General features: G+C 41.4%; 1 protein-coding gene across 2 annotated transcripts; it reads left to right on the forward strand.

Moving 5' to 3' along the window:
• The first annotated feature begins 2969 nt into the window (after nt 1–2969).
• Nucleotides 2970–49189, forward strand: acvr2ab (activin A receptor type 2Ab). Of its 2 annotated transcripts, none has more exons than XM_084129336.1 (11): nt 2970–3767; nt 34031–34238; nt 34387–34490; nt 36585–36739; nt 39911–40054; nt 44100–44243; nt 44864–45009; nt 45426–45540; nt 45782–45920; nt 45997–46127; nt 46586–49189. In XM_084129336.1, exons 1-11 carry the CDS (start codon nt 3713–3715, stop codon nt 46778–46780), a joined length of 1536 nt encoding a protein of 511 aa, XP_083985462.1. In that variant the 5' UTR covers nt 2970–3712; the 3' UTR covers nt 46781–49189. The 2 variants fall into 2 exon arrangements, with proteins under 2 accessions (XP_083985462.1, XP_083985463.1); XM_084129337.1 differs by having other exon boundaries at nt 3573–3767; nt 34390–34490.
• Nucleotides 49190–72089: the final 22900 nt, after the last annotated feature.

The following is a 72089-nucleotide window of genomic DNA, read 5'->3' on the forward strand; positions in this document are numbered from 1 at the left end:
TGCAAAACATCAGACATCTCTTCCAAAAGCAAACACTTCATTCAAAACTATTTTAACTCTTCCAAAAAATTTATTTTTGCGTAGTAACTCTACACACAAACATCAAATTGTTAACCACACACACACACACCATTTTACAATTTTACAGTTATTTTACTGAACTGAATCAACACTGAAGTGACTTGAGCTGAATAATGACACTATTGGCTTGTTAAAGCTGCTTTTCAGGAGAATTTGAATGTGTTACTATTGTGAAGCTGCTTTGAAACAATCTGTATTGTATAAAAACACTATAGAAATAAAGGTGATGACTTACTGGTATATGCATATTCAGTATATATTTACAAAATAAACAGAAAGGCAAGGGTGAAAAATATATATTTTTAAAAAAAATTATTTAGTTTTCATTTCTAAGTGATCAATTTATGTATAAGTGTTTTCACTCATGAGGTAATCGGGAAATGATTGTGCATTTAAATGGCAGTGTTTTCTGAATGAAACAAGAGCTGTTAGTTTAGAGTGATTTGTCTAATGTAGAGAACTGTGTTTAGAGTTTGTATTGCAATTATAATGTGCTTGCAGTTTTGCAGAATTGGTCTGAAGATTCGGTACGTGAGTGAAAGTTTCCGTTAAATGGGCCTCAAGTTCCACTTTTAGTGTGTAAGAAATTTTAAAAAACTGTTACAGTAGAAATCTGTTCTGATGTTTTTGGAATAATATCCAAGTTTCTGAACACCTATTGATATGTAAATGTGGATATTACAAAACATTTGTGCAATATAGTTTCAAATAATGCTTTTGAAGTTCTGAGTTCTGATGAACTGATTTTTAAAAATCAAGAAAATGTTTAATCCTCATGATATGATGATAAAAAATCCTCATGATAAAAAAAATGGATAGATCTACAGAGGCCATGACCTCTGCCACACCCTTCACCATGAACACACACACACACACACACACACACACACCAAAGTCTTTGCATTCAGCATTTCTGGAAGTTTCTGTCATGAATTCATTGAAAAATGTAATTCCAGTCATTTGTCTGTTTGGTGTGGGAGTTTTCTAGCTTTCTTTCTTTTTCTGTTCCACTCCCTCCATCTGAATCACAGTCAGGTCAATCTGTAGCCACTGGATGTGGGAGTATCAGGGTGTGTGTGTGTGTGTGTGTGTGTGTGATATCATTAGGAAGCATGGCATTAGTTTTCCCTGTTATGCTAATGTAACTGAACTCTATATTTCTTCTCGCCCCGACAAAATTTACCAATTCACAAAATTAAAGGAACACATAGCTGATATAAAAACTGGATGACTATTAATTTCCTACTACTTAATTGACTGGAATTAAACTGTCTAACAGAAACTTCCAGAAATGCTGAATACAAATATTTCGGTGTGTGTGTGTGTGTGTGTGTGTGTGTGTGTGTGTGTGTGTGTGTGTGTGCAGGCGATTTATCACCCTACACACACCGTCCATCAACATCTGCTGTAAACTATCTAGCCTCGCTGACTTTAGGAGTGCCGTTCATAACCTGTGCAGTTACACACAGACACACATCAGAAATAACCTCAGTCCTGCCCTGGGACTTAATGTTTTTTAAACTACTTAATCTCATGTTTCTATTATTGTCAATGGTATCAAAGGAGTTTATGCTCAGCACTTTATTGCAATTTTAAAACAAAATTCAATAAAAGGGTTAGGGTTAGGTTATTATTATTCTGGATAAAGCTTTAAAGACGATCTCTCTTTCACAAGTTTTCTCGTACTGATGTAATATACTTTTGATCATCACTTTTTATATTCAGCAATAAATGCAGTTTGCAAATGTGTCAGCATTTCAAAATCCTTTTGTCAGTATTACCCTAAAATATAGGCCTAATCATGATTTAATATGTCTAAAAAATAATATCTTATTTTTGAGATTTGGAACCATTACAGTTATTGTTCTAAAGGAACCAAATAATGTATTGCTAAATTAACAATAGCCTAATATTAATTATAAATCATTTTGATTGATAATCGATTTATAAATAAAATCAGCGCTAACATATTCTCCAGTTTGATGTTTATTCACAACTTGTAACACGTTTATAAAGAACTTATTGCAACATCATTAGCATAATGTTTCCATTCATTGTAGCCTATGAGGAACTGCTTTATAATTATATCAATTTTCGAAGTAAATAGTTTTTGTTTTTGTTTTTTAATACTGCTGATAAAGCTGAAATGGACAAAACTGAATGATGCCTTATTTTTTACTACCTGACAAGTCCCGGGTCACCTGATCAATCTGTGCTCTGATTGGTTGGATCTGTTTACATGCAGCCTTCTATTGGACAGCAGCCGGGTTGGGGGCGGGACTTGTAATGCGATCTGGCGCTTCCCTCTTTTCTTTCCACTTGAGCTGTCAATCAAAGGCCTGTATTCAGTGTTTCGTGTGGAAGTTTAGAAATGGAATAAACCAGCAGAATGTTACGAAATTGTTTAAAGTGGGCGGAGACACGCTGGGTCTAAATAATGTTTTTTGTTTTATTTCTTCGCTGTGTGTTTTGAATCTAGTGCCGTTTTTTCAGTATCAATATTTATGTGTAAACTTGTGCAGATCAGAGAATACGGCGAAGTCACGTGGTTCCTGTTAAGTTTCTCAGCGCTGTACGTTTGGACCAATCACATTCGTCTATGATTACTAAGTAGTCGTTTTAAAAAATAATTTTACAGTGACGGCGGAGTGTAGATTTAAATGTGCTTGCCACCTACCAATCCTGGCAAAGATCGTATGTAATAGATTACACGTTTTAGTTATCATATGTTTGCGGTAAGACAAAAACCGTCACGAGACTGTGAATTCTGGCCAAAAGGAATGCGGCATTGTGGGCCACCGAGCGCCACTTGGCGGAGAAACTGATGAACAACACCGAGTGGAAACATCGCGGTTCAAGGATGGTGTGGAAAAGAGGAGGAGAAGGAGGAGTGGATGAAAGGAGGAGGAGTGGAGGAGAGCAAAAAACCAAAACACTCAGCGGTGTTCGCCATGTTGTGTTTAGGAAACACGAGAGAATATATAGACACATCTGAGGGGTTTTCAGCGCATACAGAAGATTTAACCTGTTTCATCTGATCCCGGATCAATCCAGACGCGCATTGGGATTACACGGGGAATATAGTTTATCCGACACTATGAAATACACTCTATTTATTTGATGTAGATGTTCCTGTTTTTTTGGGGATCCTAATGTTTAAACCCTGAACTGGATTTATATTCGTGTGTTCTGGAATGAAGATCATGACTATGATTATATAAATCTTCAGATCTATTGTAATCATTTTAAAAGAACCAGAAGATCGTCTCGGGATGTTTTTGGACTTGAATGAATCATGAAAGGGAATTAAACTCAAAATGAGCTGTTTCTTTATGTGATCGATTCTGATCAATAAGGACATATGTATGTAGTGTGTAATGTGTGTAATGGACAAGCTGCTGTCTCAGATCTATAATACAGTATGGTTGTATTAATGTTTGATATTTCATCTATGGAAACCTCCAGGCTGAGGATTTGTCAAATCTCTCAAACACTAAACCTCTCTTACAGACTTACACATTGATCCGGACCTGTTTGCTCACAAATGCTTTTGGCAATATTAAAACATTAAATTTAGAGGGAGCGGATTATCAGCTTGGGATTTATTACAGTAGAAGAATCTGCACTGAAAATGAGGACAGGCACCAAACTGGCCTTGGCCATATTCCTCGTCTCCTGTTCATCAGGTAGGTGGACATTTCTGCGTTTTTATGCAATAAACTGCACAGCTACAGCCTGCTGACAAGCATTGGTCATGGTTTCTGTGTGCTACATGCTTTCTCAGGCTGTTTCGGATTAATTTAAAGCTTTTTCCAGTGGCACAAGGAGCCGTGTGTGTTTCATTTTACAGAAGTACAGCTGATGTTTATTTGCTCCACTATGATTGTGCACTTCTCAAACAAAGCTCTCGTCTAGTTCTCTTACCTGTCCATGATTTTTCTGGTTAGACAGCGAGGATTTTTAAAATAACTAAAAGTGTGTATACAATTTGGTCTAAAGAGCATTTTTATTTTGCCCTTTTAATTTAAATATTAAATCCCATTTTGTTAGTAAAATGACTTCATTCGTCATGCAGAAAGTATCTATAGAGGTCTATGTATAGATAAAGAGTTATCTAAAGATAAAGAATAAATATTTATCAGCTGTTTTCTATGTGAATATATAGTAAAGTGTAATTTATTCCTGTGATCAAAGCTGAATTTCAGCATCATTACTCCAGTCTTCAGTGTCACATGATCCTTCAGAAATCATTCTAATATGATGATTTGATGATCAAGAAACATTTATGATTATTATCAGTGTTGAAAACAGTTGAGCTGCTTCAGATTTCTGTGGAAACCGTCATACATTTTGTTTTTCAGGATTCTTTGATAAATAGAAAGTTTAATAAAAAAAGCATTTTATTTTGTAACGTTGTAAATGCATTTGTTGTCACTTTTGATAAATACAGCCTAATGCTTTCCCGCTGAATTAAAGTGTTAATTTATTAAAACTGATCGCCCCAAACTTTGCCTATATGTACAAATACTGTAATGATGTGGATTATTTAGTCCTGCAGGACATTGACGTGCAACATCTGATGAACAGCCAATCAGGATGAACTCATGCTGAGTTTGAGTTTTTAACACTTCTGCTTGGCTAGAGTTCTTTTTAATAATTCATATATTTTAATGATCTATTCAAATCCATCCTGTAAGTGATGTTTTCACTATTCTAAATAGTTCTTTCTCATAAAGTTCTTCAGGAGTGAATTTGTCTTGAAAAATTTGGAAATCTTATTTTATCCTGAAAACTTTTCCTCCCCCCTTCTTTCTTTTTTTAAATGCATCATGAGTTTGTATCTTTAAGACATGATGTGGCTGAATTGTTGGAATCTTTTCTTTATTGACTTTTTAGCAAAATGTGTGGATCTTTTCTAGTGATCAGCGTCTCCAGCTCCTCAGATGATGAGGTTTAGTGTTTGCTGTTGTGTGTGTAGAGTCAGATGAAGAGTCTAGATCAGGGATGGGCAACTTCGGTCCTGGAGGGCCACTGTCCTACAGAGTTTAGCTCCAACCCTGAAAAAAATCACCTGCCTGTAATTTTCTAGTAATCCCGAGGACCTTGATTAGCTTGTTCAGGTGTGTTTGATTAGGGTTGAAGCTAAACTCTGTAGGACAGTGGCCCTCCAGGACCGAAGTTGCCCATCCCTGGTCTAGATGAAGAGGTTCAGTGTTTGCTGGTGTGTGTGTAGAGTCAGATGAAGAGTCTAGATGATGAGATTCAGTGTTTGCTGATGTGTGTGTAGAGTCAGATGAAGAGTCTAGATGATGAGATTCAGTGTTTGCTGGTGTGTGTGTAGAGTCAGATGAAGAGTCTAGATGATGAGGTTCAGTGTTTGCTGGTGTGTGTGTAGAGTCAGATGAAGAGTATAGATGATGAGGTTCAGTGTTTGCTGTCGTGTGTAGAGTCAGATGAAGAGTATAGATGATGAGATTCAGTGTTTGCTGATGTGTGTGTAGAGTCAGATGAAGAGTCTAGATGATGAGGTTTAGTGTTTGCTGTTGTGTGTGTAGAGTCAGATGAAGAGTCTAGATCAGGGATGGGCAACTTCGGTCCTGGAGGGCCACTGTCCTACAGAGTTTAGCTCCAACCCTGAAAAAAATCACCTGCCTGTAATTTTCTAGTAATCCCGAGGACCTTGATTAGCTTGTTCAGGTGTGTTTGATTAGGGTTGAAGCTAAACTCTGTAGGACAGTGGCCCTCCAGGACCGAAGTTGCCCATCCCTGGTCTAGATGAAGAGGTTCAGTGTTTGCTGGTGTGTGTGTAGAGTCAGATGAAGAGTCTAGATGATGAGATTCAGTGTTTGCTGATGTGTGTGTGTAGAGTCAGATGAAGAGTCTAGATGATGAGGTTCAGTGTTTGCTGGTGTGTGTGTAGAGTCAGATGAAGAGTCTAGATGATGAGGTTCAGTGTTTGCTGGTGTGTGTAGAGTCAGATGAAGAGTCTAGATGATGAGGTTCAGTGTTTGCTGTCGTGTGTAGAGTCAGATGAAGAGTATAGATGATGAGATTCAGTGTTTGCTGATGTGTGTGTAGAGTCAGATGAAGAGTATAGATGATGAGGTTCAGTGTTTGCTGGTGTGTGTGTAGAGTCAGATGAAGAGTCTAGATGATGAGGTTCAGTGTTTTCTGGTGTGTGTGTAGAGTCAGATGAAGAGTCTAGATGATGAGGTTCAGTGTTTGCTGTTGTGTGTGTAGAGTCAGATGAAGAGTCTAGATGATGAGATTCAGTGTTTGCTGTTGTGTGTGTAGAGTCAGATGAAGAGTCTAGATGATGAGATTCAGTGTTTGCTGATGTGTGTGTAGAGTCAGATGAAGAGTCTAGATGATGAGGTTCAATGTTTGCTGGTGTGTGTGTAGAGTCAGATGAAGAGTCTAGATGATGAGGTTCAGTGTTTGCTGTTGTGTGTGTAGAGTCAGATGAAGAGTCTAGATGATGAGGTTCAGTGTTTGCTGTCGTGTGTGTAGAGTCAGATGAAGAGTCTAGATGATGAGGTTCAGTGTTTGCTGTTGTGTGTGTAGAGTCAGATGAAGAATTTAGATGATGAGAATAGCACAGTTTGTGTCAGATGAGTTGCAGGGTCACAGATGCGGGCAGAAATTCGGTCTCTGAGAATCGGCCTGGCTTTGGTCAGTTGTCGGTCAGATTAGCCACTATACTGAGCTTTTAAAAGATGTCCAAACGCTCAAGGTTACAGAGTCTGACACCAGAATAAGTCTAATGCCATTAAAGACCAGTATGCCTTGACTTTCTGCTGCACTGGATTATAGAGTTTCACAAATGTGTGTTTGGCTTTTTTGCTTTAAAGGTGATTTGTCATTTTTGTAATAATTAAAATTAGTGGTCAGATGATGTGTTTTGTTCTGATATTGTTCTGATACTGATATCTGGAGTTATTATTGATGTATATTTCTAAATGATCCGTCAAGAGTACAAATGACTCTTGAGTCACTGACATTAAACTGTAAGCAAGTAATTTGTAGATTGACTTTCTGGCACTTTTTTTTTCTGGAGCTTTTTTTCAGCAGCCTGGCATGAGGAATGTCTGGGAAACCTGTCTGAAAACAGTAGTTTGGTGACGCGAGTGATGAGCAGAAGTGATCGGAAGTGACAGGTGAAGCGTTTACTGTATTCTAGTTAATGCATCGTGAGCACGGTTAACTACAGTCCTCTCTCTCTGTCTTTCTCCTCGCTCCACCAGCCCTGAAATAGGTCAAAGTTCAGCCTTTATCCTCTTTAACATAAGCTGTAGGGCTCACACAGACTTATGCCAAGGTTACAGTCGGCGAGCAAATCCTCCAGCAAACCTCACGCAGCTCACGGTCGATCAAAGACATTCTCCCTCATACGCAGTAGATATATAGCATAAAAAAGACTATTTTTAGAACAAGGATTTTTTGCATTGTGACTATTTTCATTACAATTCAGCACCCCCCCCCCCCTTCCATTTTTTTTTCCTTTTTTTATATTTATATAATTCCAATTAGATTCTCATTATTACAATACTGCAAATATGCTATATTTATTTTTACAATTAACATAAATGAAAGGAAATTTAAATGAAGATTAAATGATTTTAATGTATAAAATAATTTTGACATTTCACATGCCAGTATTGAGGATTTGGGGGTATATGTGCTTTAGTGTCATGAAAATAAAACAAAAATAAAGTAAAGTAAGAATAAATGCAAAAATAAGCTTCAAATTATAATTTCTTATTTGTTCTTGAAAGTTTTCAGGGGAAATCCACCCACATTTGTTTCAGACAGATGTGTGTGTCAGACAGATGTGTGACGTGTGTTTCAGTCAGATGTGCGTGTCAGACAGATGCGCGCGTCAGACAGATGTGTGACAGATGTTTCAGACAGATGTGCGTGTCAGTCAGATGTGCGTGTCAGTCAGATGTGCGTGTCAGTCAGATGTGCGTGTCAGTCAGATGTGCGTGTCAGTCAGATGTGTGACAGATGTGTTTCAGTCAGATGTGCGTGTCAGTCAGATGTGCGTGTCAGTCAGATGTGCGTGTCAGTCAGATGTGCGTGTCAGACTGATGTGCGTGTCAGACTGATGTGCGTGTCAGTCAGATGTGCGTGTCAGATGTGCGGCAGACAGATGCGCGTGTCAGTCAGATGTGCGTGTCAGACAGATGTGCGTGTCAGTCAGATGCGCGTGTCAGTCAGATGCGCGTGTCAGTCAGATGCGCGTGCCAGTCAGATGTGCGTGTCAGTCAGATGTGTGTGTCAGACAGATGTGTGTGTCAGTCAGATGTGTGTTTCAGACAGGTGTGTGTCAGTCAGATGTGCATGCCAGATAGATGTGCGTCAGTCAGATGTGCGTGTCAGACAGATGCGCGCGTCAGACAGATGTGTGTTTCAGACAGATGTGTGTTTCAGACAGATGTGTGACAGATGTGTTTCAGACAGATGTGCGTGTCACTCAGATGTGCGTGTCAGACAGATGTGCGTGTCAGTCAGATGTGCGTTTCAGACAGATGTGTGACAGATGTGTTTCAGTCAGATGTGCGTGTCAGACAGATGTGCGTGTCAGTCAGATGTGCGTTTCAGACAGATGTGTGACAGATGTGTTTCAGTCAGATGTGCGTGTCAGACAGATGCGCGTCACTCAGATGCGCGTCACTCAGATGCGCGTCACTCAGATGCGCGTGTCAGACAGATGCGCGTGTCAGACAGATGTGCGTGTCACTCAGATGTGCGTGTCAGTCAGATGCGCGTGTCAGACAGATGCGCGTGTCAGTCAGATGCGCGTGTCAGCCAGATGCACGTGTCAGACAGATGTGCGTGTCAGATAGATGTGCGTGTCAGTCAGATGTGCGTGTCAGACAGATGCGCGCGTCAGACAGATGTGTGTTTCAGACAGATGTGTGTTTCAGACAGATGTGTGACAGATGTGTTTCAGACAGATGTGCGTGTCAGACAGATGTGCGTGTCACTCAGATGTGCGTGTCACTCAGATGTGCGTGTCAGACAGATGTGCGTGTCAGTCAGATGTGCGTGTCAGACAGATGTGCGTGTCACTCAGATGTGCGTGTCAGTCAGATGCGCGTGTCAGACAGATGCGCGTTTCAGTCAGATGTGCGCGTCAGACAGATGCGCGTGTCAGTCAGATGCGCGTGTCAGTCAGATGCGCGTGTCAGTCAGATGCGCGCGTCAGACAGATGTGTGTCAGTCAGATGCGTGTGTCAGACAGATGTGTGTCAGTCAGATGCGCGTGTCAGTCAGATGCGCGTGTCAGACAGATGCGCGTGTCAGTCAGATGCGCGTGTCAGTCAGATGCGCGTGTCAGTCAGATGTGCGTGTCAGTCAGATGTGCGTGTCAGTCAGATGCGCGCGTCAGACAGATGTGTGTCAGTCAGATGCGTGTGTCAGACAGATGTGTGTCAGTCAGATGTGCGTGTCAGTCAGATGTGCGTGTCAGTCAGATGTGCGTGTCAGTCAGATGTGCGTGTCAGTCAGATGTGCGTCAGTCAAATGTGCGTTTCAGACAGATGTGTGACAGATGTGTTTCAGTCAGATGTGCGTGTCAGACAGATGTGCGTGTCAGACAGATGTGCATGTCAGACAGATGTGCGTGTCAGTCAGATGTGCGTGTCAGTCAGATGTGCGTTTCAGACAGATGTGTTTCAGTCAGATGTGCGTGTCAGTCAGATGTGCGTGTCAGACAGATGTGCGTGTCAGTCAAATGTGCGTTTCAGACAGATGTGTGACAGATGTGTTTCAGTCAGATGTGCGTGTCAGTCAGATGCGCGCGTCAGACAGATGTGTGTCAGTCAGATGCGTGTGTCAGACAGATGTGTGTGTCAGTCAGATGTGCGTGTCAGTCAGATGTGCGTGTCAGTCAGATGTGCGTGTCAGTCAGATGTGCGTGTCAGTCAGATGTGCGTGTCAGTCAGATGTGTGTTTCAGACAGATGTGTGACAGATGTGTTTCAGTCAGATGTGCGTGTCAGTCAGATGAGCGTCAGACAGATGCGCGTGTCAGTCAGATGCACGTCAGTCAGATGCGTGTCAGTCAGATGTGCGTTTCAGACAGATGTGTGACAGATGTGTTTCAGTCAGATGTGCGTGTCAGACAGATGTGCGTGTCAGTCAGATGTGCGTGTCAGTCAGATGTGCGTGTCAGTCAGATGTGCGTGTCAGTCAGATGTGCGTGTCAGTCAGATGTGCGTGTCAGTCAGATGTGCGTGTCATTCAGATGTGTTTCAGTCAGATGTGCGTGTCAGTCCGATGTGCGTGTCAGTCAAATGTGCGTTTCAGACAGATGTGTGACAGATGTGTTTCAGTCAGATGTGCGTGTCAGTCAGATGTGCGTGTCAGTCAGATGTGCGTGTCAGTCAGATGTGCGTGTCAGCCAGATGTGCGTGTCAGCCAGATGTGCGTGTCAGTCAGATGTGCGTGTCAGCCAGATGTGCGTGTCAGCCAGATGTGCGTGTCAGACAGATGTGCGTGTCAGTCAGATGTGCGTGTCAGTCAGATGTGCGTGTCAGACAGATGCGCGTTTCAGTCAGATGTGCGTGTCAGTCAGATGTGCGCGTCAGACAGATGTGTGTCAGTCAGATGCGCGTTTCAGTCAGATGCGCGTGTCAGTCAGATGCGCGTGTCAGTCAGATGCGCGTGTCAGTCAGATGTGCGTGTCAGTCAGATGTGCGTGTCAGTCAGATGTGTTTCAGACAGATGTGTGACAGATGTGTTTCAGTCAGATGTGCGTGTCAGACAGATGTGCGTGTCAGTCAGATGTGCGTGTCAGTCAGATGTGCGTGCGTGTCAGTCAGATGTGCGTGTCAGACAGATGTGCGTGTCAGTCAGATGTGCGTTTCAGACAGATGTGTGACAGATGTGTTTCAGTCAGATGCGCGTGTCAGTCAGATGCGCGTGTCAGTCAGATGCGCGTGTCAGTCAGATGCGCGTGTCAGTCAGATGCGCGTGTCAGTCAGATGCGCGTGTCAGTCAGATGTGTGACAGATGTGTGTCAGTCAGATGAGCGTGTCAGTCAGATGCGCGTGTCAGTCAGATGTGCGTGTCAGACAGATGTGCGTGTCAGTCAGATGTGCGTGTCAGACAGATGTGCGTGTCAGTCAGATGTGCGTTTCAGACAGATGTGTGACAGATGTGTTTCAGTCAGATGTGTGTCAGTCAGATGAGCGTTTCAGTCAGATGCGCGTGTCAGTCAGATGCGCGTGTCAGACAGATGCGCGTGTCAGTCAGATGTGCGTGTCAGACAGATGTGCGTGTCAGTCAGATGCGCGTGTCAGACAGATGCGCGTGTCAGTCAGATGCGCGTGTCAGTCAGATGCGCGTGTCAGACAGATGCGCGTGTCAGATGCGCGTGTCAGACAGATGCGCGTGTCAGTCAGATGCGCGTGTCAGACAGATGCGCGTGTCAGTCAGATGCGCGTGTCAGTCAGATGTGCGTGTCAGTCAGATGTGCGTGTCAGTCAGATGTGCGTGTCAGTCAGATGTGCGTTTCAGACAGATGTGTTTCAGTCAGATGTGCGTGTCAGTCAGATGTGCGTGTCAGTCAGATGTGCGTGTCAGACAGATGCGCGTGTCAGTCAGATGCGCGTGTCAGTCAGATGTGCGTGTCAGACAGATGTGCGTGTCAGTCAGATGTGCGTGTCAGTCAGATGTGTGTGTGTGTGTCAGTCAGATGTGTGTGTCAGACAGATGTGCCTCCGTCCAGCCGCTTGGGCTCCAACGTGTTCAAGACTGAGGAGTTATAGACTCTCAAAGCATTTATTTTGATGAATCTGCAGAGAAACTGGAGAAGACAGACAGAGATTCAGCTCCTCACAAGAAACTAAAGAATTTGAATGAACTGAATCTCAAAGCAAGAGAGTAAATATGATGGTGATCAGGGAGCCGTGCTGTTCTGTGAATGTAAATATGGGATCTTAATAGTTTCACATTCTTACTTCAATTATCAGTCAAGTTTTCTTGCACTAAAAAGAGTTGTCAATTAATTTTTCATGGCCATTTTCTATCCCGACCCTTAAAGTAGAGCTGTTCATGTGGATTCATAGCCTTATGGGCTCCAACATACAGTGTAACTCCGATCCCTGTCTCATGGTCTTTTCCCGGTCCTGTGTCCCTTTCCTATCAGTTCCTGTCTCTCCTTGAGTGTCCTATCCAATACAGGCATAATGCCCAAAATATAACTTTAAAAAAATATATATATAGCTGTTCAGTCATGCTGTCTATTTGTCGGCCAACCCAGAAGGCTAATTCACCATGCCTTCCATCAGGAATTTCCTCTGGGTTTTTAGAATAGCTGATTTACAATAAAGTCTGAGTTTGGGTATTAAATGCTGTAAAGAATTCCAGCTGTGAAAATCTGCTTACTTGAAGTGTAACGCAGTGTGTGAATGACGAGACAATGATACAGAGATGGTTTTGTCTCTTGGAGTTTCATGAGCACAAATTCATATCAGTGTGTTGACGGCACGATGGTGTGATCTTATTAATGTATGATTTATGAATGAACTGGTTGTTTTAAAATCTTTGCCGACATCGACATCGGTGCCGTAGAATTATACAGAGCTGTACTGTTAAAACGGGAGTTCAGTTTACTCGTTTTTGCTGGATAACAGGTGAGCCTGAAATTATACGTTTACCAGTAAAATCTCTATTCATTAAAGAGTGTGTGAAGTGAAGGAGTGTAACTATGAATGAAATGAGCAGAGCATGATCAGGCTTTCACAAGAGTGATATCGACTATACTGCATCATACGCATATTCTACTATTTCTATATTTAAACATTATAAACCTTGTACGATATGATATGTTTCTCTCACTCAACTTCCATGTTCTCTAATCAGCTATTTTATATAGAGTCCTTTATATAGAGTGAGGTTGTGGAAGATTTTCCTGGCAATACTCCAGTACACAAAGTTCCTCTGGAAATTTGGAAAATGAATTCATGATGTACTCGCTTATTATATACATTTTAAACACAAAAAAAGTTATGGACTGCAGCTTTAACATTTTAGTATTATTGTTTTAATTAGAGTTTATTTCAATCAGTTTTATAATTATTATAACAAAGAATTATTTTATGAACTATACCAGATGTATTTTTTAAAGGGGTGGTATAATGCCCTTTTCACAAGATGTAAAATAAGTCTTTGATGTCCCCATAATCTGTATGTGAAGTTTTAGCTCAAAATACCCCACAGATATTTTTATTTAGCGTGTTAAAGATGGCAGTTTTTGAGGGTGAGCAAAAACGCACCGTTTTTGTGTCTGTCCCTTTAAATGCAAATGGGCTGCTGCTCCCGGCACAGAGGGCCGAGCTACAACAGCAGTTTTGATTACCCTGCACAGACATGCACTGAAAATTCCAAAAACTTTTAACCTTTCATGTTCAAACCGGAGTCAGACAAACACTCTCCGTGAGCACTTATCCACATAAAAAAAAAAAAAAAAAACCCTCCCCTTTCCCTCTTAACCTCACTTATCAGGCTTATGCTACTCTGAATAATGCCTGAACTTTGTATCTTGAGCACTTCTTGCGCTGCTTTTTGTTTTTGCCTCTTCATGATGACTCGCTTAATCTAGTCCTACTTTTGTAAGTCGCTTTGGATAAAAGCGTCTGCTAAATGACTAAATGTAAATGTACATGGAGAGACTCAAGAAGTGACAACATGTAGACAACATTTCTGAATGGTTAGTTGATGAATTTATGTAGCTTATGTGTAGTTATCTTCTAGTCATTGATTAGCATATTCTGTCTTGATAATCTATAAATCGTGTTCCGGGGGCGCGGTTTATGTAAATTTTAGGGTTTGTGATGTCACTAACCTGGGAGGAATGTCGTGTAGTCTCTACCAGCCGTTTGTTGTAGTCCTTAAAAAGCAATTTCTTTAAAAGAAAATATCTCCCTTTGCTTTGAACTTTGAGTGTCGTAACTTTGCAGATGTTGTTTATGCTTAAACAGCAACATTACACACTAACTAAAGTTAGAAAAGTGAAATCATAATCAATCACACCTTTAAATAGAAAACGGCTAGGTTATGACTGTAACCTCTGTTGTGTTGGGTTCTTTTACAAATAAAGACTGCTACCTCGAGTGTTCACCGAGCCGCTTTATTAACAGGCTGCAACAATAACAATGTGCTTCTCACTCGCCTCTGTATTGTCTGCTCATGCAGTACTCAGACATCATACATGCCAGTGTTGCCCTCTAGTGGTAACATGTAATATAGATTACACCACATCCCCCTTACTGAAGGTAGGTTAACTACTCTTAGCTGTAACTCAAACCATTAGCATTTTTTTCTACATGTCACATTGGGTAGCTAGCTGTATATTTCTGGGCATAAACACTTTAACAATATTCATAACATTTTCTTTTCCCTTATCAAACAGTTATTGCAGACATTAGAACATTTTCTATGCAAAAATCTTATTAGATTAAGGCATATTCAGAACTTATTCAAAGCATAACAGAATGTTAATGCATTCTTTTACAGATCCAGTCTTTTTGGTTTTACCACTTCTCTACCAGACCTGGTTCGAACAACATCTGATGTTTGTTGTGCTCGTGGCTCAGAAAGTATCTCTGCAGGAGTGTTTCTTTCATTAGACTGGGTCAGTTGTGATTCAGTATGAGTCTCTGATATCGGCAAAGGCACAAGATGACTGCGGTTCCTTCTGATTGTTCCCTGCGGTCCACTGATGACATAGGACCGTGGAGTTGGGTGGACAGATGTCACTGTGCCTGGTGCTTTTGCATCTGCAATCCAAACAGGGTTTCCAGGTATCAGTTTATCCAGATCTCTTGTTCTGTGTCTTTTGTTGAAACATTCGGTTTGTCTCATCCTTCTCTCCCTCTCCACATGACGAAGTTGTCGAAGATTTGGCACACATGGCTGTAAGGCCTCTGGTAGCATCGGCAGGGTGGTACGGAGTCGACGCCCCATGAGTAGCTGTGCAGGGCTGTAGCCATTTGCCAGCGCTGTGGTCCTATAGGCTAATAGAGCTCTGTACGGATCACTAGCTTTCTTCAGGAGATTTTTGACTGTTCGGACAGCTCTCTCCGCCTCGCCGTTGCTTTGGGGGTACCTGGGACTACTGGTCACATGGTCAAAACAGTATTCACTTGCGAAGTCTTTCATTTCCTGACATGCAAACTGCGGGCCGTTATCCGTGATCAGTATCTCTGGTATTCCATGACGTGCAAATATTGATTTCAAATGCACAATGACATTGGCAGAGCGAGTTGGGCTGAGCTGAGCAATCTCTATATACCTAGAGAAGTAGTCCACTAGTAACAGGTAGTTTTTATCTTTCAGAGCGAACAAGTCAGCACCTAACTTCTGCCATGGTCTTTCGGGTAAATCTGTGGGCATTAAAGGCTCTCTTACATTGACTCTTTCCTGTATGCACTGTCTGCATTTGAGGACAAGTTCACTGATCTGGTTGCTTAAACCTGGCCACCACACTGCCTGACGGGCACGCTCTCTGCACTTAACCACACCCTGGTGACCCTCGTGTATTTTGTCCAAAACTGAGTTTCTCATGTTAGCAGGAATAACTAACCTTGTGCCCCTAAGTAGTAGTCCGTTGTGCACACTCAGAACCGCTCTCTCAGGCCAGTAGTGCTTCACCGCTCCTTGTAGCTGGTTACGATCCGGCCAGCCTTCTGCACAGTACCTTATGACTTGAGAACAGACGCTGTCAGACATCAGCTGCTCTTGAAGATCTGCCAGGTATTTACTGCTTGTAGGAAGACCCTCTAGCACAGATTCAAGGTAAATATTAGTGTCCTCCATAAGATCTGTATCAGCGCCAGTAACACTGTTTGTAAGCGGTAAGCGTGAGAGTGTGTCAGCTGTGGTGAGACTTTTGCCAGGGATGTGCTTTATTGTGTATGAGTACCTCATTAAGCGCATACGGAATCTCTGTATCCGCGGCGGAAGCGCATCCAAAGCTTGTCCTCCCAGAAGACTCACTAGAGGCTTGTGGTCAGTTTCGAGTTCAAAGTGAAGGCCTAGGATAAAGTCATTAAACCTCTCACAGGCCCACGTAAGAGCCAGCGCTTCTTTTTCCACCTGAGCGTAGCGCTGCTCTGTAGGTGTTAATGATCGGGAAGCATAAGCAACTGGTAACCACACATCTCCCTCTTTCTGCAGCATGACTGCCCCCAGGCCAAATGAAGAGGCATCCGCGGAGATTTTCTGTGGCTTATTCGGGTTGTAGAGCTGTAACACAGGAGGAGAAGACAGTTCTTGTTTAAGGTTGTGAAACGCCTTTTGCTGATCGTGCCCCCAGTACCACATGTTCTTGGTTGAAAGTAAGACTCTCAGTGGTTTATCCTTTTCAGAAAGGTTTGGAATAAACTTCCCCAGTTGGGTCACCATACCGAGAAAGCTCCTGAGCTCACTCACGTTGCTTGGCTCCTTCATGTCCTGAACAGCTTGGGTTTTGTCTGGATCAGGACTCATTCCATCTGCTGAGACGATGAATCCAAGGAATTTGACTTTTCTTTTGTTAAACTCACATTTTGACATGTTCAATGTAACGCCGGCTTTCTCTGCCCGCTGCAGGACAGCATGCAGTCTTGTGTCATGCTCCTCTATGGTCGATCCCCAGACCAGGATATCGTCCATGTGACAGACGACTCCCTCGAGATCTGCTGTAACCTCCGTCACCATCATGTTTTGAAAATGTTCAGGCGCGCTGGAGATACCAAATGGCAAACGGTTGAAGTGGTACCTGCCGAATGGCGTAATGAAGGTGGTGAGGAGTGCCGACTCTTTGGATAGTGGTATTTGCCAAAAGCCCATATTTGCGTCAAGTTTAGAAAAATACTGAGCACCTGTGAGCATGCCTAGTGTTTGGTCTACAGAAGGAAGTATGTATCTTTCACGACACACGGACTCATTTAAAGGTGTCATGTCCACACAGATACGGACCTTCTCTTTGTCCTTTTTGGGAGCTACAACCATGCCACAGCACCAGTCGGTCGGCTCGTCCACACGACTAATAACTCCCAACCCTTCCATTCTGGCCAGCTCTTCTTTAACTTTGCCCATGAGCGGCAGTGGCACGCGCCTTGGCACTTTGAGCGAAAAGGGCTTGGCATCGGGTTTTAGTTTTATGGTGTATGGCTTTTGTACCCGCCCAAGTCCTTCGCATAACTTGGGGTATGCTTTATTCACTGTCTCTTCGTTTATAGTATCAACTCTGGCGATAAGCTTCAGTCTCACCGAAGCTGTTCTACTCAGCAGTGCCACGCGCAGGTTTTGGACTACATAGATCTTCTCAGTAGTGCTCCTGTCACCATACACAATAGTCTCTGTGGTAGACCCCAAAACAGTTAACGCAGCCCCACCCGGTCCATAGAGTGGTTTTTCTGCCTTGTCCAATGTTTTGTCTTTGAGTTTGAAGCTCAGAAATGTTTGTTCGGAAATAGCGGACACATCTGCTCCGGAGTCTAACTTGAAGGTCACCTTATGTCCGCCCACGTTTATGTCCGCCAGCCATGGTTCTTCTCCAGAATCCACCTCACCCAGAAAAAGTCCAGCCGCACCGTCCGCAACCTCATTCACAGATGTGCTGGACTTACAGACTCTACCATAGTGTCCGCGTTTTCCACAGTTATGGCATTCTGCATTTTTTGCTGGGCATTGTACTGCAGCGTGCGCGGGTGCTTTGCCACACTTGGAACATGCTTTACTGTCATGTTTGGTCTGCTGAAACTTCGGGGACTTAAACTGTTTTTGCTCTTTGGTTTTGAACTTGTTCAGCTTGGCTTTTCTAACTTGTACTGCATCCATAGCTGTTTTGCTGACGATAACTTCACCTCTCAGGTCAGTTTGCTGTCTCTTTATTTCTTCAGATTGTCTTGCCATTGTGATAGCTTTAGCTAGGGTAAGATCTTTGTCAAGCTGCATTCTTTCTGACAGAGACGAATCTTTAAGACCCACTACAAGCCTATCTCTCAAAAGATCATCATGAAGAGCACCGTACTCACAGTTTTCTGCTAGTGCATAAAGAGCTGTAATAAATGTGTCCACAGGTTCTGATGGCTGTTGCACTCTCTTGTTGAATTTTGCCCTCTCGTAAATCACGTTCTTTCTTGGGACAAAATGTCTGTCGAAAGCTGTTTTGACTGCATTGTATTGCTGGCGCTGCATGGCTGTTAGCTCGAGCCCTCTTAGCACGTCGTCAGCCTCATCTCCCATGCAATAAACCAGAGTATTGACTTGGTTTGCTTCCGAAGAGCTATTCAGGTTACTTGCCAGTCTAAAACGCTCGAACCGTCTACTCCACCTTTCCCACTCTTGGGGCTTTGCAAAATCAAACGGCTCCGGTGGTTTGATGGTGAAGGTTGCCGCTGCCATTACTGGACCTGCCGCTGCGGCTGCCCCGGCTGCTGAGGCTCCTCTCACTTGGTCTTCCTCACTCATAATCCTAGCCGGGCGCAAAGCTGACTTCTTTCTCAAGGCACAGCCACTTCTGACACCATGTTGTGTTGGGTTCTTTTACAAATAAAGACTGCTACCTCGAGTGTTCACCGAGCCGCTTTATTAACAGGCTGCAACAATAACAATGTGCTTCTCACTCGCCTCTGTATTGTCTGCTCATGCAGTACTCAGACATCATACATGCCAGTGTTGCCCTCTAGTGGTAACATGTAATATAGATTACACCACAACCTCTGTTCCCTGAGAACAGGGAACGAGACACTGCGTCGATGACACTATGGGGAAGCCCTCAATGTGAACCGGTGTCTGAAAAGCTATCCAATTATGGCAATTGATATTGATCGGCGACAACCTATGACATCACTACTAGTGTGACCTGGAAGTATAAAAGGGGCGCCTAGAGAACATGTCATCCACTTATCATCTGAAGGGACTGTTCAACAGGCATCCCCGAGGCATGGCGAACGACGCAGTGTCTCGTTCCCTGTTCTCAGGGAACAGAGTTACAGTTGTAACCTAGATGTTCCCTTTTGAAAGGGAACTCGCACTGCGTCGATGATGCTATGGGGAACGATATACAATCCCACCATGCTGAGGGGATTGCATGCCAATTCTGGCTTATGACAGAAACGTCAGAAATGGCAGTTATTTTCACAGAAAATGCCAAGAAACACTCCCCCTTCACATACAGGCTGTCAGTGACATCATTCCCTACAGTCACTGCCCAAGCTATAAGCCTCAAAGTGGCCTCCGAACAACAGAAGGCCTACCAAGGCCGCTCAAGGGCTTGGAACCAACAGATTCCATGGAAGGGGTTCCTTTAAGGGAATATGGCCTGGGAGTCTGAAAGGAGTCCCGTCCAGTCACTTTCTGAGGGGGACATAAAGTCAACCCCACATGCCACCAGGGAGACTGACCTGGTCAAATTACTGACCTAGTCTTGCCAACAACCTGGCTGTTTCCTAAACAGAGTCTCTCACAAAATCCAATAGGGGAAAACTGCAATTAATGGCAGTAGTTCACTCACAAACTGGATCATAGAGACGGGCATCCTGGAGAGTAGAACTCAGCATAGTGCTTTATAACCCTTGCAAACGAGGGGAGTAACTCTACTCGATCCTGGATCTACAGAGTGCTTCAAAGCCCTGTGGAGGCTGGGCACTCTAAAGGGACCCTAATAAGGGTAGCACCTCCAGCTCTTGGGCTGATCGAACAGGGAGGCCTCATGAGAGTCCTTCGACCTTCTGACCAGTCTTGGGGAGTTAAGTATTCAAACAGAGCGATCCTCAGATAGATTCTGGAACACTATGCTTAACCTGATAAGAACTGACCAGGCTCTGGGCTAAAATCAAGGAGGCTCCATGGGGCCTGCAATGTGATACTTAATGCCTGTTAAGGCCTAACTACTTGATTGTGAGGATGTTAGCAGAGCCAGCCTTCAGAAGCCTAGGTGCTCTCTCAGACATTTCTGTGGGCCTGGTTATACTTATTTAACATTGCCAACAGAAGTGCTATAGATCCTTTAAAGCAAGGAGAGCCTTACTACTGTCAGGCTTACAGCTTCGAATGTCACAGGCATCAGCCCAGGCAGTGCTTTGGCTCTAAGGGAGCATACTCAACCATCTCAAGTGGGAGGGAGTAACTAATCTGTCTCTACCTGAGCCTGGGTGGTGAAAGGTGATAACATACGAGCTATGGGTAGCAAAGAACTCTAATTAATGACCCTAACAAGAGGAGCACTATCAGCATGACCATGAAGGATGTATGAGGCCTATACATCTTCTCTACTAAACCCAAGGGAATGGAGGCCTCATTAAGTGGCTAACGACATTCAACCTTATGATTTGAATTCTTATTCAAGGGGTTCAGAAGGAAAATCCTTTTTAACTTAAGGCATTGCTGCCAGCTACTACACTCAATGCTGTAAAGTGCGTAGGCCTGAGCACACTGCTTCTTACTCTCTAGAGAGAAAGACCTTACAACACCCATAGATATCTGCATGGGAGGCTTTTCGAAGGTAGCCTGCTGCCTATGCTGCCATCTACCCTAATGCAAAAGGTAGGCCTTGGTCAGACGACTCTTGAGTAAGAGGAGACTAGTACTAGGAAAAACTAGATGTACAGGAATAAAATCTCCTGATGGTCTTAGGAACCCACACTCAGATACTGAGGGGCTCAAGGCGAGAATGCTTAGCAGACCGCCTCCAAAAATCCTAGATACTAAGCCTAAGCCATATATCGAGGCGGCCCCATGAGGGCTGACATAGGAATATTATATGTCTGATGTTCAGAGCTATAATCTCAAAACGACTCTCTAAAGTGAGAGGAAAACTATTGCTCTAATATAAAGTGGCTATCAAGGTGGCCTGACGAGGGCCAACGCTTTATCTGGAGCTTGACAGAGCGGTGGCCTCAGTAGAAAAACTCCCGATAGGGAGGAAGCCATCTCACACAGAAATGTCTGTTTGATACTCGGATGAACGGTGGCCTGACTAGAAATTTTTCGTAAAATAAGGCCAACCTGTTCACTACCACAGATTGGCACCCACTATAAAAGCCTGACGATTCTAAATCAGAGGAGGCCTATGGGAAGGGTATGCATAGCCTACTTATATATGGGTACTTCGATTGATTTAACTTTATTGTCTTTAAAGGTGATTCTTTATGTAGACAGCAGTATACATACACATACAGCAACACAACACACACACAAAACACACATTTATAATAAATAATTAAAAACCTAATTGCAGCAGGTATAAAGGAATTATTATATCTATTTGATTTGCAACTGGCCCTTCCTAGTCACCTGATGCTCATAAATTTGTGATAGTCCTTAAGTCGGTCCCCACTATCTTGCTGCACATTGTAACTATACTAGTCAACTTCCTTCTATTCTTGACATTAAGATTGCCATTCCAACAAATAATGGAAAAACTTAAGACAGATTCAATAAACAAAGTATAAAACATTTTCATAAAGGAAGCATTCATATTAAAAGTTCGAAGTTTCCTTAAAAATACATACGCTGAAGAGCTTTTCCTCTAATAATATCAGTGTTTGCCTTGAATTTTAGTTTTTCATCAAATACAGTCCCGAAATATTTATACTGTTTGACCACTTCTACCTGATGTCCCTTCATGACAGAAGGCAACACAGGTACAGAGCTCTTCTTACGGAAATCAATGGACATCTCTTTTGTTTTCAAAGCATTAATATTTAAAAATGAAGCATCACACCATTGAATAAAATGATCTACCACTGGACCAGGATCCGAATCAAACTCGGTGAGGAGAGACACAATCAGGGCCCTATTTCCTTTAAAAACCCTACCTAACACACCCGTTAATACTTTCTAACAGGGAACCGAGGTCTACTGTTCAACCTTACTAGAAAACTCTTGTAAAGGGAGGAGACCTACAGAGCTCAACCTGCTGCCCATAGAGCGATGGCCTAAACGACATTCACAAAATGGAGGCCTATCACCATAAAGGTGATGGTTACCACCACTTACTACCAAACCCGATGCCAGACCTACAGAGGGGTTCCAAATTGAAGAAATCACTCATCACAGGTCCAGCCTCAGGGCTGATGCAAGATTCGCCTGGGGTGTAGGAACCGCAGTGTTATGCAAGATTTGATGCAACCGAGCATGACTTTACCTCTCTGAACTTTCCCATCACCGTCTCGACGGAGGTGCCGAAAAGTTCAGAAGGCAACACTGATGCATCAAGAAGAAAAGCTTTCTTTCTCCCCATTGTCATCCAAGTTCAACAGATACCTATCCCTGGCCACCATCGCCGCCAGCAAGTTTGTCCGATCACGGAGGCTGTTTGTTTGGTGGCCCAGATAGCTAATCTGTATTGCGGCGCAGCTCGTTTTCACTGCGTCAGAGGAAAGACCCCGACCTTGATCCAAATCTTTCAGCAGATCAGCGTGGTATGCTTGCAGCACAGCCATTGTGTGCAAGACATCACCAGCCAGACCCGCCATCGCGTATGCCCTGCCATTTAAGCACAATGTTTGTTTAAAAGGCAGGGCCAGAGCACTTGGCATCGATGCCTCTACAACCGTGAGATAATTCACAAACCTCTCGTCAATTGAGGCATCGACACATACCCGTGTTTGCGCATCACCTCAACATCAGCGTAGTTTGCTCGCTGATGGTGATGGATGTGCGCTGAACACGGGTTCTTCCATGCCTTTTCGATCTCATTGTATAGATCGGGCAGGAATGGAAGGCTCACGGGAGCGGGAGCGTTATGACTAGAAAGATACCATCTGTAAAGTCTGCCACGAGTGGTCTCTTCTCTCACACGCTCCTACGGCAGCAAAGCCTCGCTGAGCACGTTCCATAACACTCACAACTCATCATACACGGGGCAGGGTGGCTGTGAGGGTTTGGGTTGTAAATCCTCTTCACCCTCATCAGCATCTCCTGCTTTCTTGGGCTGGTTGTTTTATATCCAGCAGAGAACTCTCAGTCAGATCAGAGGATGCTAGTGACAACACATCCTCATCCGGCAGCTCAAACTCGCGAGCTTCCGAGGGGCGTGAGAGATAAACAACTCTCTCAAACTCCTATGCGAACTCCCTCTGAAATCCCACGATTCTCGTCTCTGCTCTGCCTCAGCAGGAGAGGCACCTGAATCGCCTGACACAGATGCCAGTCCCTCGTCCCTCGAGAAAAGGCCAAACGAGAGCGGAGTTTTCTCAAGGGAATCAAACTCATAGTTGGCACAAGCAGTTCCCTCAAGAACTTATTGTGCTTGCTCTGGGCCCAAACAATAAACACACAAGTTGTGTGTGTCATCAAGTGTCGATATCTTAGACATGGATCCACACACTTCTTAAAGCGTTTTTCACAAGCCATGATTATCTTTATCTAAGTTTTCAGGTTGAAGCTTACAAACAAAACAGTCACTTCAGACGATAAGTGGATGACGTTCTCTAGGCGCCCCTTTTATACTTTACCATACCATACATTATATGATCACACTCTTATTCATGCAAATGCTTTTAAACCATTCAAGCGTGACACAAAAGAGAACTCCCTGTGTGAATGTCCTGTCTATGTGACACACACGACTCACACCAGTATCGAGATCTTTTGCACTTGAACAAACAATAACACACAGAATTATGCCAAAACGCCCTTTTTGTCAAGGACTCTCATAAGAGCAGTCTTAAATTAGTTAAATAACATCTTAGATGAGCTTAAAGAGCTGTGAGAGAATGAGATGTGTGTGTGACAGCGGTTCAGATCCGTCATGTGCTGCAGATCTTAAAGTGACAGCAGCCTAATAAACCAGTTGCTGTGATGTCTGTCATTAATGTTAATCAAAGAACAAACGTAACAGAGAAAATTGTAGTTTTGATAAGGATTAATCTATGTCATAAATATGGCATATACCTGTGGCCTTCCTACGTAAATATGATATTTATTATAATGGGTTTATGTGAAGATTGTTTCAAGTTCACTTAGGGTTAGGGTTAGTAAAGTAATTTTTTAAAGCCTAATAAATGTTTAAATTGATACCTTTTAATTATACTGTAATGATTCATGTCTATCATTAATGTTTAAAAAAAAAATCATAGAGACATCATTATTAGTATCAGTGATACTGGCCTTCATTCAAACAAATATTTAAAATATCTTTAAGTTGTTTCTAAATTAATTTGGAGAGTAACTGTGAAATGATTACAATATCAAAATATGAAAAACTCATTAATCACGATTAATTACAGAAATGTGAGATTAATTAATTTTTTTAAATTGATTGACAGTACTAATATATTCATGCAGAACAACGGTACTCCTGTTTGTATGATATTGCTTTTGGTATTTGAGTCATTTAGATTAAAGAGGTTCAGGTGACTCTTTATTTCCCTCAGGATAATACACTTAAAATAATTTTGCATGGCTTTAGTTTGTTTCGCTGTGGAAGATCTTCAGAGGTTCTTCTGCAGGTGTCCTGCTCTCTGAAGATAATGAAGTGTTGCTCTCTACCGTTTTACACTCATTTGTATCCTCAGTTATTCCAGGAGTCTGTGAATCCGTGTGGTTTTTAGTGCTGATTTTACAGTATTCTCAGCGTCTGAAGGAGGTTATTGATTCTGTGTATTGGATTTGGCTCTGTGTGATTTCCTGATAGTTCTGTTAAATGTGAGCGTCCCGTCCTGCACTGATGTTAGATTTACAGGTCTGTCCCACATGCCTTCTGTCCCGCCTCATTAGATCATTACTGAGAGAACGAGCTTCATTAGATCATTACTCAGAGAAAGAGCTTCATTCAGAGGAATCACAGGCGCTCGCTGATGTGCTTTAACATCATCTTGCTTTAACATTATATTCCAAGCTAGAGGAGCTGCTGTTACTGTTATTGCACATTTTTATTTTATTTTTATATTTATAAATTTCAGGCAATATTTACATTCATTTTATACATACTAATTCTTTCACTGGTGTGTTTCCCCCTGCTTCTGTAGTTTCTGTTATTTATCACTGTCGGTAAATTTGACCAGATTAGGCGGTAAAAAAGGTCTTGCCACCGTGTGTGTGTGTGTGTGTTTAATTTACATGTTTACATGTTTAAATAGCAACCAGTAACCTCTCAGATCTGCAGTGTGAATGAGATGATCTGATGATCTGGAGTCACACCTGATTCACCACCGATCTGTTCAGAGACTCATTAAATATCTGTGAAGTTTGTTAATTTTATATCTCAGTTGTTAAATCTTTTTATGTTCATACAAATATAATAACAATTTTTAAAAAATCAGTTGAAATAGAGGGTTTTCACAACACGTCATCAATCTGGAAATCGGCCATATTGGAGGCACTGAACATAAACAATGCCACTGAACTGAATGGACTCACAAATTTGGCTTATTATTGCTGCTGAAAAATGGTCGTGTTTTGGTCTGTACTAATCGGTCGCACCGGGAAAAACATTTGGAGTTCTATAGACTGTCAAAAGTTAAAGAGAAGAGTGCAAAAAAGATGGCGTTTGTGGTTGAGAGAGGCACAGCATCAGCTCATCAACTCATTGTGTAAATGAAGCATTGGCTATGGCTAAAATGTTGACGTAAAGTAGTTCACTATGGCTACGTTCACACTGTCAGTCCAAATCCGAATATTTTTGTATCCGATTGGAATCTGATCTAAAATGATGTCCACACTGTTTATCGCAACTGTTCAGATCGATTTGTGTGTCCATGCAGCTCTTTCGTTTTCCGGAATATCTGCATTGGTTTATATGGCAATGACGTTGCGTTGATAGAGGGGTTTGCATTTGCAATAGAGATGTTGTCTTATTTCAATTTTACAACATGGAAGTGTGTAGCCGCCGCGCTGGACTACTGCGTCTGGAGCCGGCTGCACAACTGTAGGAGGCTGGTATGCACAGCTTTTTTCCACGCTCGTCTCCGCCGGTTTCAAAATTCAAAAATAATAATTTTCTGCTCGTCCGGCACTTTGCAACAACACAGCCTTGTTTCGGCAGTGACTTTCAGCATGCTCCCTATAACAACGTCTGACGTTTACATTTTACGTGGCATGAGAAAGTCACATAAACCACGCGAAATCCCATCAGAGCGTTCAGACTGAGGCGGATTTCCTGAATAGGATTTCAAACCACATATAGATGTAGCTTGAAATGGATTTCATGAGATTTTTTTGCTGTTTACGTTAGCTAATTCTGATCAGATTTCAATCGGATATGAACAAAAATCGGATTTGGACAGACAGTCTGAAAGTGGCCTGTCGGGATACGAAATTGAAGGAAGAATTGTCGGGTCGTCAGTCCATGACTAAGAAGCTAGCTCATTCGGATCTTTACCACATATTAACTTTAGTTTGTCAAAATTTTGTGCTCTTTCCTGCTTACTAAGTCCTTCTCTATATGATTTAGCAGCTTCCACATGTTTTTTCCGTGGTTTAGATATCATAAATTAGTGTAACAATGTGTTCAGTTGTACATAAACAGTGCAATCCATGCTGTTGTTCACATCGGAGTATCTCCAATATGGCCGTGCATCCAGTTAACGGACCAAACCGTGATATGTAAACATGATGTAATATAATCATTATGTCTACTATAACTCCCGTCTTTAACTGTAAAGGATGAAGTTACAGTACATCCTTCTAATTGCAAATTATATTCTAAGAGATTCTGCGTGCAGGTTTTTGCTCCAATAAGTAATATTTCGGATTTATCTGAATTTAATAGAGGAAAATTACAGGTCATCCAATATTTTATATCTTTAACACACTCTGTCAACCTGGATAATTTAGAAATTTCATCTGGTTGTGATGAATATCTGAGTATCGAGTGTTTACATTGTTATAATACATTATATAAATGTATATATATTATTTGAGTGTCCATGATGATATTTCTGTGGCCAGATTAGGAGTATTTCACTGTAACAGGTCTGTCTTAGTTTAATTATCTTTGCACATTAATTATTTATTGTAAATTACCCAAAGCTTGTAACACGTTAGTTTGTTGACGATTATCGCCCTCTATGCGTGCGCGTGCGTGTGTGTGTTTTTGAGTGTGTGTGAGTGCGTGTTTTTGAGTGTGTGTTTGAGTGTGTGTGAGTGAGTGAGTGTGTTTTTGAGTGAGTGTGTGTGTGTGTGTGTGTTTTTGAGTGTGTGTGAGTGTGTGTTTTTGAGTGTGTGTGAGTGTGTGTTTGAGTGTGTGTGTGTGTGAGTGTGTGTTTTTGAGTGTGTGTGAGTGTGTGTTTTTGAGTGTGTGTGAGTGTGTGTTTTTGAGTGTGTGTGTGTGTGTGTGACTGTGTGTTTTTGAGTGTGTGTGAGTGTGTGTTTTTGAGTGTGTGTGAGTGTGTGTTTGAGTGTGTGTGAGTGAATGTGTGTTTTTGAGTGTGTGTGAGATCATCCCTTCACCGGAGGATTCAGTGATTATTCTGCAGATGTCATTTTGTTTACTCTAGGATAACAGCTCTGTGAACATGGTGATGTGTTTGATTTATTTTATTTTATTTTATATATATATACACACACACTCACACACACTCAAAAACACACACTCACACACACACACACTCAAACACACACTCACACACATATATATATATATAATTTTTTTTTTTATATATATACTCTCAATTTAAAATGCAGAGGCATTGTGCTCGTAAAAAGGACGATGATTTATTGTTCGTGTTCAGATTTAAAAAATAAAACATAAAAGGGGTTGATAATCTCTTTGCATTCACTTTAATAGAATATTGAAGCAGATTCATACATGGCAAACATCACAACCTGCTGGGTTTTTTAACATCCAAAAAAATAAGTTAATAAAATTGTACAAATAACCAGAACAACACCCTTATCCCTAGCCATCCCAAATTATCCCACAAAAACTGGAGGAGCCTTTGACAATGTAGCCAAAAAAAAATAAAAACGATGAGAAAGCAGACACATGTTGAGACTTCAGGCACAAACACACCATTCAGACTCTCCAAACTCACACGTGACTCCAGAAGAATGAAAGTGACATTTAGGAATGAAATATTTCCAGCAGCTGAAGACTGAAAAGCTCGATAAGATCGTGAGAGAGATCAGTGACTGTCGGCCTTCTAATCCTGTGATTTATGAAAGTAAGTCGACTATTACTCTGAAAGCTCATAATTATGTCATAATCGTGCCGTCTCTCTGATGAAGGCTTTTAATGTTTGTGTCTCAGCGACGCTTACGGGGAATTCTGTGAATGTTCAGTGGCTGAAGTGAATGGAATCGGTTATATATATAAATATACACACACACTTTTTCCTGTGCGCTGTACATTACCATTCAAAAGTTTGAGGTCAGTAAACTTTTTTTTTTTTTTTTAGAAATTAATACTTTCATTCATCAAGGACAGATTTAAAGTGATCAAAGTGACAGTAAAGGCATTTGTAATTTTACAAAAGATTCTATTTTAAATAAATGCTGTTCTTTTGAGCTTTCTATTCAACAAAGAATCCTGAAAAATAAAATGTATGACAGTTTCCACAGAAATCTGAAGCAGCTCAACTATGTTCAACACTGATAATAATCATAAACGCTTCTTGATCATCAAATCCTCATATTAGAGTGATTTCTGAAGGATCATGTGACACTGAAGACTGGAGTAATGATGCTGAAATTCAGCTTTGATCACAGGAATAAATTACACTTTACTATATATTCACATAGAAAACAGCTGATTTACATTGGAATAATATTTCACTGTTTTTACTGTACTTTTGATCAAATTAATGCAGGTTAGTTGAGCAGAAGAGACTCTTTCAGAAACATTAAACGCACTGAACCCTAACATTCGAACGTTAGTGTGTGTTAACATAAACAGACCATTAAATCTTTCACTGGCTCTTAAAGTAATAATCCAAGTTTTGTCAGTGAATAACAACTTAAATTTCAGTTTATATATTATGATATCATCTCAGACTTCCAATATAAAATATAAAATACAAGACATTTTAAGACACCTTATGGCCAAATTATAATGCATCATTGCATGTATCCCTCATTAAAGTCGTCATGAAATCAAAATTGACCCTTTTACTTTGTTAGCGCATATTACTAGTCTTGTGTCAAGTCAAGTCACCTTCATTTATACAGCGCTTTTAACAATATGGATTGTTTCACAGCAGCTTTACAGTGATAATAGGAGATTACAGTGACAGAGATTGTTTAGGCTTTACAGCAGATCTAGAATAAAGTTATTGTCCTGCTAAAGTTAGTTTTTGAATGATTCACTTCCATTGCAAAGATCATGAGTTATTAACTTAGGGACCGCTAACACAACACACGCTTTAATAGAAAACTCTGCGCAAGCTTTAAAAATGCAAACCTGTGAGAACGCTGACGGCTCGCACATGCGCATCACGTGTTTAGTCTATAGATATGCGCGTTTGAATATATATGTGTGCAGGCGTGTAGTCTTTCTTTACAAATTGACCTAAACAAATTACTTGTCTGGCCTTAAAAATTTATAATACAGAATTATTGATCACTTCCACGTAGCCGTGTGAACTGGAACTATTTTGACAACGCTTTATCTGTACAGCGGTAAAGAGAAGGAAGGAGGCCTTCACAGGGGAGAGACTAGTGACACTTCAGGACTGCGTTGTTGTCGCGTCCAGGCGCAGGTCCTTCATTAGATCTGGAGAGTGTGTGTGTGTGTGTGTGTGTGTGTGTGTGTCCAGGCGCAGGTCCTTCATCAGTTCTGGATACGGCTTGGATCCGGTGGACTGCAGTAAACCTCGAGATAAACAGAGAAACAAATATTAGCGTAGACGCCATTCTTCTTATGATGTAACAAGTACATCAGGATTTATGGGAAGTGTTTCCGGTTCCGGCTGACCTAATCTATGCAGCTTAACATTGAATTATAGAAGTCTATAATGTGTTATGTGCAGGGGCGGCTGGCCAATAGAGGGCGCCCGCGCCGATCTCTATCAGACAGCAGGCTAGCGATAAAGGGAAGCAGTGCGCGCGAGCCTGCGAGGCTTCTCTCGGAGCTGGTACACTAGAAAGGCCTGGCTAGCTGGATGCGGTCATGCTAATGCCTTATTTTGCTTTCCATTCTTACTTTTTAAAACAACGGGGACAGATCCAGCATGGACAGAAGTGAGGGATATGAAGCACCTGTCTGAGAAAGTAACTAAACAGTTCAACTTCAAATGCAAATGGAAAGTTTGTGCAATGTTTGTTTTTGTGTAAGAATGCCTCAAACTTTTAATAATGGCATTAAATAAATACTGACTTTTTCACAGAGCACTAGTATCCTGCAGTTTGTATTGTGTTAGGGTGGTTATTAATAATAATAATAATGATGATTTTTATTCATATAGTGCCTTTCCAACACACAAGGTCGCTTTACAGAGATAGGTTATGGCAGTGGCTCTCAAATTGGGGTACGTGAGGTGACAGAATGGGGTACGCGAACAAAATGCTGAATTTTGCCGTTCATTTAATTCTACTCCACCTTAAAATAACATAAAAACTGAGCCTGTATTTCTAGCCGGTAAAATGACGTAAATAGGCTACGTGACATCTGATCAAATTACCTCATCTTTTGCGGTCAAAACTGACTGTATTCACACAAGCAGCGAGCATAGGTTACGTGCAGATTATGCTGTCTTGGTAAAACGCGTTATATTGCCGTTCTCGACCATGTACCTTTTTGAAAGTGGGTATTTAGCACATATTAGCACGAAGAACAAATATAGACAGAGACACAGATCTCTGTGCATAGAGATTGATTTAAGATTCAAACTCTATTCAATACAAAAACAGACCCTGTGTGAGTTCCTGTGTTTAATGTTGGTCATTTGGATAGTTCCAATGAATAGTTGGAATATCCTTTGATTTTATACAACAGTTCAACAAACGATTATTAATATAGGTATTAATATTAAAGGTGCTATAAGCGATCTCGGTTGGCGTAACCTCTTGTTGATGTTTGAATTATTATCAAACAAAACGGAGGCTAGCTCGACCCTCCCTCCTCCTCATCCGCGCACTAACCCCCCGAACCCCACCCCACATCATTCTTGTCGGTTATTGGCTGGAACAGTTTGTTATGTTTCGTGCTGTGGGTCGCTCTTCTGTTCGTTGCTCAGTTGGTTTTTGCTGCAGTTTGTGGAGCTTGTGGTGTCCTCAGAGACCGTGTTTTTTTACAGTGTGTTCAGGGGACAGGCAGCTAGCGGATAGTGAGGAGATGTTTGCGGTATGTGAAAAAAAATGTTTTGGCCTAAAAAACGCGTGAGATCGCTTATAGCACCTTTAAGTGATGTTCATTTTAAACACGGTATTGTCCGTATTTTTTTACAACAAAACAATAGCTCCAACAAAAGCCACAGCAGTGTTTGTGAACGAATCTGCGGCTTTGAACAAATCGTGAAAGTCAATGATTCATTCATAATTACAGCCATTTACTTTGTTACTGAATGAATCGATGACTCGCTCATAAAGACAGTGACTTACTGCCACCTACTGGCGGATTTAATTTAATATTTTAAAGCATCACTTAGTTTTTACAATCATTGCATATTTCTCTATTTAACATTTCTTTATTTAAAGCATTGTTTATTTTATAAAGGTATTTGTAAAGGTAAAAAAATGCACTGTAAATATCAATTTAAGGGGGAAATGTTGTCCCTTACTGAAAAAGGTGTGACTGTAGAGGGCTGAAAGTAATACAGAGGTCACTTACAAAGTTAGGTTAAAGATACAAACAAAGAGGGATTCAAACAAACAACATATAATATATATATATATATATATATTATTTTATTTTTATTTATTTTTAATGAGAGGGGTGAATGCTTGACGGATGTCTTAAGGAAGAGCATTCCACAACCTGGGAGCCACAACGCTAAAAGACCTGGCTCCCATGATTACCAAACTATTGAAACTGACTGAATATGGCACAGCCCCACCTAAGATATTTTTGACCAGCCGCCATTGGTTATGTGTATGCTAGGTCAAAGAGATGTGTTTTTAGTCTAGCTTTGAACTGACAGAGTGTGTCTGCTAGGGTTGTGCCAATGGACGATATCATCGAGCCACCATCGTGATGCCACACCCCCTACCCTTGGTCACGTATATCTATTGATTCGTGTACACCAGTGGTTGTACCTTTCCTGCCATACCTGGCTCTTTGGCAAAAATCATGTGGCTCGCAAGGTCTCTCACCCTTTACCAACAAACGATAAAAAAATTAAGACACATCAACAGAGATCGGCTCTCTGCAGAAAAAGCAGCCAATTACAATTCCCTTGTTGTACAGCCTACCGAAGTTAATGGAAAGTTGCTGATAATAATATTATTCAAGTTGTACCGGCAAAAGTGAGTGTTCAGTGCTGTTCGCGAGTGTCTCGAGTCACCACAGCAATCCACTAACCGCTTACGTTTCTGTGGTAAGTTGTAACCTACAGCTCCTGCACTGGATTCAAGCAGCTGCAGCTTGTTTAAGGTAACAGTTAATGGCGAAAACCATTTTAGAACAGCAGCGAAAATGTAAAAGTAGGCTATATAAACTTTAATATATCCTTTTATTGAAACGGGTGCTTTGCTGTGCTTTTACTTTCACTTTTGCCGCAGAGACCCTTTATGTCCTATAAATGTGTCGTATTTTTGATAATCCGCGCAGATTTCAGTTGACGATTCTGTTTAAAGTTATTAATAACAAATCATGAATGAAAGAGAAAGAAAAGAGCAGGATGTGCTTTATATTGAAAAGAAATATTAAAAGCGCGATAAATCGGGAAAGAGAACTGAATTATACTGACAGGATGCTGTGCACGCGCTCCGAGCGCAACACGGACAAGCATAGTAGCCTTTGTCTCCGGTTGCGTGCCTAAACGGCCAAATAAACACAGAAATATTTCAAAATGACACAGTAGATGTAAATTCACAGTAGATGTAAGTACTATGTGCATCCCCCCCCCCCCACCCCCACCCCACCCTTGATGTCATGAACACATGAACTAATTGTTCTGCATATTTCAATGAGAGCATAATATGCAATTTAGATATATTTTTAAGATGGAAGAATGCAGTTTTACAGATACTAGACACGTGACTTTTAAATGAAAGATTGGTATCAAAGAGCATCTTGTGGTGAACAATTAATCAAGTTAATACACTGAAAAAAAAATAGTTTGACGTGGTAATCTTTATTCAAAATCTGAAAAGTTACTTCTGGTCTGGAATGGCGTTGCTTCTCTGATGACGTCAGTTTGACTGGTTGCAAACACGTAACCTCTCCTCTATAAGCGTCAGTCTGCTGTGAGCGAGGACCCCCCCCCCCCCCCCCCCCCCCCCCCCCCCCCCTCTAACCCTAGCGCTAAAGTCTAACCCTGCCCTCTAGCAATATTCCGTTTCACTGGGAAATACGTCACAACACTGGAGAAAAGTCGTTTGCAACTTCCGGTTCACAGGGACTTTAAGCAGGCAATCCCAGAATGCATTGTGACAAAAACACATTTTTAAAAATGGACAATTTGACCAAACATTTGTATCTTGTGTGTTTCATTATTGGAGAATTGTGTTGTTAGACATCCAGCTGTTGAAATCAAAAGTGCTATTTTTCTTCACAAAAAGAGAGCATGACTTATCATCATTTAAAATGTTTAAACTATAAAAGCTCTGAAATGATCAAATGTCTTGAATCCTTTGCTAACCCACGACGCCACAGGCTGTAGTTCTGCAAGATTTGCTACAAAAGTTATAACAAGACAGCTTTTTTTTATTTTAAATGGTTTCATTTATCGTGTTTGTTAAATAAATTTTGATTAGAGTGGAAATTATGTTAAATATGGAAAATAATGTGAACTTGACTGACTGCTTCATTTCCACTTTAAGATTTTATATGCAGTGAGGTTTTAAACAGCCTCTGTTATGTTGGTTAAACCCACACATGGACAACATGTAAGATATCTTTGGTTCAGGTGCGATTCTGGGGCGCTCGGAGACGCAGGAGTGTGTGTTTTATAACGCGAGCTGGGAAAAGGACGGCACAAACCGGAGTGGAATCGAGTCGTGTTACGGAGAAAAGGACAAACGACGACACTGTTTCTCCACCTGGAAGAACCGCTCAGGAACCATCGAGATGGTGAAGCAGGGATGCTGGCTCGATGACGTCAACTGCTACGACAGGTGTGTGTGTGTGTGCACGTGTGGTGATCAATGATGAAAACACATTCTCTGTGTGTGTGCGTGTGTGCGTGCGTGCGTGCGTGTGTGCGTGTGCGCATATGGTGATCAATGATGAAAACACATTCTCTCTCTGTGTGTATGTGTGCAGCAGCGAGTGTGTGGAGCGTAAGGAGAATCCTGATGTCTTCTTCTGCTGCTGTGAGGGGAACATGTGCAACGACAGGTTTCTCTACAGTCCAGAGACGATTCAGAGTGAGTTTTAACCCTCAGGTTTTCAACGTGAAGCTGCTGAGAGTAGACATGTGCCGGTATTCGGTAATGCGATAAATCGCGGTAATGAATATGCACGATATTGTTATCGCGGGCACTTCAAAATACCGTGAAAAATAATAGATCAGAATTTATATTTATAGAACGCGCATTAGCTTATTTTCCATCAAACCGCTTAAACAAACACTGCGTATATGCTGCGCGAAACACGTGCGCACTCTGATGTAAACAATCCCCACATGAAGCACTGTGTGCATGCAGTGCAGTGCGCACTCTAGTCTAATGTAATGAATCCTCACATGGAGAAGCACGGCGGAAGGAGGAACACTGCCGACGATTTATCCCCCTTCTAAAAGCAGGGCTGCCAACTCTACGCATTCAGTGTGAGACTCACGCAATTTACACTTTTCACACGCTTTATACAAAACTTTACACAAAAATCACGGAGCAAAGAGGACACTGACACCGACAGACTAGACAGAGCAGGTTACTTTTGATATGAAAACAATTCTCAGCTCTCAGGTTCTGTGTCCATTTTATTACGAAATTCAGACAATAAATACCGTTTTGGCGCTTGTAAATGTGACGTGACCGATCGCTGTAGCGCCTCAGTTCAAGTAAACCGATCATCTGTTACTTTTTATTTAAAGATACAGTACAACTTACCGAAAAGTATTTATGCCTCATACATAATATCGATCAATCAGTGTTTTTCAACCACGGAAAGAGGTCAATAAAACTGCAGGTGAACAATTATATCACAGAACGTTACATTTACCTCAGGAAAGCCATTTAATGACCAACACGTCGTTAGTTGACTAGAAAAAATAGCTATAGAGGAGTATTTTGCTAAATATGTGCACTATATTACATTTGTATTATATTTTTACTTGTGTCATAATTGTTATTATAATGAAAACCAAATTAAATTTAATTTAATTTGTTATTTTTTAACCTTTAATAATACCAGCTGACAGGGCTCTCTGTATGTTTACAGCATTATGTGAGATATATTTTTTCTTGAGAAAAATTAACATGTAGGCTATCTACTATAGCCTACCTAATATTTATCCAAAGAGTCAATATTGAATCAAGATTGAAATCAAATCCCAAGAACTGAATTGAAATTGTGAAAATTGTGTAAAATTCTGTTTAGTTACCAAATGTTTTGATCACAATTACACCTATTGTGATGAAAGTTGTTTTTTTTCTACATCCCTCCCCCAATACATCCGTTTCTCTTGAGCAATTAAAATATCGTGATAATACCGTATACCGTGATAAAAGCTCAATCAATTAATCGCAGCATGAAAATTTGATACCGGCACATGCCTAGCTGAGAGACATCTAAATCAGCAGAAGCCTTTACTGTGTTTCACCCGTTTCACTTCAGACAGGCCTCGCAGAAATCAGAAGCATCAGAAATGCTTGTCTTGTCTTTTTTTTTCTTATGAGGTCTCCAACTGTTTCTTTGAAACGGGCCACAGATTTGTAAAGGCCGCCTCTAAAATAAGATTAGTACATAAACAGGATCCGCTCAGCAGGAGTGAAGTTTCCTAACCAAACGCCATGCAATAAGTTTCCAGCAACAAGCAGTTTGTCTGTCCACACCAGACGCAACAACAAATCAATCACAAACCACAGCCAATCAGAAGAGCATGTGGGCGGAGTCTCTCGGCACTCGCAACTTAATGGATAATGAATCAAATTCATAAATACTACCATTCATAGTAATTCATAAATACTACCATTTCAACATTATTAAAAATACATACTGAATGACTGAAACCATCTTTGTCATAGAATACAGTTTTAACATTCTTGTTTCCTTTCATTTATTTTCAAGATCTGAGGTCAATTATCCATTGTTCTTTCAATATGGCTATAAACTATATTCAAACTTGCATTAGACGCTTTTAACATTAAATAAAGCACATAATCAGTACATGAGATTATCATTGTCATAGTTTGTATGTTGTTGTTTCTAAAATAGAACTGCATATAGTATAGCTTTCTGGCTTTCTAAATGTCCATATTTGTAAAAGTGTCACATTTTCAGTAAATTCTTGTGTCCAGCCACATCGAACCCGGTCAGCCCGAAGCCGGACTCGTTTCCCACAATGCTCTACTCTCTGATTCCCATTATGGCTGTTGCTGTGATTCTCTTCATCTCGTTCTGGATGTACCGGCATCTGAAGCTGTCGTACCCGCCGCTGCTCGTGCCGTCACAGGTACTTCAATATCAAAATCAATATCTGTGAAAGATCTTTGTGTTCAAGAGATCAACTCTGAGACGCATGTTTGGAGCGTTCGGGACTCTTTCACATGTCACTGCCGTTGTAAACGTGTATCCATATGTCTTTTGGGTTACACTTCATTTTAAGGTGTCCTTATTACAGTGTAATAATACATTCAAGAACAAAGTAATATTAATTAACAACATTACTTACTGTAGGGTTAGGGTTTGGTTTAGGGTTATTTGCAAATAATTATGCATAATTTACTGCTATTATTACAGCAAGTACATGTAACATATGTAAGAAGGACACTGTAAAATAAAGTGTTACTGTGTTTTGTTGCTGGTCATTCATAAAAACAACAATCAACTATTGTACCATTGGGCGGCAAGTGTCACTGCTAAAAGTGATTTTCTTACTCAGAATTTTTGTCTTGTTTTCCAGTGTAGTTTAAACAAGAAAATAATCTGTCAAAGGTTGTTGTTTTTTTTTAGCATACATAAACATACATTAACTCATAAAGCATAAAAAAAATTCTTTTCAGAAAACCAGTCTTAATATTTTGTCATTTTGCATTTCAAGTCAGTGTTATTTTAGTGTCATTGATATATGATTCTATTTTCATTCATATTTTGAATTAGGTAGAATTTTTTATACTTCTGTTTTTTTCCCCAAAATTTTAGTTAAAGCTTTACAAATTCTGTTTTTTTGTGTGTGATTTTATTCATTTAAAAAATGCATATATAGTTTTTATAGGTTTTAGTTATTAGTTTGAGTTATTTAAATACTTTAAGAATTTCAAACAAGACAAAAGTACTGAATGAGAAAATGATTTTATTAAATATGTTGGGCATGTTTATCTTCTTCCAGGGGGATTCACTGAGCAACACCATCCCAGAAATCTTTATAAAATGATGTTCATGTTGTGTAATAAGTCAAAGGATTGTGATTGGTCCGTCCTGACCAGTGCTGAGATTTGATTTTTTTTAAGCGTACTGTCAGTGCGTTTGCTTGTTGCTTTATTCTCTTTAAATGGGGGACAAAACAGTCCATAGAAGTGCTAATTAGATTTTTTTTAGATAGCTAGGTGCATGTGTGTTTGTTAGAGTGTGTGTGTGTGTGTGTGTGTGTGTGTGTGTTTGTTTGTTTCTCATTGGCATATGAGAATCTATCACAGACACCACATCAATATTTCCCTTTCTCATTCTCATGCTGAGATGATTTTGAGCTCGTTCTTGCTCTCATCACAGCGCTTGTGTGCTAGAAACAGTGAAATCCCTCTCTTCATCTTTTGCTAGCGTGCCTTTCATATCATGATAGAGGTAAGAGCTTCATTCACTCTCCCATCCTGCCATGCCGATGCTGTGGTTTTCATCCTCTTTCATGAGTTTGTGATGCGGTCACTCTTGTCTGTAAATGGACTCTTCCTTCTTTTTTCTTTCTTTCTCACTCACTCGCATGGATTAATATTTGAGTTCTCCTGCATCAGACGCTGTTTGTGTGTTTGTGTGGAGAGTCTCAGCAGTGATTGGTGTGTTTGTGTGGAGAGTCTCAGCAGTGATTGGTGTGTTTGTGTGTTTGTTTGGAGAGTCTCAGCAGTGATTGGTGTGTTTGTGTGTTTGTGTGGAGAGTCTCAGCAGTGATTGGTGTGTTTGTGTGGAGAGTCTCAGCAGTGATTGGTGTGTTTGTGTGGAGAGTCTCAGCAGTGATTGGTGTGTTTGTGTGTTTGTGTGGAGAGTCTCAGCAGTGATTGGTGTGTTTGTGTGGAGAGTCTCAGCAGTGATTGGTGTGTTTGTGTGTTTGTTTGGAGCGTCTCAGCAGTGATTGGTGTGTTTGTGTGGAGAGTCTCAGCAGTGATTGGTGTGTTTGTGTGGAGAGTCTCAGCAGTGATTGGTGTGTTTGTGTGTTTGTGTGGAGAGTCTCAGCAGTGATTGGTGTGTTTGTGTGGAGAGTCTCAGCAGTGATTGGTGTGTTTGTGTGGAGAGTCTCAGCAGTGATTGGTGTGTTTGTGTGGAGAGTCTCAGCAGTGATTGGTGTGTTTGTGTGGAGAGTCTCAGCAGTGATTGGTGTGTTTGTGTGTTTGTGTGGAGAGTCTCAGCAGTGATTGGTGTGTTTGTGTGGAGAGTCTCAGCAGTGATTGGTGTGTTTGTGTGAAGATTCTCAGCAGTGATTGGTGTGTTTGTGTGAAGAGTCTCAGCGGTGATTGGTGTGTTTGTGTGGAGAGTCTCAGCAGTGATTGGTGTGTTTGTGTGAAGAGTCTCAGCAGTGATTGGTGTGTTTGTGTGGAGAGTCTCAGCAGTGATTGGTGTGTTTGTGTGGAGAGTCTCAGCAGTGATTGGTGTGTTTGTGTGGAGAGTCTCAGCAGTGATTGGTGTGTTTGTGTGTTTGTGTGGAGAGTCTCAGCAGTGATTGGTGTGTTTGTGTGCAGAGTCTCAGCAGTGATTGGTGTGTTTGTGTGGAGAGTCTCAGCAGTGATTGGTGTGTTTGTGTGAAGATTCTCAGCAGTGATTGGTGTGTTTGTGTGAAGAGTCTCAGCGGTGATTGGTGTGTTTGTGTGGAGAGTCTCAGCAGTGATTAGTGTGTTTGTGTGAAGAGTCTCAGCAGTGATTGGTGTGTTTGTGTGGAGAGTCTCAGCAGTGATTGGTGTGTTTGTGTGGAGAGTCTCAGCAGTGATTGGTGTGTTTGTGTGTTTGTGTGGAGAGTCTCAGCAGTGATTGGTGTGTTTGTGTGAAGAGTCTCAGCGGTGATTGGTGTGTTTGTGTGGAGAGTCTCAGCAGTGATTGGTGTGTTTGTGTGAAGAGTCTCAGCAGTGATTGGTGTGTTTGTGTGGAGAGTCTCAGCAGTGATTGGTGTGTTTGTGTGAAGAGTCTCAGCAGTGATTGGTGTGTTTGTGTGGAGAGTCTCAGCAGTGATTGGTGTGTTTGTGTGAATATTCTCAGCAATGATTGGTGTGTTTGTGTGCAGAGTCTCAGCAGTGATTGGTGTGTTTGTGTGCAGAGTCTCAGCAGTGATTGGTGTGGTTGTGTGGAGAGTCTCAGCAGTGATTGGTGTGTTTGTGTGAAGATTCTCAGCAGTGATTGGTGTGTTTGTGTGGAGAGTCTCAGCAGTGATTGGTGCGTTTATGTGGAGAGTCTCAGCAGTGATTGATGTGTGTGTTGTGTTCAGGATCCCGGACTGACGCCCCCGTCTCCTCTGTTGGGCCAGAAGCCTCTTCAGCTGTTAGAGGTCAAGGCTCGAGGACGCTTCGGCTGCGTCTGGAAGGCTCAGCTGCTCAACCAACCGGTGGCCGTCAAAGTCTTCCCTGTCCAGGTATCTGAGAGAATCCGAGTACCCGAACTGAGTGAGGCGGGGCTTTAATTCTTGGTTGTATTCATCTGATACGGCAATGTGTAACGTTTTTCTGTCAACTCTGCCTAATCCTTCGCGATCGATATCGCACGTTTGTCGATGGAGCGGGTTCAGACCATACTAAATGTTCTGACCGCAGTTGTGCAGGACAAAGCTCTGAGGACATCAGAAGTTAGAGGGACTGATGGCAGCTGTACAAAGTACACAGGCTACACCGTAATTTTAATTTTAATGGACATTAAAACAAAGGCAGATAACCGTACAATCTGGTAGGTATCATTATAGAACACCGGCACAGTAACTTCATATTGACGCGCGGCTAAACAAAGGCAGAGTACCGTAACTCAATTTGAGCGTTCCAAAACAAAGCCAAAGAGCGGTAACTGATGTTACGGTGTTCTGCCTTGGTTTCTCATGGGCTTTTGAAAGTTACTGTTAAGACAACACATTATTTTCTCAAAAAAAAACAATGGAATTGATTCAAGATACTTATCCACATCATAAAGGAGGTCTTGAATGTGCCAAAAATATAAATAACTCATTTTCGACCAAAAACGAAGTTATGGTCTTTTGCCTTTGCACGGCAGTATACAAAAATAGACAATAGACGGTATATGTATGTACAGGTATGTTATTTACAAATGCAAGGAAACGTAAACAAGAAGTATGGTGTGTTAAATAAATAAATCTTCTGAGGTCTGATTTGGTCGCTGAGCCGAACCAGACAGTTATAGAAGTGCAGTGGAGAGATACGATGACTGCATAGTAGCTCCTGTCGCAGGTTGAACTTCCTCAGCTGGAGAAGGAAGAATAGTCTCTGCAAGGCTGAGTCAATGTGAGTGTCCCACTTCACGTCCTGAGAGATGGTGGAGGCCAGGAACCTGAATGACTGTGAATAATGCTGGGGTGTTTCTCCTGAAGTCAGTCTGCCAGCTCTTTAACCTCCTGTCTGTAAGCTGACTTGTCACCGTCCTGGATGAGGCTGATGTGTGTGGTGGCATCTGCATACTTCAGGAGCTTGACAGAGGGGTCTGTGGAGGAGCAGTGCAGAGGGAGAAGAGCAGTGGGGAGAAGAGCAGTGGGGAGAAGAGCAGTGGGGAGAAGAAGAGCAGTGGGGAGAAGAGCAGTGGGAGAAGAGCAGTGGGGAGAAGAGCAGTGGGGAGAAGAGCAGTGGGAGAAGAGTGGGGAGAAGAGCAGTGGGAGAAGAGCAGTGGGGAGAAGAGCAGTGGGGAGAAGAGCAGTGGGGAGAAGAGCAGTGGGAGAAGAGTGGGGAGAAGAGCAGTGGGAGAAGAGCAGTGGGGAGAAGAGCAGTGGGGAGAAGAGCAGTGGGAGAAGAGTGGGGAGAAGAGCAGTGGGGAGAAGAGCAGTGGAGAGAAGAGTGGGGAGAAGAGCAGTGTGTGAAGAGCAGTGGGGAGAAGAGTAATGGGGAGAAGAGCAGTGTGTGAAGAGCAGTGGGGAGAAGAGTAATGGGGAGAAGAGCAGTGGGAGAAGAGCAGTGTGTGAAGAGCAGTGGAGAGAAGAGTGGGGAGAAGAGCAGTGTGTGAAGAGCAGTGGGGAGAAGAGTAATGGGGAGAAGAGCAGTGTGTGAAGAGCAGTGGGGAGAAGAGTAATGGGGAGAAGAGCAGTGGGAGAAGAGCAGTGTGTGAAGAGCAGTGGGGAGAAGAGCAGTGGGAGAAGAGCAGTGGGAGAAGAGCAGTGGAGAGAAGAGTGGGGAGAATAGCAGTGGGGAGAATAGCAGTGGGGAGAAGAGCAGTGGGAGAAGAGTGGGGAGAGAAGAGTGGGGAGAAGAGCAGTGTGTGAAGAGCAGTGGGGAGAAGAGCAGTGTGTGAAGAGCAGTGGGGAGAAGAGCAGTGGGTAGAAGAGCAGTGGGTAGAAGAGCAGTGGGGAGAAGAGCAGTGGGGAGAAGAGCAGTGGGGAGAAGAGCAGTGGGAGAAGAGCAGTGTGTGAAGAGCAGTGGGGAGAAGAGCAGTGGGGAGAAGAGCAGTGGGGAGAAGAGCAGTGGGAGAAGAGTGGGGAGAAGAGTGGGGAGAAGAGTAGTGGGTAGAAGAGCAGTGGGGAGAAGAGCAGTGGGGAGAAGAGCAGTGGGGAGAAGAGCAGTGGGGAGAAGAGCAGTGGGGAGAAGAGCAGTGGGAGAAGAGTGGGGAGAAGAGCAGTGTGTGAAGAGCAGTGGGGAGAAGAGTAATGGGGAGAAGAGCAGTGGGAGAAGAGTAGTGGGTAGAAGAGCAGTGGGGTGAAGAGCAGTGGGAGAAGAGCAGTGGAGAGAAGAGTGGGGAGAAGAGCAGTGTGTGAAGAGTAGTGGGTAGAAGAGCAGTGGGAGAAGAGCAGTGGAGAGAAGAGTGGGGAGAAGAGCAGTGTGTGAAGAGCAGTGGGGAGAAGAGCAGTGTGTGAAGAGCAGTGGGGAGAAGAGTAATGGGGAGAAGAGCAGTGGGAGAAGAGTAGTGGGTAGAAGAGCAGTGGGGTGAAGAGCAGTGGGAGAAGAGCAGTGGAGAGAAGAGTGGGGAGAAGAGCAGTGTGTGAAGAGTAGTGGGTAGAAGAGCAGTGGGAGAAGAGCAGTGGAGAGAAGAGTGGGGAGAAGAGCAGTGTGTGAAGAGCAGTGGGGAGAAGAGCAGTGTGTGAAGAGCAGTGGGGAGAAGAGTAATGGGGAGAAGAGCAGTGGGAGAAGAGTAGTGGGTAGAAGAGCAGTGGGGAGAAGAGCAGTGGGAGAAGAGCAGTGGGAGAAGAGCAGTGGGGAGAAGAGCAGTGGGGAGAAGAGCAGTGGGAGAAGAGTAGTGGGGAGAGAACGCACCCCTTGGGGCACCAGTGTTGATCACGCGGGTGCTTAATGAGAATGTTCTGTGCCTCACTATCTGCTGCCTGCCTGTCAGGAAGCTGGTTATCCACTGACAGATGGAGGAGGGCACAGAGAGCTGGGGTAATTTGGGCAGGAGGAGGTTTGGTGTAATGGTGTTGAAGGCCGAGCTGAAGTCCACAAACAGGATCCTCACAAAAGTCCCTGGTTTGTCCAGATGTTGTTTGATATAATGCAATTGGTTGTGTCCATTGGTTGCAAGGGAGCAGTTTTGGTTTGAACATTGTGGGGCAAAAGTGTGAATTGTTTAACGGAGGCATGCTCGCCTCGTGAGGTTTGTTTGTTTATTTATTTTTGCAGGATTTTTTTGTTATTTTTTTTAGCATTTTACAATAAGGATCTAATCACAGGTAAGACCATTGATGGCTCCTCATTACCATTCTTAGGCCACTGTTATCTTTTTCCTTTCTTTAACATTTATTATGAAAAATAGCATCCATTACATTTAGAAACTATTTCTACAACATACCACAATTGTAATATAAATCTTTAATGAAAAATACATTTCCTTAATTACAAGGGATTTCACTCTACAAATTAATCAATATATACCACAATAAATACAATACAACGCGATAAATTCTCTTAAAGGTGGTACTGAGGAGTTTAAAAAGCGTTCTAATTTATGTTAGTGCAGGATGATGTTTTCCCCTCTTTCCATCATTTTTAGTATATGTGGTTGTTTTAGATCACGTTTGACTTTCTCCATAGCGTTTTACTACATTCTCAATAGAATTCAAATGGATTCCACATTATATCACCAGCATTGCGAAAGGAACGGCTCGTGGAAATCTTATAATTTTTGGAGCGTGAACGTCCTTACGGGGATCCGCACGCCATTAATGCAAAATGAATTTTTTTTATTTATTATATTACGCAGATAATTGGTCCGTTCAGTTCATACAGCACATAAAAGGTCTGAATCCATGATGTGTACAATTAATGAATAGCCTGGCCCTGATTCTATGTTTTGGTGTGGGCAGTCAGAGTACTGGCAACATGTGAGAAGTAATAAAGTGAGGGTCCGCTACAGATTAAAATGTAGAAGTGCTGGCCCACTTCAAGAACTAAGTTATTGTGCATATTGACTATTTATAAATAGTCATATAACTTTAAATGTGGGTAATTTTGCAAGTTTTTGTTTTTGATCTCTTTCAGAATAAGCAGTCATGGCAGAATGAATATGAGATTTATAGTGTGAGTGGAATGAAGCATGAAAATATCCTTCACTTCATCGGAGCAGAAAAAAGAGGAAGCGGAGTGGATATAGAGCTCTGGCTCATCACAGCGTACCATGAGAAGGTACATAAACACACACATATACACACACACACACACACACACACACACACACCCACACCTGTGAACATAGTCATGTAAGTGTTTGTCATCGGCTACACTCATAATAGATATTAGTGTACAGTGATTACTGCATACTGTACAGTGTTTAATCCCTAATATTTAACAAATGTGTAGTACACAAACAGTATATAATGATAAATGTCTTCCCAATCTTTTCTTCCCTATTGGGAAGTAAGTATATCTGAGTGAAACTACTTCTGGAAGGAGTAAAAATGTAGGGCAGGACTTGATTTTGTCCATCGGGAACTGATTGTATTGTTGTTGTTTTGATAATTTGTTGTGATGAGATGTTGTTGCGAGGGAAAGGGGAGGTTTAATGTTTTTGATGAAAGATTACGAGCCTCATGAATTTAAAAAATAATTATGTTCTCAGATAAATAATTTACGATAAACATTGCAATACATTAAAAAATAAGAATGATTAGTTTTGATTTGATGTTGACATGTAACAGTAGCATGCTACATTACTGTCACATGACCTTACTATGTTGCACAACTGACAGAGACTGATTGAGTGTTGATGATATCGTGTGTGTGTGTGTGTGTGTGTTTGTACTCAGGGCTCATTGACGGACTTCCTGAAGGCTAATGTTGTGTCCTGGAATGAGCTGTGCCTGATAGCTCAAACGTTTGTGCGCGGCTTGGCGTATTTACATGAGGACATACCCAACCTGAAGGACGGACACAAGCCTGCCATTGCACACAGGTACAGATCAGTGTTTTAGAGGCCCGAATATGATCATTCTCGTGTGAGGACCCCATCCTCATTTTGAACAGTCATCAATATAGTTTCCTGTATAAAGACTGTATACTGTAAAAAATGTATACTATAAATATGTGTAAAATATTATTTGGAAAATATTTAGTTTAGTTAAATTAAATTAAAATTTCTACTCATAGTAATGTACTGTTAGAGGAATTATTTATTTATATGTTTACTTATTTTTTGACTTTTATTTATTTACACTATTTTTCTCTAAACTTTTTCACGGACCCCCAGAACTGGTTTGCAGCCCCCAGTCAGATGGCAGTGTGTGTAATTATTTGTTGTCCAGGTTACTCATTGTTATTCTCTCTCTCTCTCTCTCTCTCTCTCTCTCTCTCTCTCTCTCTCTCTCTCAGAGATATCAAAAGTAAGAATGTGTTACTGAAGAGCGATTTAACCGCCTGTATGGCCGACTTTGGCCTGGCGCTGAAGTTTGAGGCAGGGAAATCTACAGGTGACACACACGGACAGGTAAGTACGATATTTGCATGTGCTTAAAAACAGGAAAAAAATTATGATTTTTTTTTTTTGATGCAAGTAGTTTTTTTCCCCAAAAAAACAATTAATTGCAGACCTTTGTTGACTCTGACTAGTCCTTATTTGTGACAGATTTAAAGTATTAGCTGATTGTTGATAATAATGCTGGTGAAGGTTCCATCAGCAGTGTGTGTGTGTGTGTGTGTGTGTGTGTGTGTGTGTGTGTGTGTTAAAGGTGGGAACACGACGCTACATGGCTCCTGAGGTGTTGGAGGGAGCGATCAGTTTCCAGCGCGACGCGTTCCTCAGAATCGACATGTACGCGGTGGGTCTGGTGCTGTGGGAACTGGCCACGCGATGTACAGCAGCCGACGGTAAAGCTCATTCACTCAGAGACTCATGAGATGTGTGTGTGTAAACTGGTAGTGACCGTGCGTGTGTCTCTCTCAGGTCCTGTGGATGAGTTCTCTCTGCCGTTCGAGGAGGAGGCGGGTCTTCATCCATCTCTGGAGGACATGCAGGACGTCGTTGTGCATAAGAAACTACGACCGATATTCAGAGAAGACTGGCTAAAACATACGGTAGAACACACACACACACACACACACACTCACACACACTCACTCACTCACTCACTCACTCACTCACTCAGTCACACACACACACACACACTCTCTTTCTCTCACTCACACACACATTCACACACACACACACTCACACAAAAATACTTTTTCACCTAATATTTATATTTTATTAGAATTCAGCTTTATCGAATAACGAAAAAAAAATCTGTTGTTTTAGTGAGCATTTAGTAGTTAGAAAAAGCTACTGTATTTTGAGAAATACAAAGTAAAGTTATAAAAAATATGGAAGAAATATATGACTTTTTTTTTATTAAATTATATATTTTGCGATTCTTTTTAAAAAATTGTATACAGTTGGTCAGATTTTCTTGCTCCCATTGAAGCTCCAGATGCTCTTAGGAAGATCTGAAATCATGCTGATCAGAGAAGAGTCTGATTGGTTTTCTGTCCTGTAGGGTCTGGCGATGCTCTGTGAGACAATCGAGGAGTGTTGGGATCACGAGGCCGAGGCTCGTCTGTCTGCGGGATGTGTCGAGGAACGCATCATCTCAATGCAACGCAACACCAGCCTCATCGCCCCCGACGACATCCTCTCTGTCGTCACCATGGTTACCAACCTGGACTTCCCCCCTAAAGAATCCAGCCTATGATGCTGTTCTCTCAGCCAATCGTATTGCAGCGTGTGAAAGACGTGTGAGAGAGAAAAGCGGACTCAAGTTTAATTGTTCCGTGCAAAATGAGTGGAAAAACTCAAGGAACTCATGACCCAAGGAGATAAGACACAGACATCTGTGTTTGCACCAAAACGTCTTTTATGCATAAAGGAAAGACTTTTCTGTTTTGTAAGAACACCAACTCATGTGATTTTAGTATAAAAAGGGCAAAACTCTGGACTGCACTTGCTGTTCGTTTCTGCAAATCATTACAGTCATGCCAATACGAGACAATTCTGAATGTCTGCCGTTCAGCCGTGAATCACACACAAGGAATTAGTGCTGAAATAACCATAAACCTCCCTAAACAGGAATACCTCATTTTGATTTATCGTGCTTTTATCTGAGCAGCTGCTACAGAGGCGAGACGAGTAGCTGTAACACACGGTAGTGTTTCTGCCTTTCACATCTGTGCTTCATTTCATGCCATCACAAAACTCTTCTGAAGGGGTCGTATCATGAGGAGATGTTCGCGTTACTGACTCACAGAATCCAGGGTCCAATAATAACGTCTGCCAATAGTGGATGAATTTGGAATATTTACTAGCCAGACATTTTTACCACTTGTGCAAATGTATTTTACATTTGTGTTAAACACAATTTTCCATGTTATTGTCACATCATTTGCAGTGAAACTGCACTGACACATTGTGTTTATGTTCATATTTTTATTTTTGTGGCTTAATGTGAGGAATGGAGAGCTGGAGAGTTCATTTTAACCCCATGCTGTGAAAACAACTCGTTCTGCACTTCAACTTTCTGATGTGAACATCAGTGTATGAACACGTTAATAACGCCTACTCAGTGTTTGGAAACTTGCGCCTCCCAGTCATGATGTCTAAGGCCCCGTCCACACTACTGCGTTTTCGTTTAAAAACTGAGACCTTTTGCTACGTTTGCACCTCCCGTCCACACTAAAACGGCAAAAACGGAGACCCAAAACGGAGAAGTTTAGAAACGCTGCCGACCCGTTTTTCGTTTTGAATCTCCGGAGGGCGTTTTAGTCTGGATGGGTCAAAACGGAGGACTTTAGAAACAATGACGTAGTAGAGGCTCGCGCTCGGCTCTATGATTGGGTGTCATCAGTCATGGCGTATATCTTTGCTAGCAGCTGTTGTGCAAGTAAATTCTGCATTTTACAATGCTATAACTGCCTACATGTGCCGGAGGCAAGCTATTATTCGAGCGATCTGTGACAATTCCCGTGTGCAGCGGCGGTATCGACCGTACATGGAGCGTCGGTTTTGGGTTAACCTGGGAAAAACCAGCGCATGGTGGGATAATTTTTATCAATGAAGTTGTGTTTACACCGGTACGCGCATGCCCAGTGTTGGTGAATGGTCACGTGATCTGCGTTTTCAGTCGTTTTAATGTGGACGGAGATCAATTCTAATACGCAGCTAAAACGCTGGTGTGGACGGAGATCGTATTCATTTTAATTCTCCGTTTCTAAACGAAAACGCAGTAGTGTGGACGGGGCCTAACAGTCTGATCACCAGCAGAAATTACAATGAGAGTAAAATGTGGTTAAGTGTGTAAAAGCTTGTGCCGTGGCGCTGCAGAGCCTTCAAAGTTAGAAACAAACAGCTCATGTTTTTCAACAAGATCCCTGATCACTTCAGTCTGAGCGACACATTTCTGTGCAGATTGATTTATGAATCTGTCGATCTGATGCATCTTCACAAAGAGGCTGTTATTGAAGGATGGAGCAGTTAAAAACTAGATTGAACCCACAGCAGACACACTCATTTCACTCATTTCACGTGAAGAGATGTTTACATTGAAGACAAAAGTGTAGTAGGAAAAAAACCTTGACATGCATTATAAGTGGACCTTCGGGGGAACAAGATAAATGATGATAGGCCCCTTTAATGACAGTGTTTGTACGCAATCACATCTTTCAGGGCTGTAAAATCTGTATAACGCCACATTCTCCTGCCGCTGCAAAGCCTCTCTCTTTCATCATCTCTTTCTGAAACACTACAGCAGTATTCAGGGAGGCAGGATTCTGCTCACTCACAGCAATTATGCAACCGACATGCAGCAGCAATTGCAACTGTAGCTTCTATTTATTTCATTAATAATGTGACAAATTCTCAGTACTGTGAAAACAAATGGAGGTTATTGAATGTGTTAACAAACAAACCAACTGTTGGGTGAAAAATGGGTTTGTTAAAGACATTTCAGATCAATCTGTAATTCCCCCAGCAAAACATGTGTACAGGAAATGAATAATGTAAATATTATTGTTGGTTTTAAATTATTAGACTAGCATGATGTTGCTCTGTTCTTTTTGGTGTCACTAATCAAAAACATTCATTTATAAAGAAATTATTCCAAAACGTACTGCTGAGTATTTTATACAACTTTTTATTGTCTTAATGTTTGCAGGCCCAAAGTCATTGATTATACATGTGATTCTCTCTCCTTTTTTAATATAAAGACATTTTCTTTATTCTCCTTTTTCTTTAATGAATGATGATGATCTGTTTGAACTTATTCACCACTAAATAATCACAAAATCATTATTGAGCCTATTTACTATAATACACACTATGGGGGCCTGTATAAATAATTCTTCCACAAAAAAAGGTCATAAAAACTGTACTCTATTTGCTTAAAACAATGATTTATAAAAAGTGTTATTAAATTCATTAACATGGACACTTCTAATCAAAAATAGTCAAAATGGGTAATAAAACAGCTCCATAAAAAAAATTATATATAACTGAAAATGCATTAGAATATAAGCTATAAAAATGCAAGCTTGGTAAAGGATGTTTTTTTGTTTTTTTTTAGATTTAAGAATCTTTTTGACTATCTTAGAAGAAAACATACACAACCCTAGGTATTTATTTAATACAGTGGCTAAATTAATTATAAAATAATTACAGTAAATAAAGAATACTTAAATAAAATATGGGAAATAAAGCTGCAATAGGTTCGGACATTTCCAAACAGCACAGCAGTAAGGACTTGATAAAGTTGATACTATCAGAGAGAAATTTATAACCATGCAACCGTCTATTACAGTATCACATCAGATATTGTGCTATAGATCCCCTGAGGAACAATTCCATTCGTTCTTTGCTATAGGAGATGATGAATTGTCTAAACTTGTTAAATCATCAAAATCAACAACATGTATATTAGACCCTATACCTACTAAGGTACTGAAAGAGATGCTTCCAGAAGTTATAGATCCTCTTCTTAATATTATTAGGGCCCAAGCCCTGAAAGGGCGAAGGCCCTATTGTTTTCGGTAGGATTATTTATTATTAGGGCCCAAGCCCTGAAAAGGCGCAGAGCCCTATTGTTTTCGGTAGGATTATTATTAGGGCCCAAGCCCTGAAAGAGCGCAGAGCCCTATTGTTTTCGATAGGATTATTATTATTAGGGCCCAAGCCCTGAAAGGGCGAAGGCCCTATTGTTTTCGTTAGGATTATTAGGGCCCAAGCCCATCAGGGCCGGACTGAAGCTGGTACCCGGGCGTGGCAGGGGGGCTCGACAGCGCCCCCTGGAATGGGGTCCGAAATCTTGGTCCATATATCAAACACGCTTGCATGTAATAATATGAAACTCAGTACACATATAGATCTCATCGGGCCGCACAACTTTCGTGCTCTAAGTTTTACACCAGCCCAACAGGAAGTCGGTTATTATACGTTGTTTGGAAAACGCATACAATGGAATGTGAAATACTCCTCCTAGGGAATTCATCCGATCGCCTCCAAACTCGGTGTGAATGAAGTCAAGACATTGAGGATGAATTCTTGCGAACAGATTTTTGATATCTCGAACGGTTTGGCCGTGGCGAGGAAACGAATTTATGGCGAATAATGGGACACAGGAAGTGTGTTATAACTTCTGCATACATTATCTGATCTTGCTGAAACTTCAGCAGTGTATTCGTTGTAAGAGGCCGATCACATGGATGTGACCTTTGTGAGTCAAAGTTATAGCGCCACCAACTGGCAACAGGAAGTGTGTCACTTTCAAAATGCTTTGAAATCACTTTCTTATTTTTACCCGATTTGCTTAAAACTTTATGTGTACAATGTAGACACACGGCAGATGTAGACCTGTGAAAGGATTATTGATATCTTAGATACTGTTGCCGTGGCAACGCATCAAACTTTAATATTCTTTTCGGATGCTTTTGAGACTCTTCACATGCTTGAAAATGCATGAAACTCGACAGACACATCACATTTATTATACAGTAGACATGTGCAAAGTTTCAGAAACGGGCGTGGTGGAATGGCTCAGTAGCGCCACCTTTAGTCAAAAATGGGGGCTTAGTTTTTCCTAGAATCACAAAACTTGGTAGGTGTATTGTTCTCATCAAGCAGGACACCTTTCTAATTTACAGTCATAACCTCAGACCCACAGGAAGTCAGATATTTTGGTTTGAATGTGGATTTTCTGGAGAATTTTCTCTCTCTCTCTGTGTGTCTGTGTGTGTGTGTGGGGGGGGAATTGTCTATTCCATTTAATCTTTGTTTTTCAAGGTTTCAGGGGCTTTTGGGGCCCTTAACGTGCTCAAAAACTCTTGAAACTTTCCACACAGGTCAGAACCCACGGTCATCAGAGCCGGGCTGAAGCTGGTACCCGGGCGTGGCAGGGGGGCTCAACAGCGCCCCCTTGGACACGGTCTGAAAACTTGGTCCATATATCAAACACGCTTGCATGAATTAATATGAAACTCGGTACACATATAGATCTCATCGGGCCGAACAACTTCCGCACTCTAAGTTATTAGCTCCGCCCAACAGGAAGTCGGCTATTATGGGTTGTTTGAAAAACGCATGCTGTGGAATTTAATGTACTCATCCTAGAGAATTCATCCAATCGCCTCCAAACTCGGTCAGCATGAAGTCAAGACATTGAGGATGATAAATTCCGGACGGATTTTTGATATCTCGAACGGTTTGGCCGTGGCGAGGAAACAATGGCGAGAAAAGAGAAACACGAAGTAATATAACTTCTGCATACGTTAACTGATCTTGATGAAACTTCAGCAGTGTGTTTGTGGTAAGAGGCTGATCAGATGGATGTAACTATTGTGAGTCAAAGTTATAGCGCCACCAACTGGCATATATATATATATATATATATATATATATATATATATATAGCTGCGAGCAGCGATGGAGGGCCCAAGCCGGTGACACCGCCACCCCGGTGGCTTTAGTGTAATTACAGGCACCAGGGTGGCGGTGCCACCGGCTTGGGCCCGCAATCGCTGCTCGCAGCTATATTTATTATTATTTTTCTTACGACCATTCAGCCACTTTTGGGCCCCTTAACATGCTCAAAAACTCTTGAAACTTTGCACACGGGTCAGAACCGGTGGCCATCAGGGCCGGGCTGAAGCTGGGACACGGGCGTGGCAGGGGGGCTCAACAGCGCCCCCTTGAACGGGGTCCGAAAACTTGGTCCATAAATCAAACATGCTTGCATGTAATAATATGAAACTTGGTACACATATAGATCTCATCGGGCCGAACAACTTCCGTACTTTTACTTTTTATGCCAGCCCAACAGGAAATCGGTTATTAAGGGTTGTTTGGAAACGCATGGTCTGGTATTTGAAACACTTCTCCTAGAGAATTCACCCGATCACCAACAAACTCAGTGTGCATGAAGTCAAGACATTGAGGATGAAAAATTGCCAGGGGATTTTTGATATCTCGAACGGTTTGGCCGTGGCGAGGAAACGAATTTATGGCGAATAATGGAAACAGGAAGTGTGTTATAACTTCTGCATACATTAACTGATCTTGATTAAACTTCCGCAGCGTGTTCGTTGTAAGAGGCCGATCACATGGATGTGACTATTGTGAGTAAAAGTTATAGCGCCACCAACTGGCAGCAGGAATGTGTCACTTTCAAAATGCTTTGAAATCACCCTCTTATTTTTACCCGATTTGCTTCAAACTTTATGTGTACAATGTAGACACACGGCAGATGTAGACCTGTGAAAGGATTATTGATATCTTAGATACTGTTGCCGTGGCAACGCATCAAACTTTAAAATTCTTTTTTTATGCTTTTGAGACTCTTAACATACTTGAAATTGCATGAAACTCGACAGACACATCACACTTATTAGCCAGTCGACATGTGCAAAGTTTCAGAAACGGGCGTGGTGAGGGGCTCAGTAGCGCCACCTTTAGTCAAAAATGGGGGCTTAGTTTTACATAGAGTCACAAAACTCGGTTCGTATATTGTTCTCATCAAGCCGGACAACTTTCTAATTTACATTCATTAGCTCCAACCAAAAGGAAGTCAGATATTTTAGTTTGAATGTGATTATTTGGAGAATTTTCTCTCTCTCTGTCTGTCTCTGTGTGTGTGAGGGGTGGGAGGGATTTCTCTGTTGAGTTTAATGTTTGTTTTCAAGGTTTCAGGGGCTTTTGGGACCCTTAACGTGCTCGAAAACTCTTGAAACTTTGCACACAGGTCACAACCCACGGCCATCAGGGCCGGGCTGAAGCTGGTACCCGGGCGTGGCTGGGGGGCTCAACAGCGCCCCCTTGAACGGGGTTCTAAAACTTGGTCCATATATCAAACACGCTTGCATGAATTAATATGAAACTCGGTACACATATAGATCTCATTGTGCCGAACAACTTTCCCCTGGTCAAGTTTTATGCCAGCCCAACAGGAAGTCGGCTATTATGGGTTGTTTGGAAAACGCTTGCTGTGGAATGTGAAATACTCCTCCTAGAAAATTCACCGTGTCCCCTCCAAACTCGGTGTGCATGTAGTCAAGACTTTGAGGATGCTAAATTGCGGACGGATTTTTGATATCTCGAACGGTTTGGCCGTGGCGAGGAATCGAATTTATGGCGAGAAAAGAGAAACACGAAGTGGAATAACTTCTGCATACATTAACTGATCTTGATGAAACTTCAGCAGTGTGTTCGTGGTAAGAGGCCGATCAGATGGATGTAACTATTGTGAGTCAAAGTTATAGCGCCACCAACTGGCAGCAGGAAGTGTGTCACTTTCAACATGCTTTTGACAAAAGTGGGGGGGTTAGTTTTAAATACAGTAAAAAAAAAAATAGTTTGTATATTGTTCTCATCAAGCCGGACAACTTTCTAATTTACATTCATTAGCTCCGGCCATCAGGAAGTCAGATAATTTGGTCTGAATGTGGATTTTTTTTGCAAAATCAGCCTCTGAATTTTTAGCCACTCCTCTTAAACTATTTATTTTATACCCACCAAACTTTTTCAACATGATGAAAATACATTAAATATGCTAAATTGTGAACGGATAATAAATATCTCAAACGGTTTTGCTATGGCGAGGGATTAAAGTAATGTCCAAAAAGGAAACACTAAAAGCCTCAAATTTTCTAAAAATGTAATTATATACCATTTATTTCTATATAAAAGTATACAAATATCACAACTAAACCCATTTTATTCTGTTTTTGCAATTCAAGAAGAATGAAAAAGTTAAAAACAGGCTGTTTAGTGCTATTTGGTTAAACAAAAAAGCAAACATAGGGCTATACTGCCCTCTTGTGTCCAAAAGGACATCAAAATAGTATATAAAACTTTTTACCAGGTAGGCCAATATTGTATTTAAATATACATTTATTAGGTATGTGTCTGAGGATATTTTCCCACCGGTTAATCGACGTGTGACACGAGCGGGTGCTTTTAAATCGCTAATATAAAAGTGAAAGAAAAATACAGACATCCACACTGACATTGATAAAGTTGCACACACACGTTGGAAAGAATGATGCTTTTAAACAACACTAAACCGCCATTAGGTGTCGCCAGGCATCCATCTTAATAAGCGAGTCATTGATTCATTCGTTCAAACGATTCGTTCGAATGAGTCGATCATGATTAAGACAGATTTGTATTGATCATTCAATCTTTGAGTCAACCGATTCGTTAAAAATGCTGAATCGTTCAGTTATGAGAAAACACGTGATGCGTGATGGTTCTGCTGTGATCTTTGTTTAACTATTTTCACTGCTGAAGCAGAACAAAAACAGTCAATATTGCATCTAAAATGTAAGTGACTTAACTGGAACTGTTTATTAACCTGTTGTATGAAATCAATGTCACAGTTTCAACTGTGATTGTATTCAGGAAATGACACTCGTCAAGTGAGGTTGCTTCACTGTATCATATGTTATAAAATATATAAAACCTCCATATTTGTAATTTTTATAGTCAGCAGGCCTATGTTGTTAACTGATTATTTTTAAAAATAAAATCTCAAACGGTTTTGCTATAGTGAGGGATTAAAGTAATGTCAAAAAAGGACACACTAAAAGCCTCATATCTTCTAAAAATGCAATTATACACCATTTATTTCTATATAAAATTATACAAATATCAGAACTATACCCATTTTATTCTTTTTTTTTTTTGTTTGTTTGTTTTCAATTTAAGAATTATGTTTGAGTTTAAAAACAACCAGAATGTTTCAGTCCAAAAAGTTGATAAATCATGTCATGTCATGGATAGCTTAAATGTTTTTTTATTTTTTTATTTCGTTTTGGCTTGTTTGTAGTTATTTTTTTATTCTTGTTCCTTTCTGAATATCGTTACATTTAAAGGATTTGTTGTGGAATATTTTGAGTGTATCATAAAATCAGAATAATTCTCTCGATTTAGTGATTCCCTAGTTATCTTTTTATTTGATTTTTTTTCGTTGTTCTAATCAGGTCAGGCAAGTAAAATTCTCTGTGTCTTGTCCCTAAAATGTATATATATATATACATACATATATATACATATATATATATATATATTTTATATATATATATATATATATATATATATATATATACACACACATCATATACTGTGTATATATATATATATATATATATATATGTATATATATGTATATATATGTATATATATGTATATATATATATATATATATATATATATATATATATATATATATATATATATATATATATATATATATACATATATATATATCAGGGTTTCCGTTGTCCGGTAATTACCGGACATTGGCCGAAAAAAAAAAGAAATGTCCGACAAAATTAAATCTCTCCGGTCAAATTGTCCTATTAAAATTGCCTAATAATCCCGCCCCCCTAACACAATCTGAATTTGAGAATAATCCTAAAACGTCTAAAGCAAAAATACACCGACCTTTGGCTATGTTATAAAGGAACAGGCTCTACCGTTTGAAAGTTATTAAACATTATTACATGGCTTGGTTGAATTCCAATGTGGAATGCGAAGCTGCGAAGCACTAGCGGCGCCAGGATTTTGATTGTAGGTGGGCCTCCAGAAAACTGGATGGGCCAGTTAAAATAAGCCAAAAAATAAAAAAATAAAATAAAAACGGGTTCCCCTTCATCTCCGTTTCAGCGCTTTTCTGGGCACTGAGGACAGTGACTCAGTAGCCTACCTGAATTGAATGCGTAATTAGCATAGGTAAAAAATAAAAAATAAAAAACCTTAAACAGGATTTTTTTTGTTGCTTTTTTAATACAATTACAATTTCATTTAATTTATTGTTTAATAAAATTATAGGCCTATTATTTTTAGTTTATTAACAGCAACAACAGCTGTAAAGATGAAGTTGACGATCGCCATCTCCGTAGTGAACGCGCCTATAGAGAGAAATGCACATCATGGATTACATAATCAGAGAGTAGCCTATTTCTTTTCGTTTTAAATTGTTAAAAATACATTTCAGGCTTTAAGATATATTTCATGTCTGTGAGGCCTACGCTGAGTTTCGTTAAATTAGGATGAGATGCGCTCCAGTTCACGAGCAATGCAAGTGACCGCGCGGGCGCCTGCATGATTAGGCCTATCATCTGCTATATTTGCTTCTTATTTATTAAATTAAATTAAATTAAATTAAAATTAAGATACAATTTATACAAAACGAAATTCACTTCAAAAAAGTCTTTCTACAAAACCAAATTTAATTAAGTGGTCAAAATCATGTCTGACCCGCTCCATGTCTCTCGATATTGCGCATCCTATCCTACTCGTGCGGTTCACTTTTCATAATCAACATAAATTAAAAAATAACATTATAATATTTTAACAAATATTAAACTAAGTGAGCTTATTTAATGGCTACAACACGTATAGTAGACCTAGACTCTCTATTTGTACAAATTGCTGCACATTCATTTTATTCTGAATTTTGCACACATAAGTTGAAAGGCATTTGTTTGTGCATGCATAGCAAAACATATCTGCAACATTTATCAAGTTCACTGATAATTATGCGCGCATTTATTAATTATTATCTTAATGAATAATGAAACAAGGACGAAGCATATAAACTGCGTTGTTTGTTTAGAATGGAATGGATCGCAAATAGATCTGAATGAAGAAACGTACAAAACCATAGTAGAAAATGTTTTTTTCCGTCTATTTGAAAGTTAGGCTAATAAACATGTTGCATTCGGCCTGATTATGTCATTTTTTAAGTTACATAGCCTGCATCCAGTTTTCCTCAACTTGACTAATTAAGAGGCGATATTTGACCGGCATATCATCAAAATGTCCGGAAAACGAAACCTCTGCCGGTCACTTTGACCGGCACCATTTTTTTCTAGCGGAAAGGGTTAGGGGAATGAAAAATCCAAGATCTAGGGCCCGAAGGCCCCAGAAATGGCTGTGCACTGGCCTACTTTCTACTGACCACTAAAGGACACCACAGGCCCAGAAAGGAGAATGGTCACACCCTAGAGAGATACATATATAATTATTAAATAAAAAAATAGAGGGCTAAAATCGCCAGGGTTCAAATCAAACGGGCTATATTGCCGTGGTTTATACCAACAAGGGTTTAATTTAATGAAAAAACTCATGGTAGGTTTTAGTTAGATGTGGTGAGGGGCATATAACTCACGTCTGTATGGACATGAGGAGACGCTCGACGTCACAGTGGACGGAGAAAAAATTATGTGGCTCTGCAACATCACCCACAACAATGATGGCGGCCATTTTAACCAACTCGACGCCTGTATGGGTTAGGGTTAGGGTTAGGGTTAGGGTTAGGGGGGTTAGGTAGGGAGGTAAAAACGACTTTCACCCTCATTAGTAACCACCCTCATTTGCATAAAGGGCATCTGATTGGCCGAATCTTAACTGTCCATATATCTGCAACGGTGTGTTTTATCTGTACGAAACTTGGTTTATATAGTAATTGATGTATGGCTAGTCGACTGGTGGTGGTTTGGTGCGCCTCTAGCGCCACCAGGTGTGTAGACACGGTACTGCACTTTATTTTTTAGATTTGTTTTTTTTTAACAGGGGTCTATTTTATAAATTGCTGTTGTATCTAGGGTTATTTTATATAGGGGTGGTCTATCCTGGTATATTTTGGGTAGGGTCTGTGTAGGTCCCGCCAGTGGTCAGTGTTTTTTGGTTTTGTTTTCTGTTTTTTTGTGCAGGTGGTGGGTAGGTTTAGCTGGTTAGGTGAGGTAGCGTGCCAGGCCTTTGGCCTTTGACCCTGCATCCATGCAGACGCCCTGACGCAAACTGAACTTGAGTTTTCCCCCAGCTGTTCACCTGTCAATGCAAAATGGTTGCATTTGCCGTGCATATCAGCACGAGTGCTGAAACAGCACCAATGCTGACAGGTAAGTGTCTATTTCTATAGATAGATTGATGGATGGAGTGATGGATGGATGGATGGATGGATGGATGGATGGATGGATGGATAGATAGGTACATGAGTTTAAACAACTTTTTGTTAAAAAAAATGTTTTTGTTAAAAAAAATGTTTTTGTTTGAAAAAGTGAATGTTTTTTAGGCCTGTGTTACATTGATGGATGGAGTGATGGAGTGATGGATGGATGGATGGATGGATGGATAGATAGATGAATAGATGAATATATAGATACATGAGTTTAAACCACTTTTTGTTAAAAAAAATATGTTTTTGTTTGAAAAAGTGAATGTTTTTAGGCCTGTGTTATACATGGATGGATGGAGTGATGGAGTGATGGATGGATGGATGGATGGATGGATAGATAGATAAATAGATAGATAGATGAATAGATGAATATATAGATACATGAGTTTAAACAACTTTTTGTTAAAAAAAAAAAAGTTTTTGTTTGAAAAAGTGAATGTTTTTAGGCCTGTGTTATACATGGATGGATGGAGTGATGGAGTGATGGAGTGATGGAGTGATGGATGGATGGATGGATAGATAGATGGATAGATGGATAGATGGATAGATGAGTTTGATCGACTGTTTGTTCATATTTTTTTATTGTTTTGTGTTAAATATTGAAAGTAGTCTTTGGCCTAATGGTTAGTTTGGGTTTAGGGTTAGTTTGGGGCTATGGTTAGGTTAGGGTTAAAATGGCATATAGGTAGGGAGGTAAAAACGACTTTCACCCTCATTAGTAACCACCCTCATTTGCATAAAGGGCATCTGATTGGCCGAATCTTAACTGTCCATATATCTGCAACGGTGTGTTTTATCTGTACGAAACTTGGTTTATATAGTAATTGATGTATGGCTAGTCGACTGGTGGTGGTTTGGTGCGCCTCTAGCGCCACCAGGTGTGTAGACACGGTACTGCACTTTATTTTTTAGATTTGTTTTTTTTTAACAGGGGTCTATTTTATAAATTGCTGTTGTATCTAGGGTTATTTTATATAGGGGTGGTCTATCCTGGTATATTTTGGGTAGGGTCTGTGTAGGTCCCGCCAGTGGTCAGTGTTTTTTGGTTTTGTTTTCTGTTTTTTTGTGCAGGTGGTGGGTAGGTTTAGCTGGTTAGGTGAGGTAGCGTGCCAGGCCTTTGGCCTTTGACCCTGCATCCATGCAGACGCCCTGACGCAAACTGAACTTGAGTTTTCCCCCAGCTGTTCACCTGTCAATGCAAAATGGTTGCATTTGCCGTGCATATCAGCACGAGTGCTGAAACAGCACCAATGCTGACAGGTAAGTGTCTATTTCTATAGATAGATTGATGGATGGAGTGATGGATGGATGGATGGATGGATGGATGGATGGATAGATAGGTACATGAGTTTAAACAACTTTTTGTTAAAAAAAATGTTTTTGTTAAAAAAAATGTTTTTGTTTGAAAAAGTGAATGTTTTTTAGGCCTGTGTTACATTGATGGATGGAGTGATGGAGTGATGGATGGATGGATGGATGGATGGATAGATAGATGAATAGATGAATATATAGATACATGAGTTTAAACCACTTTTTGTTAAAAAAAATATGTTTTTGTTTGAAAAAGTGAATGTTTTTAGGCCTGTGTTATACATGGATGGATGGAGTGATGGAGTGATGGATGGATGGATGGATGGATGGATAGATAGATAAATAGATAGATAGATGAATAGATGAATATATAGATACATGAGTTTAAACAACTTTTTGTTAAAAAAAAAAAAGTTTTTGTTTGAAAAAGTGAATGTTTTTAGGCCTGTGTTATACATGGATGGATGGAGTGATGGAGTGATGGAGTGATGGAGTGATGGATGGATGGATGGATAGATAGATGGATAGATGGATAGATGGATAGATGGATAGATGAGTTTGATCGACTGTTTGTTCATATTTTTTTATTGTTTTGTGTTAAATATTGAAAGTAGTCTTTGGCCTAATGGTTAGTTTGGGTTTAGGGTTAGTTTGGGGCTATGGTTAGGTTAGGGTTAAAATGGCATATAGGGTAGGGAGGTAAAAACGACTTTCACCCTCATTAGTAACCACCCTCATTTGCATAAAGGGCATCTGATTGGCCGAATCTTAACTGTCCATATATCTGCAACGGTGTGTTTTATCTGTACGAAACTTGGTTTATATAGTAATTGATGTATGGCTAGTCGACTGGTGGTGGTTTGGTGCGCCTCTAGCGCCACCAGGTGTGTAGACACGGTACTGCACTTTATTTTTTAGATTTGTTTTTTTTTAACAGGGGTCTATTTTATAAATTGCTGTTGTATCTAGGGTTATTTTATATAGGGGTGGTCTATCCTGGTATATTTTGGGTAGGGTCTGTGTAGGTCCCGCCAGTGGTCAGTGTTTTTTGGTTTTGTTTTCTGTTTTTTTGTGCAGGTGGTGGGTAGGTTTAGCTGGTTAGGGTTAGGGTTAGGATAGGAGATGAAAACCAGAATGATTCACCAGGAGAATCATACAGATGTACCTCTACTGCCATCTAGCTATCACACACCAACTTTGCAATGATTCATGGATTTATAAAAGATTAACTTTATTTAAAACAGTGGGATTTTACAAATGTATATTTAATTGATGGACATTTTTAATATGTAGTCCAATGATGATAGATAGATAGATAGATAGATAGATAGATAGATAGATAGATAGATAGATAGATAGATAGATAGAACATTTATTGTTACATTTTCATTTGCTAAAGCCCAAAGTTTAAAATGACCTGTAAAAAAAATTGATTTTTATTTTAAGGTTCTGAAATCACTCATAAAAACTGAAAGGTCACAAGGTCAAGCTGTGTGCCATAGACTGTAGAACTAATCAGATGATTAAAAACTACAAATGAATGAATGATAGATAGTCAGGTTAAAGTTCACAGAACATAGATAGATAGATAGATAGATAGATAGATAGATAGATAGATAGATAGATAGATAGATTAGGAATGAAAAATGTGTTTTTCTGCTACGCCTGGGGTCAGACATGATAAGGGAAATGAATATCCAAGCCCCAGACCTAAGGTCTGAGTCTGGTTTTGCACTGGCCCTACATCAACTGACCACTTTAGGTCTGTCCAAGTCGGACCCAGGTCCCAAGTGCGCACCCACACTCGCTTTGCATCTCATTTTGAATTTTATTTTAATTTATAATCTCATTTTGAGTCTCATTCCACATTAGTTTAACCAAATAATCCACTACCATCTCATAACGTTCTCAAATACGCAACCACTTAGGGCACAAAACATCTAAATGTGTACAATATCTAGAGTTAGGGCTCAATAGGCCTGGGCTGGTATTTAAAGGAGGCTATGAAGTCCAGGGTTTTTCCTGGAGGGTTATATCAGCTCGGGGTACATTCATTAGGGTTAGAATGGTAGGTTTTAGTGCCGTAGCTGAGTGTACCTCCTAGAGTAAGGCTTCAGGGCCTGTAAAAGGGTTACAAGGTCCAGGATAGGAGATGAAAACCAGAATGATTCACCAGGAGAATCATACAGATGTACCTCTACTGCCATCTAGCTATCACACACCAACTTTGCAATGATTCATGGATTTATAAAAGATTAACTTTATTTAAAACAGTGGGATTTTACAAATGTATATTTAATTGATGGACATTTTTAATATGTAGTCCAATGATGATAGATAGATAGATAGATAGATAGATAGATAGATAGATAGATAGATAGATAGATAGATAGATAGATAGAACATTTATTGTTACATTTTCATTTGCTAAAGCCCAAAGTTTAAAATGACCTGTAAAAAAAATAGATTTTTATTTTAAGGTTCTGAAATCACTCATAAAAACTGAAAGGTCACAAGGTCAAGCTGTGTGCCATAGACTGTAGAACTAATCAGATGATTAAAAACTACAAATGAATGAATGATAGATAGTCAGGTTAAAGTTCACAGAACATAGATAGATAGATAGATAGATAGATAGATAGATAGATAGATAGATAGATAGATAGATAGATAGATAGATTAGGACTGAAAAATGTGTTTTTCTGCTACGCCTGTGAAATCGTAGCAGGTTTTAAGTAAAGGTAATTAAACTGTCCTCCACCAGAGGGCAAGATGAGCTGGGGTTAGACTTGGGGTCAGGCAGGATAGGGGATGATAACCAGAATGATTCACCAGGAGAATCATACAGATGTACCTCTACTGCCATCTAGCTATCACACACCAACTTTGCAATGATTCATGGATTTATAAAAGATTAACTTTATTTAAAACAGTGGGATTTTACAAATGTATATTTAATTGATGGACATTTTTAATATGTAGTCCAATGATAGATAGATAGATAGATAGATAGATAGATAGATAGATAGATAGATAGATAGATAGATAGATAGATAGATAGATAGATAGATTAGGACTGAAAAATGTGTTTTTCTGCTACGCCTGTGAAATCGTAGCAGGTTTTAAGTAAAGGTAATTAAACTGTCCTCCACCAGAGGGCAAGATGAGCTGGGGTTAGACTTGGGGTCAGGCAGGATAGGGGATGATAACCAGAATGATTCACCAGGAGAATCATACAGATGTACCTCTACTGCCATCTAGCTATCACACACCAACTTTGCAATGATTCATGGATTTATAAAAGATTAACTTTATTTAAAACAGTGGGATTTTACAAATGTATATTTAATTGATGGACATTTTTAATATGTAGTCCAATGATAGATAGATAGATAGATAGATAGATAGATAGATAGATAGATAGATAGATAGATAGATAGGGTTAGGGTTAGGGTTAGGGTTAGGGTTAGGGTTAGGTTAGGGTTAGGGTTAGGGTTAGGGTTAGGGTTAGGGTTAGGTTAGGGTTAGGGTTAGAGTGTAGGGTTAGGGTTAGGGTTAGGGTTAGGGTTAGGTTATAGGGATAAAAACGAAAAGTGCACCCCCCCTGAAGTGCACCCCCCCCAGTATCTCGAGTTCTATAGGTCCTAGAGAGTGTAGGGTTAGGGTTAGAGTTAGGGTTAGGGTTAGGGTTAGGGTTAGGGTTAGGGTTAGGGTTAGGGTTAGGGTTAGGTTAGGGTTAGAGGAATGAAACATCCATAAACTGTCCGAAGACACTTCAGGCTATGCACTGGCCCTGCGCTACAACTGGCCGCTCCCCGCACACAAACACTAAAATGCACCAAGCAACATCAAGAGAGACGCATATAATTATAAAATATTAAAAGGGCTAGATCGCCGTGGGCTGTGTCCAAGAGGGCTACATTGCCGTGGTTTATACCAACAAGGGTTTAATTTTGTCAAAAGGCGAAGGGTAGGTGTTAGTCAGATGTGGTGAGGGGCATATAACCCACGTGAGGAGACACTCGACGTCACAGTGGACGGAGAAAAAAAATTATTGGGCTCTGCAACATCAACAACAACAATGATGGCGGCCATTTTAACCAACTCCAGACCTGTATGGGTCGAAGAGAAAATTTTCCAAAGCTTCTGCTACATCACACATCCCCAAATGATGGCAGCTGTACTCATTTTTACGGTTTTGAGTCATTCAGGCATACTTTCACGACGCGTTTCGAACTTTCCCAAGGTTCTTCATCAGGTGAATTAGAATGACAACTGTCTCTGTTCCCTCTCTACTCCATAGTGCTCGAGGGCGTGGTCCCCCTCCACTTTTATAGCGGTAGGAGGCGGGGTGCCCCTCCCACTTGAACTAAAATACCTTTCAGCACTGTATGGTGCTTCATAAATCGCTTTTTGACTATCAATAAATTTGTTTTTAATTTTAATATTTAATAATAATACACGTACACTCACAGACATCACAAGGAACACCCAGATCACATGCACGAGGTCCAGAGTGCGAGGCACTGGCGTGGTTAGGGGAATGAAACATCCATAAACTGTCCGAAGACACTTCAGGCTATGCACTGGCCCTGCGCTACAACTGGCCGCTCCCCGCACACAAACACTAAAATGCACCAAGCAACATCAAGAGAGACGCATATAATTATAAAATATTAAAAGGGCTAGATCGCCGTGGGCTGTGTCCAAGAGGGCTACATTGCCGTGGTTTATACCAACAAGGGTTTAATTTTGTCAAAAGGCGAAGGGTAGGTGTTAGTCAGATGTGGTGAGGGGCATATAACCCACGTGAGGAGACACTCGACGTCACAGTGGACGGAGAAAAAAAATTATTGGGCTCTGCAACATCAACAACAACAATGATGGCGGCCATTTTAACCAACTCCAGACCTGTATGGGTCGAAGAGAAAATTTTCCAAAGCTTCTGCTACATCACACATCCCCAAATGATGGCAGCTGTACTCATTTTTACGGTTTTGAGTCATTCAGGCATACTTTCACGACGCGTTTCGAACTTTCCCAAGGTTCTTCATCAGGTGAATTAGAATGACAACTGTCTCTGTTCCCTCTCTACTCCATAGTGCTCGAGGGCGTGGTCCCCCTCCACTTTTATAGCGGTAGGAGGCGGGGTGCCCCTCCCACTTGAACTAAAATACCTTTCAGCACTGTATGGTGCTTCATAAATCGCTTTTTGACTATCAATAAATTTGTTTTTAATTTTAATATTTAATAATAATACACGTACACTCACAGACATCACAAGGAACACCCAGATCACATGCACGAGGTCCAGAGTGCGAGGCACTGGCGTGGTTAGGGGAATGAAACATCCATAAACTGTCCGAAGACACTTCAGGCTATGCACTGGCCCTGCGCTACAACTGGCCGCTCCCCGCACACAAACACTAAAATGCACCAAGCAACATCAAGAGAGACGCATATAATTATAAAATATTAAAAGGGCTAGATCGCCGTGGGCTGTGTCCAAGAGGGCTACATTGCCGTGGTTTATACCAACAAGGGTTTAATTTTGTCAAAAGGCGAAGGGTAGGTGTTAGTCAGATGTGGTGAGGGGCATATAACCCACGTGAGGAGACACTCGACGTCACAGTGGACGGAGAAAAAAAATTATTGGGCTCTGCAACATCAACAACAACAATGATGGCGGCCATTTTAACCAACTCCAGACCTGTATGGGTCGAAGAGAAAATTTTCCAAAGCTTCTGCTACATCACACATCCCCAAATGATGGCAGCTGTACTCATTTTTACGGTTTTGAGTCATTCAGGCATACTTTCACGACGCGTTTCGAACTTTCCCAAGGTTCTTCATCAGGTGAATTAGAATGACAACTGTCTCTGTTCCCTCTCTACTCCATAGTGCTCGAGGGCGTGGTCCCCCTCCACTTTTATAGCGGTAGGAGGCGGGGTGCCCCTCCCACTTGAACTAAAATACCTTTCAGCACTGTATGGTGCTTCATAAATCGCTTTTTGACTATCAATAAATTTGTTTTTAATTTTAATATTTAATAATAATACACGTACACTCACAGACATCACAAGGAACACCCAGATCACATGCACGAGGTCCAGAGTGCGAGGCACTGGCGTGGTTAGGGGAATGAAACATCCATAAACTGTCCGAAGACACTTCAGGCTATGCACTGGCCCTGCGCTACAACTGGCCGCTCCCCGCACACAAACACTAAAATGCACCAAGCAACATCAAGAGAGACGCATATAATTATAAAATATTAAAAGGGCTAGATCGCCGTGGGCTGTGTCCAAGAGGGCTACATTGCCGTGGTTTATACCAACAAGGGTTTAATTTTGTCAAAAGGCGAAGGGTAGGTGTTAGTCAGATGTGGTGAGGGGCATATAACCCACGTGAGGAGACACTCGACGTCACAGTGGACGGAGAAAAAAAATTATTGGGCTCTGCAACATCAACAACAACAATGATGGCGGCCATTTTAACCAACTCCAGACCTGTATGGGTCGAAGAGAAAATTTTCCAAAGCTTCTGCTACATCACACATCCCCAAATGATGGCAGCTGTACTCATTTTTACGGTTTTGAGTCATTCAGGCATACTTTCACGACGCGTTTCGAACTTTCCCAAGGTTCTTCATCAGGTGAATTAGAATGACAACTGTCTCTGTTCCCTCTCTACTCCATAGTGCTCGAGGGCGTGGTCCCCCTCCACTTTTATAGCGGTAGGAGGCGGGGTGCCCCTCCCACTTGAACTAAAATACCTTTCAGCACTGTATGGTGCTTCATAAATCGCTTTTTGACTATCAATAAATTTGTTTTTAATTTTAATATTTAATAATAATACACGTACACTCACAGACATCACAAGGAACACCCAGATCACATGCACGAGGTCCAGAGTGCGAGGCACTGGCGTGGTTAGGGGAATGAAACATCCATAAACTGTCCGAAGACACTTCAGGCTATGCACTGGCCCTGCGCTACAACTGGCCGCTCCCCGCACACAAACACTAAAATGCACCAAGCAACATCAAGAGAGACGCATATAATTATAAAATATTAAAAGGGCTAGATCGCCGTGGGCTGTGTCCAAGAGGGCTACATTGCCGTGGTTTATACCAACAAGGGTTTAATTTTGTCAAAAGGCGAAGGGTAGGTGTTAGTCAGATGTGGTGAGGGGCATATAACCCACGTGAGGAGACACTCGACGTCACAGTGGACGGAGAAAAAAAATTATTGGGCTCTGCAACATCAACAACAACAATGATGGCGGCCATTTTAACCAACTCCAGACCTGTATGGGTCGAAGAGAAAATTTTCCAAAGCTTCTGCTACATCACACATCCCCAAATGATGGCAGCTGTACTCATTTTTACGGTTTTGAGTCATTCAGGCATACTTTCACGACGCGTTTCGAACTTTCCCAAGGTTCTTCATCAGGTGAATTAGAATGACAACTGTCTCTGTTCCCTCTCTACTCCATAGTGCTCGAGGGCGTGGTCCCCCTCCACTTTTATAGCGGTAGGAGGCGGGGTGCCCCTCCCACTTGAACTAAAATACCTTTCAGCACTGTATGGTGCTTCATAAATCGCTTTTTGACTATCAATAAATTTGTTTTTAATTTTAATATTTAATAATAATACACGTACACTCACAGACATCACAAGGAACACCCAGATCACATGCACGAGGTCCAGAGTGCGAGGCACTGGCGTGGTTAGGGGAATGAAACATCCATAAACTGTCCGAAGACACTTCAGGCTATGCACTGGCCCTGCGCTACAACTGGCCGCTCCCCGCACACAAACACTAAAATGCACCAAGCAACATCAAGAGAGACGCATATAATTATAAAATATTAAAAGGGCTAGATCGCCGTGGGCTGTGTCCAAGAGGGCTACATTGCCGTGGTTTATACCAACAAGGGTTTAATTTTGTCAAAAGGCGAAGGGTAGGTGTTAGTCAGATGTGGTGAGGGGCATATAACCCACGTGAGGAGACACTCGACGTCACAGTGGACGGAGAAAAAAAATTATTGGGCTCTGCAACATCAACAACAACAATGATGGCGGCCATTTTAACCAACTCCAGACCTGTATGGGTCGAAGAGAAAATTTTCCAAAGCTTCTGCTACATCACACATCCCCAAATGATGGCAGCTGTACTCATTTTTACGGTTTTGAGTCATTCAGGCATACTTTCACGACGCGTTTCGAACTTTCCCAAGGTTCTTCATCAGGTGAATTAGAATGACAACTGTCTCTGTTCCCTCTCTACTCCATAGTGCTCGAGGGCGTGGTCCCCCTCCACTTTTATAGCGGTAGGAGGCGGGGTGCCCCTCCCACTTGAACTAAAATACCTTTCAGCACTGTATGGTGCTTCATAAATCGCTTTTTGACTATCAATAAATTTGTTTTTAATTTTAATATTTAATAATAATACACGTACACTCACAGACATCACAAGGAACACCCAGATCACATGCACGAGGTCCAGAGTGCGAGGCACTGGCGTGGTTAGGGGAATGAAACATCCATAAACTGTCCGAAGACACTTCAGGCTATGCACTGGCCCTGCGCTACAACTGGCCGCTCCCCGCACACAAACACTAAAATGCACCAAGCAACATCAAGAGAGACGCATATAATTATAAAATATTAAAAGGGCTAGATCGCCGTGGGCTGTGTCCAAGAGGGCTACATTGCCGTGGTTTATACCAACAAGGGTTTAATTTTGTCAAAAGGCGAAGGGTAGGTGTTAGTCAGATGTGGTGAGGGGCATATAACCCACGTGAGGAGACACTCGACGTCACAGTGGACGGAGAAAAAAAATTATTGGGCTCTGCAACATCAACAACAACAATGATGGCGGCCATTTTAACCAACTCCAGACCTGTATGGGTCGAAGAGAAAATTTTCCAAAGCTTCTGCTACATCACACATCCCCAAATGATGGCAGCTGTACTCATTTTTACGGTTTTGAGTCATTCAGGCATACTTTCACGACGCGTTTCGAACTTTCCCAAGGTTCTTCATCAGGTGAATTAGAATGACAACTGTCTCTGTTCCCTCTCTACTCCATAGTGCTCGAGGGCGTGGTCCCCCTCCACTTTTATAGCGGTAGGAGGCGGGGTGCCCCTCCCACTTGAACTAAAATACCTTTCAGCACTGTATGGTGCTTCATAAATCGCTTTTTGACTATCAATAAATTTGTTTTTAATTTTAATATTTAATAATAATACACGTACACTCACAGACATCACAAGGAACACCCAGATCACATGCACGAGGTCCAGAGTGCGAGGCACTGGCGTGGTTAGGGGAATGAAACATCCATAAACTGTCCGAAGACACTTCAGGCTATGCACTGGCCCTGCGCTACAACTGGCCGCTCCCCGCACACAAACACTAAAATGCACCAAGCAACATCAAGAGAGACGCATATAATTATAAAATATTAAAAGGGCTAGATCGCCGTGGGCTGTGTCCAAGAGGGCTACATTGCCGTGGTTTATACCAACAAGGGTTTAATTTTGTCAAAAGGCGAAGGGTAGGTGTTAGTCAGATGTGGTGAGGGGCATATAACCCACGTGAGGAGACACTCGACGTCACAGTGGACGGAGAAAAAAAATTATTGGGCTCTGCAACATCAACAACAACAATGATGGCGGCCATTTTAACCAACTCCAGACCTGTATGGGTCGAAGAGAAAATTTTCCAAAGCTTCTGCTACATCACACATCCCCAAATGATGGCAGCTGTACTCATTTTTACGGTTTTGAGTCATTCAGGCATACTTTCACGACGCGTTTCGAACTTTCCCAAGGTTCTTCATCAGGTGAATTAGAATGACAACTGTCTCTGTTCCCTCTCTACTCCATAGTGCTCGAGGGCGTGGTCCCCCTCCACTTTTATAGCGGTAGGAGGCGGGGTGCCCCTCCCACTTGAACTAAAATACCTTTCAGCACTGTATGGTGCTTCATAAATCGCTTTTTGACTATCAATAAATTTGTTTTTAATTTTAATATTTAATAATAATACACGTACACTCACAGACATCACAAGGAACACCCAGATCACATGCACGAGGTCCAGAGTGCGAGGCACTGGCGTGGTTAGGGGAATGAAACATCCATAAACTGTCCGAAGACACTTCAGGCTATGCACTGGCCCTGCGCTACAACTGGCCGCTCCCCGCACACAAACACTAAAATGCACCAAGCAACATCAAGAGAGACGCATATAATTATAAAATATTAAAAGGGCTAGATCGCCGTGGGCTGTGTCCAAGAGGGCTACATTGCCGTGGTTTATACCAACAAGGGTTTAATTTTGTCAAAAGGCGAAGGGTAGGTGTTAGTCAGATGTGGTGAGGGGCATATAACCCACGTGAGGAGACACTCGACGTCACAGTGGACGGAGAAAAAAAATTATTGGGCTCTGCAACATCAACAACAACAATGATGGCGGCCATTTTAACCAACTCCAGACCTGTATGGGTCGAAGAGAAAATTTTCCAAAGCTTCTGCTACATCACACATCCCCAAATGATGGCAGCTGTACTCATTTTTACGGTTTTGAGTCATTCAGGCATACTTTCACGACGCGTTTCGAACTTTCCCAAGGTTCTTCATCAGGTGAATTAGAATGACAACTGTCTCTGTTCCCTCTCTACTCCATAGTGCTCGAGGGCGTGGTCCCCCTCCACTTTTATAGCGGTAGGAGGCGGGGTGCCCCTCCCACTTGAACTAAAATACCTTTCAGCACTGTATGGTGCTTCATAAATCGCTTTTTGACTATCAATAAATTTGTTTTTAATTTTAATATTTAATAATAATACACGTACACTCACAGACATCACAAGGAACACCCAGATCACATGCACGAGGTCCAGAGTGCGAGGCACTGGCGTGGTTAGGGGAATGAAACATCCATAAACTGTCCGAAGACACTTCAGGCTATGCACTGGCCCTGCGCTACAACTGGCCGCTCCCCGCACACAAACACTAAAATGCACCAAGCAACATCAAGAGAGACGCATATAATTATAAAATATTAAAAGGGCTAGATCGCCGTGGGCTGTGTCCAAGAGGGCTACATTGCCGTGGTTTATACCAACAAGGGTTTAATTTTGTCAAAAGGCGAAGGGTAGGTGTTAGTCAGATGTGGTGAGGGGCATATAACCCACGTGAGGAGACACTCGACGTCACAGTGGACGGAGAAAAAAAATTATTGGGCTCTGCAACATCAACAACAACAATGATGGCGGCCATTTTAACCAACTCCAGACCTGTATGGGTCGAAGAGAAAATTTTCCAAAGCTTCTGCTACATCACACATCCCCAAATGATGGCAGCTGTACTCATTTTTACGGTTTTGAGTCATTCAGGCATACTTTCACGACGCGTTTCGAACTTTCCCAAGGTTCTTCATCAGGTGAATTAGAATGACAACTGTCTCTGTTCCCTCTCTACTCCATAGTGCTCGAGGGCGTGGTCCCCCTCCACTTTTATAGCGGTAGGAGGCGGGGTGCCCCTCCCACTTGAACTAAAATACCTTTCAGCACTGTATGGTGCTTCATAAATCGCTTTTTGACTATCAATAAATTTGTTTTTAATTTTAATATTTAATAATAATACACGTACACTCACAGACATCACAAGGAACACCCAGATCACATGCACGAGGTCCAGAGTGCGAGGCACTGGCGTGGTTAGGGGAATGAAACATCCATAAACTGTCCGAAGACACTTCAGGCTATGCACTGGCCCTGCGCTACAACTGGCCGCTCCCCGCACACAAACACTAAAATGCACCAAGCAACATCAAGAGAGACGCATATAATTATAAAATATTAAAAGGGCTAGATCGCCGTGGGCTGTGTCCAAGAGGGCTACATTGCCGTGGTTTATACCAACAAGGGTTTAATTTTGTCAAAAGGCGAAGGGTAGGTGTTAGTCAGATGTGGTGAGGGGCATATAACCCACGTGAGGAGACACTCGACGTCACAGTGGACGGAGAAAAAAAATTATTGGGCTCTGCAACATCAACAACAACAATGATGGCGGCCATTTTAACCAACTCCAGACCTGTATGGGTCGAAGAGAAAATTTTCCAAAGCTTCTGCTACATCACACATCCCCAAATGATGGCAGCTGTACTCATTTTTACGGTTTTGAGTCATTCAGGCATACTTTCACGACGCGTTTCGAACTTTCCCAAGGTTCTTCATCAGGT

This window comes from Abramis brama, assembly GCF_963993115.1.
Source record: "Abramis brama genome assembly, chromosome: 11".
NCBI classification, from domain to species: domain Eukaryota; kingdom Metazoa; phylum Chordata; class Actinopteri; order Cypriniformes; family Leuciscidae; genus Abramis; species Abramis brama.

Excerpts from the sequence above, each read along its gene's own strand:
- acvr2ab (XM_084129336.1), top strand. The coding sequence starts at position 3,713 with ATGAGGACAGGCACCAAACTGGCCTTGGCCATATTCCTCGTCTCCTGT. Across the intron at positions 44,244-44,863 it reads TCACAGCGTACCATGAGAAG|GGCTCATTGACGGACTTCCT; the intron begins GTACATAAACAC and ends GTTTGTACTCAG. Across the intron at positions 46,128-46,585 it reads AAGACTGGCTAAAACATACG|GGTCTGGCGATGCTCTGTGA; the intron begins GTAGAACACACA and ends TCTGTCCTGTAG.